The 72089-nt window shown below is 42.7% G+C and overlaps 1 protein-coding gene across 1 annotated transcript; it reads left to right on the forward strand.

Annotated features, from left to right (window-relative positions):
- Nucleotides 1–34465: 34465 nt before the first annotated feature.
- LOC123170808 (3-ketoacyl-CoA synthase 5-like) lies at nt 34466–35942 on the forward strand. The gene has a single exon (XM_044588559.1). It carries the CDS (start codon nt 34485–34487, stop codon nt 35919–35921), a length of 1437 nt encoding a protein of 478 aa, XP_044444494.1. The 5' UTR covers nt 34466–34484; the 3' UTR covers nt 35922–35942.
- The last annotated feature ends 36147 nt before the right edge of the window (nt 35943–72089 follow it).

Here is a 72089-nt window from a genome sequence, read left to right on the forward strand (position 1 = left end):
AGTGCATCACGGGGCCTGGCGTGGTCTCATCATATGAGCCATGAAGGGTATGGTCAAACACCGAGAGGGGCATGCATAAACCCTCACGCGGGCTAAGTGTAAACGAGGCCATATCGCATGTTGGATCTAGCCAATGGGAGGGAACAAGTCCGGCATGCGGACGGTGTGCGGGGCTCGTTCCTTCACTTTCCTCAAAATTCGGTGCCGCTTGATATGTGCCCTAACCACAAAGGCCCGTCCCATGCATCACACTCACCTGGACCCACACCGTGCAAGCACACTTGGCCACGTAGACACACACCGATAAACCTTGACAATAGATAGGGTTTAATAATTATCCATTCATTTAACCTAATCGGTACAACATAGCTAGCGATGAACAAAAAAGCTAGATGCCATGTGAAATTAAATGTGCCAACTGTCCCTTCTAGTATTTTTTTCAGTAGTTCTCCCTTCTAGTATTTAGTAGTACTGCGCAAAAAAAAAATGTCCCTCCTATTATGGTGTTCTTTTTTTTGAACACCCTATTTTGGTGTTCGGTTTATGTTGCCACTTTGTGGACCGACATTGTGCACTTTTTCTTTTGCTTGGTTGGTTCGGGCAAATCTCTGGGTGTGCACGATGTCGTATACGTGCATGTTTCTTCCTAAATTTCAAAAGTGGCGAATTGTGCGCGGCCTTGACCTCTCTCTCCCAAACAAATTGAATTTTCACTCCACAAATCTCGCTCCCGCCTCCAGCGTTCGATCGCCTCTGCCTATCCACCCACGTCTTCGTCGCCGCCGCCAAAAAGCCCACATTCTTGCCGGCGAGGATGACCCTACCTGCTGGAGGAGGGGGCGTGGCTGGTGCGCTCCGTGCGGCGGATGTGGACCCCATGAAGGAACTGGTCGACAAGGACGTCGTCGCCGCCGATTCGCAGCCGCAGCTGCTCCAACACAGCACCAACGACGACGAATCGGTTAGTGTCTGCAGAGATTAACCCTAGAATTTGCCTTCTCGAAGTAAACCCTAGAAATTGCTCTCTTCACTAGTAGAAAACAGGGCTTTGGTCACAGAGCAATATTCACATTAGTCACGGTTCAGTCACGAACCGGGACTAATGCGAGCATTGGTCCCGGTCCGTGCGGCTAAGGCATTAGTCCCGGTTCACCTGAGCCCTTTAGTCCCGGTTTGAGACATGAACCGGGACTAAAGGGTGCGATGCCCATTAGTCCCGGTTGGTGTTACCAACCGGTACTAAAGGTTAGACCTTTAGTCCCGGTTCGAGCCACCAACCGGTACTAATGGGGTTTGAGGCATTAGTACCGGATCATGGCACGAACCGGTACTAAAGGTCCCATTTTCAAACTCTACCCCCCTGTGGATCGCCTTTTCAGTTTTGTAAAAAGCAAAAGAAAATGATAAAAACTTCAAAAATTAAAATCCTTCCAGATGAAGTTATGTTACTACATGTAATAGTTAGGAAAATTTAAAAACTTAAATTTGGACATGTTTTGCAAAAAGTGTAGGGAAAATGTAAAACGGCTATAACTTTTGCATACGATGTCAGAAAAAAACGTATAATATATCAAAATGTACAGCACGAAAATCCGCATCCGATTTTGACAGCCTATGGCCTGTTTGCAAATTTTTAGAATCCTCAAATTCTAAAAGGAAAAAAAGTTATGCTCAAATTTCAGTTTTTTTTTGAATTTTTGTTAAACTAATTATTCAAGAATATTAGTGTTACTAAATAATTATTTCAGTTTTTTTGAATTTTGGTCAAATCTGGTCAAACTGTGGTCAAACAATGGTCAAACTAATTATTCAAGAAATATTAGTGTTACTAAATAATTATTTCAGTTTTTTCGAATTTTGGTCAAATCTGGTCAAACTGTGGTCAAACTATGGTCAAACTACTTATTCAAGAAATATTAGTGTTACTAAATAATTATTTCAGTTTTTTTGAATTTTGGTCAAATCTGATCAAACTGTGGTCAAACTATGGTCAAACTACTTATTCAAGAAATATTAGTGTTACTAAATAATTATTGATTTTTAGGATTTGGAATGATGAGGGGTGATTAGAGATTAGAGGTTAAATTCAGCAGTGATGAGGGGTGGTTATTAGAGATTAGAGGTTAAAATAATTCAAAAATTTGAAAATAAAAAAAAAATAAATTTTTTTTTGAAAAAAAAATCATAAAATTTCCTTTAGTCCTGGTTGGTCTTACCATCCGGGACTAAAGGTGGAGCTCCAGGCTGCGGCCACGTGGACGGCCTTTAGTCCCGGTTCGTGTAAGAACCGGGACTAAAGGGGGAGGCTTTAGTAACGACCCTTTAGTCCCGGTTCCAGAACCGGGACTAAAGGCCCCTATAAACCGGGACAAAAGGCCCTTTTTCTACTAGTGCTTGTTATTCCTCGCTATTCGTACAGACAATCGTACTATTCGCTTTTTTTATTAATCGTACGGTTATGAGTCCTAGGGTTTGCAAATTTAGATGAATGGATCATTTGTATTCCATTTTATGCCTGTCTTTCATATAACCAAAGTTTTACAAAACCAATACAAAGAAAAAACAATCCATTTATGCCTACCTTTGATATAATGTACAATTCGCTGGCATGAGATTTTTTTTCTTCTAATACTAGATTGCAGATTTGGAAGAATGGGAGAACTACCTACAACTGAGGGAAGCTTTCAGAAAGAAAATCTTCAAGTGGCTCATGGCTGCAAAGATTGTGTATCGGCGTAACGGTCGCTATAAATGCCCGTTCTGCAGGAAAGAGAACCATCATTCCAAAACCACAGCAATTGCAGCTTACAGAAAGAGGTGGCATCTTAAGGCAAAACCTGCTGAGTTGGCCAACAAATTGGGGAAGGTGAAGACCTAAAAGCATATAGTCATGTTTATTTTTTGTGTTCTATCGACACCAAATGTAAAAAAATATGGGCCCACATGAACAAGTATCAATCTTTATCTCCTTCGACGGTTAGTGCCACATTGACCAACATGAACAAGTGTTGATCTCATTGGACTTACATCCTGGCCTTTCGGGTAGGACGGGAAGGGTCCGTCTCGAAGCATGTTTTTGTCGACATCCTTGAAGTGGACCAACAACCTTGTACCAACATGACTAGCATCCTTGCCAAGTTTTGTAGCTATTTGACGTTGTAAGGATGTTCTAGGGCTTTCGCGTCCATAAATCATATAATACTTGCGTTTTTTTTTTCTGCGCATGTTTTTTTCTGCGCTCGAGGGTGGGCTGCCATGCATGCATGCGCGTCGTTGGGCTGTGTAAAGAAGCCCACCCGTTGGACCGAGCGGTGTTCGCCGCCGTTGCATGCACCCGAGCGACCCTACGTTGCATGCGGTTGCATGCATGCGCCCGCTTCAGCCTACGTTGCATGCGTGCACATACGCGAAGGAGCACGCGCCGCAGAGCCGTCCCCGCTTGACCCGACCGACGGCACATAGGGCAACACTTAAACTTCGCATTTAGATTCACACTATAATTTCCCACGCGTGTACACTCCCGATGCCGCGGTGGGTGGAAAACTTGTTCACATTTGACCCCATTACTGCCATATCATGTTCCTCTTCCTATCACACCCTTCATCCATCTCCCATACTCTCCCACCTGCATTTTGCATCTGCCCTTCTTCACCACAAACAGCCCCAAGAACCAGCCCGCTGCAACCATGCAGTACACCGGGCCAACCTACCGCTCCCCCCCGTGCCGGAGATGCTCTACCCCACCGGGGTGTACGTCGAGAGCACCCTTCGTGTGTGGGCGATGTCAAGGTGGAGGGGCGCAAGGGGGTTCACTGACTTCTTCCTTGGGGCCGGCTACGGGCACCTCCCCCGAGGATCTCCAAGGATGTACCGAGTCGAGGAGGTCATCCACAACGGGGTTGTGGTTGCTATCCTTGCCCACTTCACCAACCCCTTCGACGCGTTCAACCTCCTCAGCCACGTGTTCTGGTGTGGCTGCGAGTTCATAGCTTTCACCACCCATAACATCTTCGCGGACTACGACAACGTCTTCCCCACTGAGGAGCGCATGCACACTCTGCCATACCCCATCAACAACACCGCGGAGGAGCAGTGAAGGGTGCCCGGAGGAGGAGCGAGGAGGAGCCTGGTGGAGAAGCGGCGGCCATATATCTATCTATCTATCTATCGTTTTTAGCTAAAAATCTGTATCTATCTATATTTGTCTTGGTGTTATATAAGTTGTAAGCGTACTATATATGTCATGTTGTGGGCTTTGGTTGGCCCGAATTATCTATATTTATTATACAAAGTTTTACAGTGGTTGGGCTTTTTTGGAACCGTTTTAATCTATGGCATTTTAGTCATAGGAAAAAATTGTCTAAAAAAAGTCATAGGAAAAAAACAATCACGCGCCGCCCCTCTCATCCAATGCAGAACCGCCGTCGCCAGGGTCCTGTCCTCTTCCATCACCATTACACAACTGCAGGCATCTCCTCCCTCTCCTGCATTCCAAATCCACGGCAGCCATCTCCTCCTTCTTGCCGCCACAAATTTGCTCGTCTCCTCTTCCACATCCACATCCACCCCACCCCGTCTCGATGGAGCAGGAGATCGAGTAGATCGCTGGTGGCGACCAGCGCAAGATGGCCAGGTTAACTGAGATCCTTTCTTGGTTTGACAACACACTACAAATGTGATGGACGGCGATGGCCACCATGAAGGAAATGACGAAGAGAGAAAAGAAGAAGCTTTGCCCCCCGTCCTCACAACCGATCCACAAGATCGAGATACTCCTCTGGGCGATGGAGCAGGCCGATTCGTCCAACCCGTGAGTCAGGCGGAGGTGGTGGGCGTTCAGATCCAGGGTAGAGCATCCACTGGATCAGGAAGCCACTGTGCACGAGGTGCCATTGCAGATTGTGCAGCCTCCAACGGAGTCACCGGAGACTTCGAAGCGCAAGAGGAGGAGGACAGTGGTGGCAACCTCGCTTCCCCCCCGTTCTCCACGCTTCCCTCGCCGCTCCCCTCGTCTGAACGGTGGCGGTACCGTTTTTTAGAGTAAGCTTCCCCACTCCTAATCTTCCTACTGCTCGTGCTTACAGTTGTGGTGGTAGTGATTATGATGTATATGAACCCTAGGCTAAATTTGTACTTTTCTAGTGGTAGAATTTGATGTTCACCTGCACTTCTACTCCAAAAATTTGTTATGTGTCTTTCTATTATTAAGTGCTTGATACTATATTTGAACCTTTTTTGACTTGTTGATTGCTTTTTGGTAGAGCTACCGGCTCTTATGGAGATGCTCAAGTTGTGTGTCTTGTTCTCCATGATTTGTACTAGCATTCTGTGCAATTAGATGCCATGACAAGCCATGTAGCATAATTTATTTATTGCCTCCAACATGCCATCATTTTACTCTGTGCATCTCAGCAAGTATAAATCTGTCAGCTATAAAACTTTGCGAATTTGCTTGATGGTTCCCACTAAACTATAAACCCCCCTTTTGTTTTCGGAGTAAGCCACTGACATCCGGGTCCCACGGCAGTCACACACACACAAACGCTCCCAGCCATGTGGCCCCTGGCCCACCTGGTCATCCTCGATGGCTAGCCAACCTCAGTGTGCCTCTACCAATAACAGCAGCCCTTTCTGTTATAAAACTATGCAACTTTGCTTGAAGGTTGCCACTAAAAATATAACTCCTATGGCCATGCTTCCTAAAAATTATTTGCATTATGTTGTCAATACTTTCATGCCATGCCTTTTGTTGCTATGACAAGTTTATGTTGCATGGTAAAATCTTGCTCTAAAGTGGTCATGCTAATATAATTGTTTGATGTTAAAAGTAAGTTGCAACTTAATTGTGAGCTTGGTTTTGTTTGCTTGTTGTAACCATCATGTCAACACTGTTAGTCATTATAACTGTTTCAGCATAACTGTAATTTTTTCTAAGTCCTAATCTGTAACAGCAACTTTGCCATTCGTGTTTTGCAGGAAAAAAATGGAGTTCACAAGGCTGGAGACCTGGAGTTGTGAGGCTAGGAGGCTGATGGCGCTGCTGCTGGCTGATCCTTCTTCTTCCAGCTTTTGTTCCTCCTTTTCTCTCTACTCGTTGGATTCCTGGGCTACATCCCTATGCGCTGTTAATGTATTAAGTTGATCCTTTGAATTTGTAGTATTAGGTTTAATGTGGAAGTACCTTAATCTGTACAAAAGAGATGTTGGTTCTATGACTCATAATTTCTAGGTGCATGCTTAAATTCAGTATTTAGGGATTTTTTTGAATTGTTTGGATTGCTTACCACATGTGTCAAGTGGTCAATATTTATGGATTATTAAGATATGAAAACAATAATTCAATTGCCTATGTAAATGTGTACAACATAATTTTCAAGATAAATTGAAACATGACACGTGCACATGCAATTTGCCAACAAGTCCAGTTGTAGTAGAAAAAGACAGCATGTGCACGTATCCAACTGTGCCTCCTACGATTTTGTTCCGTGCTTTTGTCGCCACATGTCTTTGGAAGTAAAAAATATATAAGGTGATTTTCTCATAATAAACCGTTTTGGAGAGAAATTTGCAACCAACCAAAAATATCTACTGCGTGCAACTTGGCCCCCGTGGGGAGATTGGATCGACTCCTAGATTATAGGGTGAGGCCATCGTGATCATGAGAGAAGAATTCTTTTTTTCGAGGGAAGGTAGGAATTTTGTGTGGTTACAAAATGGAATGCACCCCTTTGAGAGGGACAAAAATGGACCTTATTGTAATTAAGGAAATTTTTATTTAACAGAAACCTTGCTATTTTCAAGCCATTATAAAAATAACTAAATTGTTTTGGCAAAAAAAAGTTGATTATGGGTTAGTTCATTTTGTGGACACGTACGTGTAGTGGTGTATGCTGTGGGCCCAGGTAGCTCTAGGTGCATGCAGTGTATCATGCTAGCTAGGGGTGCACAAGGTAGTAACCTCGTGAATCGGGGTGAAAGTCTTGTGCTAATTCTATTTTGTGGTGTGCGACATACTCCTCCGTCCGAAAATACTTGTCATCAAAATGGATAAAAAGAGATGTATCTAGAACTAAAATACGTCTACATACATCCTCTTTTATCCATTTTGATGACACGTATTTCCGGACGAAAGGAGTAGTATGAGTCTACCCGGGGGGAATGCTTGGCTTGGGGGCCGGCGTAAGTGGTGTGGGTCTAGTGTGTAAGTGGTGCACCACGTGAGTCTAGACGGCGGGGGTGCATGGTTTGGATCTAGCTACCTTGAGGTAACGCGGCCGGTTTGCGCACTGAGTGCGGGCCTGTTCCTTCGTTTTCATCGGTGCTTTCGCTCGGGTCAACGGAGAACAATCCAAACGCGCATGCTAGGTCCTGGCCTTTCTTGGGTCCCGCATGCCATATTCGGGACATTTGCCGCATTTCTAGGGTAGTATCATCGGGAATTCACAATCTATACCGCGGCCACATGAAATCATAGTAGAGAATGGGGTAACAATCACATGCTAAGCTCTTTGGTCCATATATATGGGCCATGTGCCACCAAAGAGAGAAGCCGCCTCAGAGCCATTGTCCATTGAGAGGAAACGAGTCTGGCCTACAAACGGTGTGCGGGGCCTGCCCCTTCATCTGCTTCAGAACTCTGTGCCGCAAGATGTGGACCCTAGCAACCAAGGCCCGTCCCGTGCGCCGCACGCCAACTGGATGCACACCATGCATGCACGCGTGGCCAAGTAGACACCCACCGGCCAACCTTGACAATGTACACAAGACGCATGCGCACTCATTAGCCATCTAGCCCCCATCCATGCACACCTAGCCAGTTACACTCAAACCGTGCACCGTTTGCCAGGTTCACCCACACCATCCATCCACTATTGACACCACCTCGGTTCGTTGGACCTCCGACACGAGTCCCTTCCCTCGGCATGCCAGGTATGTCAAAGCAACACGCAACTACACATATTGCACACCTAGATACGACGTTATTCACTAGTGCCAGCAAACCTATGCACCTGAGCATCTCTATCCATGGTGGACACTAGCGCATGGTTAGGATTGAGAAGCCTAGCGGCACATGTTGTCGGCCCGATTGGCTGGGGGTGCATGACATGGGTCCAGATGAAACGCATGGCATCACATGGATCCACATTCCCCTGCCCAATACCGGACAGCGGGCATATACCGGACGAATCCAAGCGGTCGCCGACGAAGCTTGGATGCCATGTGTTATGTGCATGCTGAATTTCAATATTTAGGAATTATTAACATATGAAAACAATAGTTCAAGCGTCTATGTAAAGGTGTACAACATAATTTTCAAGAGAAAATGAAACATGACGCATGCACATGCAATTTGCCAACAAGTGCACTTGTAGTACAAAAAGACAGCATGTGCACGTATCCCACCATGCCTTCTACAATTTTGTTCCATGTTTTTTCGCCACATATCTTTGGAAGGAAAAATAAAAGAATGTGATTTTCCCATAATAAACCGTTTTGGAGAGATGGTTGCAACCAACCAAGATAGATAGTGCGTGGAAGTTGTCCCCCGTGGGGAGATTGGATCGACCACTCCTAGATTATAGGGTGAGGCCACCGTGAACGTGATCGTGAGAGGGTGAAGAAGGATTCGTTTTTTCGAGGGAAAGGAAGGAATTTTGTGGGTTTAAAAAATGAATGCGCCCCTTTTTGAGGGACAAAAAATGCACCTTATAATGTGTAATTAATGAAATTATAATGTAACAGAAACCTTGTTATTTTCAAGCAATTTAAATACAACTTACTTGTTTTGGCAAAAAAATGTTGATAATGCGATAGTCCATTTTTGTGGACACTTACGTGTAGTGGTGCATGTTGTGGAAATCGGGGTGAAAGTCTTGTGCTAAGCTATTTTGTGGGGTGCAACATATGAGTCTACACGGGGAATGGTTGGCTTGGGGGCCGGTGTAAGTGGTGTGGGTCTAGTGCCTAAGTGGTGTGCCACGTAGGTCTAGACGACAGGGGTGCATGGTTTGGATCTAGCTACCTTGAGGTAACGCGTCCGGTTTGCGCAGTGAATGCGAGCCCGTTCCTCCATTTTCGTCGATGCTTTCTCTCGGGTCGACGGAGAACAATCCAAAAGCGCATGCAAGGTCTCGGCCTTTCTCGGAGCACGCGCGTGCCATATTCGGGACATTTGCCGCATTTCTAGGGTAGTATCCTCGGAAATTCAGGATCTATACCGCGGCCACATGAAATCATAGCAGGGATTGGGGGTGACAGTTCCATGCTAAGCTCTGGTCCATATATGGGCCATGTGCGACCAATGGGAAGGGCCACCTCAGAGCCATTGTTAAGGGCAAAAATGCCGGGTGTCGTCTGCCGCCGCTATAATCCGTGCAAATTCACGAGGGATAGGAATTTCTTGGGATCTTTCGTGGTGTGGGTGTGGTCGAGCATCGAGAGCGGCACGCATAAGACTTCACGTAGGTTGTGTGTAAACGAGACCAAAAAGCATCCCAGTGCTAGCCATCGAGAGGGAAGAAGTCCTGCTTGTGGACGGAGACCGGGGCCTGCACCTTCATCTGCTTCAGAACTCTGTGTCGCAAGTTGTGCGCCCTAGCCACGAAGGCACGTCTCGTGCGCCGCACGCCAACTGGACCCACACCATGCATGCATGCATGGCCACGTAGACAACCACCGTTCAACCTTGACAATGTACAGATGACGCATGCGCACTCATTAGCCATCTAGCCTCCTAGCCACCTACACTCAAATCATGCACCGTTAGCCAGGTTGACCCACACCATACATCCACCATTGACCCCACCGCGGTTCGTTGGACCTTCGACGAGTCCCTCCCGTCGGTATGCCAGGCATGCCAAAGAGACACGTGGCTACACATATTGCACACCGAGATTCGACGTCATTATCTAGTGCTAGCAAACCTGTCCACATGAGCATCTCTACGCATGGTGGACACTAGCTCATTGTTTGGATCGAGAAGGCTAGCGGCGCATGTTTTGGCCCGGTTGGCTAGGGGTGCATGATATGGGTCCAGATGAAACGCATGGCATCACGTGGATCAACATTCCCCTCCTCGGTACCAGACGTCGGATATATGGCAGACGAATCCGCGCGGTTGCTTTCGAAGTTTTGTCACATCCATTTGCCATTCCATTGTTTGTAAAGTTTTACAACATATTTTAGGACAAATATAAAACATGACACGTGCAGATGAAACAAGCCTACAAATGCAGTTGTCCCACTATATGACTTTGTTCTGTGTAATGAGGGAGCAGTTGCATTACACAATTTTTTGAAGGGAAGTTGCATTACTCCTAAATCATGGCTGTGCACGATCGGGCTATTCATTTTAGTGAGAAGTTGCGTTTTGATGTGGCAGAAGTGGTGGTGTGAACAACGCATGGGGAGGTGTGAACGTGGCAACAAATGCGGTTGACTAGCCAAGGACTAAATCGGCCCCTCCGCTTCCCCATAGCACGCTCCGCTTCCCCATAGCATTAATCTCATCGCCACCCCCTCTTCCTGTACTCTTCTCCATCCACAAATCCACAAATAGCCACAATCGAGGGTTTTCTCCTCCCATGCCTCACCACTCGCCGTGCACTTCCCGTTGCTGGTCCCTTCCCGCCGCTGCACCCCCGCCGTCGAGATGCCCAAGCGCACCATGGGAGGGAGGGACGACGCCGTGGCCGACGCCATGGCGCACGAAGCATCCAAGCCCCGTGCGAAGCTGCACAAGGAGAAACCCGTCCCCGCCGGCGAGGGGTCCAGCCGGCAGCAGGGCGGCCTTGACATCGTCGACCACGTCCAGGCTCTTCATCCGGTGTAGGTGGCACCTACGCCGGAGCAGGTGGCTCCTCCACCGGAGCAGGTGACTCCTATGCCACGCCATCTGCCTCCTCTGCCGCAGCCCGTCGTCAACGTGGACGGCAACGACGACGGAGAAGAGGTCAGTCATCTAACTCCTATTTTTGGAAATATCCTAGGTTTCCTTGTTCAGTCCTTTATCTATTTATGGGCATGGCTAGAGTTTCTGATTTTCTTCCATCTATGAAATCCGTACCTAGATTCGTTAGATCCGTTACGTTTCAGGGCGGATCCACATGGGTGCATGGGTGTGGGGGTCGGCTCCTCATTGTATAGGTTATCTTTATTTAAGATCTACCAACCACTCCGATCTCATGGTTCTCGTGCATCCAAAATGTGTTGATGCCAAATTTTGATAGCAGCAGCACCCGTACAGACGTACAGTACTGCACCCGAATTTTTTTGGCCGAAATTTCTTATATTTGGTAATTGACCGGCATGAAACTGTCCTTGCACAGCTATTTATGTGGGCCCCAGTAGCTGCTCTGGCTCCTCAGACGGAGCAGGTGTCTCCTCTGCCGCGGGTGACGCCTCCGGCGCCCGAGCCTGTGGTCGCCGGCGACGTCAAAAAAGACGACGTTAGTCATCTATCTCCTTTAGGTTTTTGTAAAATCCTAGGTGTGCTCTGGTCAGTCCTTTTCTCTATTTTTGGGGAAGGCCAGGGTTTCTTTTTATCTTTGATCGATGGACTCCATATCAATATTCTGTAGATGTGTTAGCTAACTAGCTAGGTTACATGTGTTTTGAGCCCTGTATAGGCAATATTTTGATCTAGATAAATTATTCTGCTAATAAATCCACCTAGGTTTGGTGACTGTGCTAATACAAATACATAGCCGGACCTTGAAATTGAATTGCCTACGTAGGTGATTGTGAAAGTATTTTCTGCAACTTAACGATAACAACACCATGCCTTGTTTATGAAAATGTCATATTGTATGGTCATGAAGTAAATAATCTTCATTTTCTGTCATTCATGTCAGTACTGTCATTACGATGGACAAAGAATCTTTTCACATGAAAATTTTACATATTACTCCCTCCATTTGAAAAATATTGTTGTGGTTTTAGTTGCAATATAAATTTTAACATTGATCGATCTTTGGTTTAAATGTTCCATAAGTGGCTGCAGCAATGATTTTAAACATTGATTATCTCTAAGCAATGGCTATTTTAGAAAGAAATTGGATATCATCAATGTTTTACTTGAGTTGTTTTAATTAGTTCTTTTGTAGGGTTTTTATCATTTATGCCACCAGTTGTATCCCACTACTCAGTTTTTCCATTAGAAGTTACAGCCGCTCAAAAATGACATTGATTCGTGAGATGCTTACTCAAAAATGCCATTAGATGTATAAAAAATGCCATCGTTCTGTTAGATGTTTGCTCAATAATGCCATTACACATTGTTATTTTCATGTAAAACTTGTTGACCATCCAATATGACAAAAAAAGCCTAGACCCACATTTCAGTTCTCTCTATCTCAAAATGATAAGTGTGGCCCCACTAGTGAGGAGTAAGTAAGCGAATAATTTTACAGGAAAATAAGAACGCTGTTGGGATCAAGTGGGCCCACACTTTATTGTAGTGAGATAGAGGGAGAGCTGGCATGTTGGTCCATAGGTATTGATGATGCCATTATAACATGTCAAAAGAGATTTGAGATCACACTAACATGTTGGTCCATTATCACATGCCATTATAACATATTTTGATCTAGACAAATTATTCTGCTAATAAATCCACCTAGGTTTGGTGACTCTGCTAATACAAATACGTAGCTGGACCCTGGTATTGAATTGCCTACGTAGGTGATTGTGAAAATATTTTCTACAACTTAAGGATAACAAGACCATGCCTTGTTTATGAAAATGTCATATTGTATGGTCATGAAGTAAATAATCTTGATTTTCTGCCATTCATGTCAGTACTTTCATTACGATGGACAAAGAATCTTTTTACATGAAAATTGTAGATATTACTCCCTCCATTTGAAAAATATTGTTGTGGTTTTAGTTTGCAATATAATTTTTTTAACACCCAAGTATGAAATCCTGGATCCGCAGCTGTGTAGCTAGATTATATTCTTTGAGCCATGTATATGTCAGTTTTTGACCTATATAAATTATTCTGCTAATAATCCGGAACAGGTAGCTCCTCTGGCTTCTCTGCCAGAGCAGGTGGTGGCTCCTCAGCCTCAGCCGGGTGTTCGTCTGCCGCGGGTGTTCCCTCCTTTGCCCCCACCCGTGGTCGTCGCCGACGAGAACGAAGAAGAGGTTAGTCATGTATCCCCTTTATTTAATTATTTAATTATTTTGTAATATCCTAGGTTTTCTCTGGTCAGTACAAGGCAAATAAGGTATTAAAATGTTGAGTACATGTTTGGTTGCACTTGATCGATCTTTAGTTTAAATGTTCCATAAGTGGTTGTGACAATGATTTTAAACATTGATTATCTCTAAGCAATGGCTATCTTAGAAAGATATCATCAATGTTTTACTTGAGTTGTTTTAATTAGTTCTTTTGTAGGGTTTTTATCATTTTTGCCACCAGTTGTATCCCACTACTCAGTTTTTCCATTAGAAGTTACAGCCGCTCAATAATGACATCGATTCATGAGATGCTTACTCCAAAATGCCATTAGATGTATCAAAAATGCCATCGTTCCGTTAGATGTTTGCTCAATAATGCCATTACACATTGTTATTTTCATGTAAAACTTGTTGACCATCCAATATGACAAAAAAAGCCTAGTCCCACATTTCAGTTCTCTCTATCTCACAATGATAAATGTGGCCCCACTAGTGAGGAGTAAGTAAGCGAATAATTTTACAGGAAAATAAGAACGCTGTTGGGATCAAGTGGGCCCACACTTTATTGTAGTGAGATAGAGGGAGAGCTGGCATGTTGTTCCATAGGTATTGATTGATGCCATTATAACATGTCAAAAGAGATTTGAGATCACAATAATGATGTGCAGTGGCATTTTTGAGCATGTGTCTAACGAAGCGATGGCATTTTTTAGCAGTAGAAATTCCTAGTGGCGATACTGAGTTGTGGGACACAACTGGTGGCATAAATGATAAAAACCCTTTTTTGTAAGTACAACATTTGGGATCACTTATTGTCAGAATTCATAATAACTACTTTAGCTAGAACGTTGAATGGTTCAGGAACATTGATGGGTGGGGTATCGATCAACAGGGGAAACTTCCATGACGATAACATGGGGACTTTTAATATCCATCATCATAAGCACACAAAATTCTAACCCTGAATAGATACAGCTCACTAGCTATTTTATCTAGTCATGAATGTAAGTTATAATTCATTTTTTTGCATTAGTACATCTGTATGATGCTCTGCCATGTTACATCATCAGTTCATGCATTTTTACATAATAAGTGAATTTTGTTGCACTAAAGAGCTGTTTGGCTTGTGACTAACTTTGCCAAAGATTGTCACACCTAAGGTTAGGCAAGTTTGACCAACTTAAGTGGGTGTTTAGTTCCAGCCACACCTTAGGCAAGCCACACTTGGGCCCCACATGGCATACACACAAAAAGTGTGGCAAGATTCCCTTAGGCTTGCCAACTTGTGGCTCTCATTTTGATGAACTAACCTTAGGCAAGCTAGGGAAAAATGTGGGGCAAAATGTGGCAATGCTAGTGCTCTCTTCGACATGTATGGTTGATCCTTCATTTTTTACTATATGGTACTATCCCATTTAGTTGCTTATGTAGCAACTAATAAGTTATGCATTTATTTTTTCAACATCATTTGAAGATATTTTACGCTGTCATCAATTACATTATGTTTCATAGACTCTGTGCCTGCTAAATTCTCATATTAAATATACTTACGCAACATTTTGTACTACATGTAGGTCCTAAGTGACGACGTCGACAGCGACCCAGAAACCCAGAGGATCTACAGGAGGCAGAAGGTGAGGGAGCTGGACAGTGGTGTGCTCGAGAAACGTGTCAGGCCAAGAATCGGAAGGGGGGCTACGGATGCCCTTACTGCAACAAGTTGATGAAAGGCAGCCTGTCGAGTGCCATTCAGCATGCACTCGGAACATCCCAAGGCAGCATCAAGAATGGCTACGCTTTCAGGGTGAAGCATGCCGCGTACGCCGAGTACTTGTTGAGATTGGTTTGAAGATAGAATGGCTACGCTTTAGGGAAGTGCGCACCCTCGCAGCTAGAACTGTTTGGTTTTAACTATGCTAAGTGTTATGGTTGAACTATGCTATATTTTGTTGGTGAACGTTTCTGGTTGAACTATGTGCAGCAGTACTTCTAAGTGTTGTTTGGTTTTGTATATATGGAAGCGTTGAACTAAGGTAGACCTATGTTAATTGGTGTGTGGTTTGGCATCTCTGCTTGTTAAATTCGTGCTCATTAATCATCGGCTCGTTGAGATTAAGTAGCATAAAACCCTGATTGGCTAGGTTCGTTTGAAGCTAGTTAAGCTTGCGAGCGCTCGTTAACAGATTCTGATGTGTTACAGTATACATGATGAGTGTGTAGATGTGGTTTTCGAGAAGGAAGATGGTGACTCAAAAAGGAAATGCACTAGTTTGCTGCCTCCAAAAATGGCCGCGTAAGATGAAAATTGGTGTTATGTTGATACTAACGAGCTACTCGTGACACTCGTTAGCTCGTTCACTAAGAAGCGAGCAATGTGCCTGTGCGTTGCAACAGATCCAAAGTAGAATAATGCATGGTCACAAACTTGAAAGAAAAACACTAGTTTTGGTATATATATATATATATCACTAAAAATCTAATCGTATTAAGTTTCACTCAAAATATATTCCTTGTGAATGTCTTGATGAGATTGGTTTGAAGATACTAAGGTGTTTCTGCAAATTGGAGCAAAGAAGTGTGGTCATGTTCCAAAAATGTCACAGCTTACATAACAGTCGTTAGATGCAGATCTAATGGTTAGAAATGTCGGATGAAATGCGCACCACCATCACAAACTGAGTGTTTTCTAGGAGTAGAGAAAAATAAACTTAAATTACCCGGGAGGGGGGAGGGGGTTAGTTCATTGCGTGGCCTTTATCGCCCCGCTACCATATTCGGGACATTTATAGCATTTCTAGGGTTGTAACCTCGAAAAATCAAGATCTAGATCACGGCCACATGAAACGGGACCCGATCAAGCCATCGAGAGGGAACGAGTCCGGCCTGTGGAGGGAGTGCGGGGCCCAATCCTTCATTTGCCTCAAAACTCGGTGCCACTTTATGTCTTCTCTAGCCACCAAGGTTCGCTCCATGCACCGCAGGCCTGCTGGACCAACACGATGCATGGCCACGTATACACCCATCGGTCAACCTTGACAACGTGGACATGACGCAGGCACACTTATTAGTCATCTAGCGACCAACCATGCACGCCTAGCCAGCTATACTCAAATCGGGCACCGCTAGTCAACTGCACATATTGCACACCGAGATTGAGAATCATGCACTATTTTGCCATAAAATGTGTTTAGTTGAGCAGCGTGTTGCCCATGTTGGACATGAGGGCATGGTTCGCATCGAGGTGGCTAGTAGTGCATGTTGCCGGTCGGGTTGGCTAGGGGTACATGATATGGGTCGGTATGAACGCTGTCGCATCGCACCGCATCTGATTCCCCTCAAGGGTACCAGATGCTGTAACGACATGCATATGGTAGACGAATCCGCACGATGAGACAAACATGGACTAACCGCCATGGTATACGTGCATGTTTAAATTCAATATTAGGAATTAACAAATAAATTAAACAAATCAATTGTTTTTACATCAAAGCCGATGACCACTAGTTCTGAATTTTCGGAACTTTTCATTTGCCATTGCTTTGTTTCTGAAGTTTTACAACATATTAAAAAAATACAACATGACACGTGCGTTACTCCTAAATCCTGGCTGTGCACGATCGTGCCCATCTCAAACCTGCCTAGCAGATTAGGGGCGGTGTGAACAACGGACGGGGTGGTGTGAACGTGGCCAAAGTAGTACTAATTAAGTCATCCCAAAGTCTAGAGCTGGCCGCTCCGCTTCTCGATTATTAATCTCGTCGTCGGCCGCGTCGTCCTCTTCCCCATCCACAAATCCACAGACGAGGGTTTTCTCCTCCCACGCCTCACCGCTCGCCGTGCACCCTTCCCGCCGCTGCACCTCCTCCGTCGAGATGCCGCGCACCTCCACCGTCGAGATACGGTGCACCATGGGAGGGATGGACCACGCCGGGGGCGACGCCCGGGCCGCCGGCGAGGGGTCGAGCGGGCAGCAGGGCTGTCTTGACATCCTCGCTGCCGTCCTGGATCTTCATCCGGAGCAGGTGGCTCCTCCGCCGGTGCAGGTGACTCTTCTGCCGCGGCTGCTGACTCCTCCGCCCGAGCCCGTGGTCGACGGCGACGACGACGGAGAAGAGGTCGGTCATTTATCTTCCTTATTGGGCCAAATCCAAAGTTTTATCTAGTCGGTGCTTTCCTCCTTTTTGGGGGAAGACTAGGGTTTTTGTTTTCCTACCTAGATTCTGTAGATCTAGGTTCAGGGGCAGGTCCACATGGGTGCATGGGTGTACATCTGTACACCCCAATGTTTTGGCAGAAAGTTAAGGAGGGTTTATGCAAGGTAAAAGGACTAAAAGTGGTGTACTTTGTTCACTAAACTTCATGCCAATTCGTATAAAACTGCTTGCTTCTTGGAGCCCAATTACCATTGATTTCATTCTATGGTTATGCAGTAAATAATCCTCATTTTCTGTCATTCATGTCAGTACTATCATTATGACGGAATAGAAATTATTTTCACATGAACATTTCAGATATTACTCCCTCTATATCAAAATTATTTGTGGGTTTTTTGTTTACGATATAAATTTTTGAACACCCTAGTGTGAAATCCTGGATCGGCTGCTGTCTAGCTAGGTTACATTTGTTGAGCCTTGTATATGCCATTTTTTTTATCTATATAAGTTATTGTGCTAATAATCTAGCACGGGCAGGCTTGACGTCCTTGCTGCCGTCCAGGTTCTTCGGTCGCAGCAGGTGGCTCATCAGCCAGAGCAGGTGGCTCATCAGCTGGAGCAGGTGGCTCCTCTGCTGCAGCCGCTTCCTCTGCCGCTGGTTCCTCTTGTGCCCTAGCCTGTGGTCGCCGTCGACGTCGACGAAGAAGACGTTAGTCATCTGTCTCCTTTATTATTATTGTAAAATCCTAGGTTTTGTCTGGTCTGTCCTTTTCTCTATTTTTGGGGAAGGCCAGGGTTTCTTTTTTTCTTTAATCGATGAAATGCCTATCTAGATTCTGTAGATGTGTTACCTAACTTGCTAGGTTACATGTGTTGAGCCCTTTAGAGGTCATTTTTTGATCTATATAAATTGTTCTGCTAATAATCCGGCTATGGTTGGTTATTGTGCTTATACTATTTCGTAGCTGCACCTTGGAATTGAATTTCCTATGCAGATGATTGTGATAATAACATAAAGATTGATTTGCGCTGAGCACGAGTTATGCACTAGGAAAATAAGGTCTTAAAATGTTGAGTAAATGCTTTGCTGCTTTTGTTCTTTGAGCACTGATTTTTGGTTTTAATTTAATGATCTACCTAAGTGATTGTGACAATGATTTTAAACATTGATTATCTCTAAGCAGAGGCTAATGCATAAAGAAACTGGATTTCATCACTGTTTTACTTGAGCATTGTTAATTAGTTTCTTTGTAAATACAAAATTTTGGATCGCTTCTTGTCAGAATTCATAATAACTACTTAGCTAGAATGTTGAATAGTTAAGGACCATTGACGGCCGTGGTATCAACAGGGGAGTCTGCCACGATGATAACATGGGGACTTTCAATATTCATGATCCTAACCACACAAAATCTATATGTTACTAGATACATGGTGGCTCTTTTATGACAATGGACTGGATGCAAGAAAGCAACAGAATGGTCTTATTTATGTAGCAATTTGCGGTTAGCTAACGAGATCCATAAGATAGACAACTGGCGGTATCTTTAAGATAGAGAACCAGGAAATAGTAGCTGGATATGGTAGTCAAATCTTACTACTTGACTAGCAAATATATCAGTGAGCAAGGGAGGTGTGTTGGAAGCTTGGACAATACATATGTAGTTGATTTTTTACTGTTCTAGAGATGTCTCTCTTTTCCTATATTGCTAAATATATACAACTCACTACCTATTTTATCGAGTCATGCACCAGTGACACATCAGCAAGTCATCCATGTAAGTTTTAAGTCTTGTTTTTGCATTGGTACATCTTTACGCAGCTCTGCCATGGTACATCATCAGTTCATGCATTTTACGTCGTGAGTGAATTTTTTTGCATTAAGTTGTGTGCTCTCATCGTCATGGTAACTGTGTTGGGTGCTTGGCACATAAATGTATGGTTGATCCTTCATTATTTTCTATTATATGTTATCCCATTGGTTGTTTATGTAGCACCTAATAAACAACACACTTCTTTCATCAAGATCATTTAGGGTTTCGGGTTTACGCTATCATCTATAATATTATGTTTCATAGACTCTGTGCCTGCTGAATTCCCATTATTTACGCAACATTTTTTACTACATGTAGATACTATCTGAAGACGTCGATAGTGACGAAGAAGGCCAGCTGATCTACAGGAATCGCAAGGGGAGGGAGCTTGTCGGTGGTGTGCATGCCAGACGTGTCAGGCCTAGTGATGGGCGCTACGGATGCCCTTTCTGCAACCGCAAGGTTAATAACACCCGTATGAGTCTTATCCAGCATGCACTCGGACGAGACGCTAGCCACGCCCATGGATATGCTTCCAGGGTGGCACACGCGGCCCTTGCTGAGTTCTTGGAGGGGGTTTAGGGCAGTGCGCGCACCCTGGCAGCCAGAATGGAAGCTCTTTTGGTCTGAACTAGGTTAAGTACTACCTTAGTTTGTGGTATGTTGGCGAGACTTTATGGATGAACTATGTTAAGAAGTACCGTATGCTTACTATTGAACTATGGTACAACTATGCATGTTAAGTTGTGTGCCGACTACATATCTAACGTACCAGTGCAATGGAATTGCAGCCTTGAGCTGCATTCAGCTTGGTAGATGGAAATCCAAGCTTCTCTTATAGCAACCTAGGATTGGAATATTGATGCTTTAGTACTCCCTCCGTCCCAAAATTCTTGTCTTCGATTTGTGTAAATACTGACGTATCAAATCATGTTTTAGTCAAAATTTTGGGACGGAGTATTTTCTTGTTGTTTTTTCAAATTATTGTCACATGCCTTTTAGTTTATGACATCACGTGATGACATTGCTAGCATCACAAATGCATGCGAGACGTGACGGCTATCGATGCATGGCTTGAGGGTCTAGGCGGCCAATGGTGCATGGTGTGATGTTTAGATGGCCACGAAGACCATCGTATTGGTTGTAGCATGGCTACATGGTGATCACAAAGTCTCGATCCAAGTAATACTATAATGGCCTCTGCGTACATTTCTTTCTCAGTTTGAAATTTTTAGATCACTTGATGACAATTTGATCTGATGTTTCACAAGTCATGAGAACCAGGGTTTATGTACAAAATTTTCAATCCCCAACCCATCCACCCCGGACAGGATCTTTGGATTGCATCACGTAGATGTACAAAATCCAGTTCCTAGCGCCTGCCCGAAGCGCCTACGATTGTGATTTTTTCCCAGGATCCTAATTAAGCGCCTAAATAAGCCCACTACATTGAAGGTGCCCAACGCCGAAATATTTCCACTAGTAGGTAACTACCAATTACTACCTGCATCTCTTCCCCTAGGGTACGCTCTAAAACCATCGCCGCCGCTCACACACCCGCCTCCCTGCCGCCGGATATGAAATCCACTCGTGGAGGTAAATTGGCCATCGTGACAGATCAGGGCCATGGACGTGGGGGGCCTGTCATGGACGCCGTCGTGACAGATCGTGGACTTGCGGGGCTAACCACCGACGTCGTCGTCCATCGCGTGGATCAGGATCCCCACGAGAAAGCATTGGACTACTCGGTGTCCGACCCAGAGAAGCATCGTGTCAACGAGGAGGTGCACTACTCCGTCGTCGATCACAAGCAGCAGCACATGCACGGCATGGACTGGAATTCCGTTACGGTAATTTTATTTTTTAACCCTACATCTGTCTTCAAGTTTAAGGTTAGAGGTTAATCATTAAACCATCAATATGTTGTTGAATTGGCATAATGGAATCTAGCTCAAAATATACTGTTGATCATCAGTACGTAATGATCATTATTTATTCAATCAATCTTTGACAAATTAATGGTTCATCCACTCCACAATTTAGTGCGTTTTTGTTTTATGCTAAAAGTCAGACATCATAAAGGTTGTCCATGTTTATTTACATTTTTTAAAAGTACATCATATGATTTATGCTTCCATATGGAATTGATATTGCTTTTTTCTCCTTAAATTTTCAAAGTTAATAAATATTTATTTTAAAAATAATTTATAGGCACTACAGTATGGAACTTAGGGAATATTAGTTACTGTAAACAATGGTTCAGCTTATATCATACATAATTTAAACTTGCAGCCTTATTCTGATGATTATGCGGACATTTCCGAAGGAGAGATGGATGCACACACTCAGAAAACCCTTGAAGAATTGCAGAATGGACAGTGCAACGTGCTTAAGCGTATGGCGTATCGTTGCGCTTTCTGTGGCAAATATCTGGACCCAGCTTTCGTTAGTATTCTTGAGCACACCGAAGGAGTTGCCAAAGGCTACCAAATGAAGCATGTTGTGAGGGCGAAACACAAGGCACTAGCCCAATATCTCAGGAACTTGTCGGACAAAGAGAAGGTCCGAAGAAGGCGTTATGAGAACCAGCATGCCAAAGAATAGATGAATAATCGAAACCCTGAAGAAGTTCTGGTTGGCATAAGTAGTCATTTGCGGTTGTTTTTTTAAATACCAATGAATATTTTAATTATCATAGTTTTTGAAAAAATGTTACATTTATTAAATTTAATCATAAAAATGCATACAATTCAATTATTGATTTTTTTTAAAAAATTTAACCTTGCATCGAATAGTTTACCATTTTATTGGTTAACCATTATTTTCATATATATACTGTGGAGTGCTTAAAATTATTCAAGATCAATTGGTGTACTGAAAGACTCATGCACATGCAATATGAACAGCACTGTATTTTTAGGGTTTCTTCAAAAGCACACCTGTGGTGGTCCTGCTGGCCTGGTGATGCTGATCTTTTCTGTTTGGCCAGATTTAGTAAGCTACCAAATCTGCATCTGATCCGGCCCAACACTTTGTTCCTTTTGTGGGACTGTACAAGTGGGAGGTAGAGAGAAAAGCGAGCGATGGCCCCAACCCCAACCCCACCCCCATTCCCAATCCCACCACACTTCGTTCTTTGCAGAGACAGAGAGGAGACGCGGAGGGCGACGGCTAGGGTTTGCTAAGCCGTCACCTTGGCCGCCCCCGTCGTCGTCAAATCAGCCAGATCCGCTCCGGCCACCCACTCCCCCTGCTCCGGCCATGATTCTCCACTGCTTCGTCGACAACAAGGTCCGACAACGGCACCTCTTCTCCCCAATCCCTGGCCGCGCCGCCCGAAGCTCCGGTGTTGCCAGCTTCGAACAAGTCTACTCCAGCCCCATCTGGTACCACTTCACAGGTAAGATTGATCTTCCCTGCCCTTCGCATGTCGATCTGACCTTAATTTTGCGATCTAGCAGCACCGCCCAAGTTAAAAGCTGGCACTTGCTTGTGTGCATGTTTCGGGTATACGCAGATTTACTGTCAACTAGTAGGTCATATTGCAACAAGTAATTTTACAGCAAGATAATCTGACAATGTACTGCATAATCATGGTTTTACTTGTTCGTATGGGTAGTAATGGGTAAACACTTTGGTAGCAAGTAAGAGAAAAGGGTGGGTGTTGGCCAGCATACCCTGCTCGTCGACATAGCCTTCACTATACTATCATCTTGCTTGACAGATGCTATCAAGTAATTTTTCTCCCTGGAAAATGATCCCCCACTGCTAGATATAGAAAAAGTATATTCACAGGAGCATACACATGTTTTGGTTTGTTGGGATAGTTTGAAGACTGTGTATATGTATTTGCTGATACTTAATTATTAAAAACTAAAAGGCGAGCACAGAAGCAGTCCATGAGGAATTTTGTAATGATGGAATGAGGATCAGTTATAGTTTCATGTATTACTCGATGGTAGTATGATGATTAGTGCATATTTTGAAGGATTTGTCAAGTATAGACGGCTCTTGATTGGTGCATGTTTTTGATGATATGTGCACACATGTAATATTTTTGGTTGGTGCATATTTTTGATGATTGTTGTTACTGCTTACTTGAATTATGTCAGCCTATCTCCATGATATGGTATGGGCTTGTTGGGGTCAATGAAGATTTGCTGTGAGCTAGTAGTTCATATTGCAACAAATTCCTCACTGTTGGATTTTCTGCCATTATACTTCATAATCATGATTTTACTTGTTGGTATGGGTAGTAATGAGTAAATACATAGCAAGTATACAAAAGGGTGACTGTTGGACAGCATACCTTGCTCGTTCTCATAGCCTTCACTATGCTGCCATCTTGCTTGAGAGATGCTACCATGTCCTTATTCTCACTGGAAAATTAACCTCCACAGCTACCTCTAAAAATGTTATGTACAGGAGCAAATGCATTATTTGTTTTGTTGGGGCAATTTAAAGACTTTATATTTATTACCTGATGGTACCACACAACAGCCCATCAGGAAATTTGCAGTGGTCAAAGGCAGATCAGTTATAGTTTCACGTATTACTCGATGAGAGCAGTCAATCATGGTTCATTTTTTGAATGATTTGTTAAGTATGCAAGGCTACTAATTTGTGCATACCTTTGATGAAATGATTTGTTAAGTGATTGGTTGGCTACCAATCATGGTGTAACAATTATGGTTGGTTTATATTTTTGATGATTCTTTTTACTGCTTGTTCGAATTATGAGCGAAATTGGTTTGATGCCAAATATACATGGCTAATAATTGGTTGGTTACCAAGTTTTCTTGTCCAGCTCACATAAATTTGCCAATATTTGGCAATGCCAACATTGGTAGCAAGTCAATCATGATCTGTCAGCATGAATGGTTCGATGCCAAAATTTGGCATGCCAATATCTGGCAAAATGCCAAATGTTCGCTAGTGATTGGTTGGCTACCAACTATTTCTGCCAATGTCACAAAAATATGCCAAAAAAATTGTAACTTTGAAATATCCTAATTGGTTCTGTCTGCCCAGTGATTATGAGTCTAACCACTAGTCTTCACTAGTCGTGCGAATAGTCTAGTAGTATCAATCTGGTTGTCGACTAGCTTTTTCGTGTAGATGTTTATACATTAACTACGTACTTAGCAAGAAGTATGCGAAAAGATTATTCACATTGTATATGGTGCTAACAAGTTCTAGTGTAAGACTGATTTCATATATCAATAACTAACATTTGTTCATTGCAATGCATGCAACAGGTTTGAATGGCAAGGGAAACCATCCTCATCAGCAGTGAAGATAGTGATCACCGGACCACCTCAGATGATGCTTCAGATGGCACTTCACATGGGAGTGACGGCTATAGCGGTGATGACGGCACCTCTAGCGACTATGACACTGATGATAGTTCTGATGGAGATGGATATGTGGACCACGATCCCATCTTGGCACACAGGGGTAAAGTTCTATATGGCTGGTCAGATATTAAATGAACCGTGAACTATCTAAAGTTGATGTTTGAGTGACACTTGATTACCACACATTACTCTGTTTGGGTTCTAGATGACCTTCCAAATCAACATTGACTGAACTAGAGCTTAAATAGAGCAGTGTTTAGTTGTTAGTTTAAATAAATCAAATATTCAATTTGCCCATGTTTCTATGAGATATTGCTGGGTGGATGTGATTGGGTTATCTATGTCCTTCATTTCTTGATCATTGAAGTAGGCAATGATCATCAACCCAGTGCTGATGTTCTAGATCTTATGTATGAAATTATTTACTACTCTGTCATCTTTTTTTTTGATACAGGTCCGGGATACCCAGGGAGAAGAGGAACTTTCGAGGATTGCATCTTCTACGGCAACCATGTATTGCTAAACCAGGATCGGTGGGACTGTGTCAAATCCATAGTAAAGCAGTGCGAAACTCCCATACCATACTATGTCAGCACCGTCACTCGCTCGGCAGTCATCAGAGGAAAGAGCAAGATGGTAAACAATTGGACTTTTTTTTGCAAATCATATTTCACAAGTGAAAATGCCATCATGTAGAGACAGAGAGGAGGACGGGCGTGGTTGTGCAAATCATACTTACTTTTTTTGTGCAAATCATACTTATTTTTTATGTAACATTATTTATTTCCCTGTGCAATCAGTGCTTCTCAAAGGATTACAGTCAGGCCTACCTCAAAGACTATCTGCGAAAGCCCATGGTTGTGCGTGTCACCAACGAACATTTTGAAGGTTCTAAAAAGGTCTTGTTCACGATGGGCAAGAAGGACGGGCGTGCGATCATGACGAAGAACTGGAGAGAAGTCGTTCAGGGCGCCAAAATGAAAGAAGATCAAATGGCTATCTTCAGGTTCATGGAAAAGAGTGGAGGTGGGCTTAGGGTGAACATGGCCAGTGGCATGAGGATTCGTTGACCCATGGGAGTAGTTTGCGCTAGTTTTATAATATGTATGTAGTAGCCAGTAACTGGAAGTTGGTAGTATCAGCTTTTGGGTCCAGTAAGTGCAACTTACTAGTAATTGGTACTTGGTAGTAACTGGTACTTTGGTGGTATAACTTTTGGGTCCGACTGGATATGAAGATCGTCCAGTAAGTGGAACTTGGCAGTAACTTGGTGGTAGTATGAACTTATGTAGCATAATGTACTTGCTATGCAAGTATGTTCTTATAACGCACCCTGGTACCCTCCCTGATAGAATTACCTTTATGGACTGCAAAGATATTTCCCTTTTTTGCCACAGTGATGCTAGTATTTTAAAAATCAAATCTAACCGGGTTTCATATGGATTAGATGCTACTTTCATTTGAAGCTAGTACGAGTTATTTTGAAAATGAGGTTTGTATGTGTTGCACAAAAAAATGCAATGCAAAAACAAAAACTTGTGGGTCGAAGCTTTCATATTTAAAAAGTGATGTTTCTGTTATTTTCGTAATGGCATGCTGCTTTCATAAACAGAGCAAACCAGCATGTTATTTTAATTTTTTTTAAACAACGTAATTAAAAAATGCACTTTTCAAAATCTTTAAAAACAGCGTCTGTTTTCAAAATCAGCATGCTACTTTCAAAATAGCATATTTAAAAAAGCATGTAACTTTTGAAATCAGCATGCTATTTTAAAAACAGCATTTTGAAAACAGCATGCTGATTTTGAAACAGACGCTATTTTTGAAATCAACATGCTTATTTTAAAAAACAGGATATTGAAAACAGCAAAATCAGCATGCTATTTTTAAAATCAACATGCTATTTTTAAAATCAGCATGCTATTTTTAAAATCAACATGGTATTTTAAAATCAACATGCTATTTTTAAAATCAACATGCTATTTTTAAAATCAGCATTATATTTTTAAAATCAACATGCTATTTTTAAAATCAGCATGCTATTTTTAAAACCAGCATGCTATTTTTAAAATCAACATGGTATTTTTAAAATCAACATGCTATTTTTAAAATTAGCATTATATTTTTAAAAGCAGCATGCTATTTTAAAAATAGTATGCTATTTTAAAAACAACATATTCAAAGCAGCATGCTACTTTTAAATCTGCATATTCATTCTATCTTCAAATGAACATGCTTTTTTCAAATGAGAATGCTATTTTTAAAATATCAGTATGCTTATTTACTATTTCAAAATAAACGAGTTTCAAGGTTATTGAAAACGAGGTTTCTATTTTGATTTGAAGTAGGTTTCTGAGGACATCCAACGTTATATTTTCGTATATATATATATATATATATATATATATATATATATAATTTTTTGGTTTCTATTTTATATTTCAAGTATGAAATTTGACTACACTTTTAACAAATTTCAGCAATATATTATGTAGAAAATGAAAAAAATACAGAAAACCAACTTCACTAAAAATGCATTGTTTGATAGATGTTGATAAATCATAACTAGGCGACCATGTCGACCCGTCCATAATAAAATGAGGGTGTACCAATCAAACGAGGTATTCAGAAAAATAGTGGCAGTCCATCAAATAGGTCTAATACATCATAAACAAGGTGGATCACGGCATGGAAACAATTCAGTTTGTTCTAAATTTTTTGACCCCAGAAATCCTTTTGTTTTATCTGCCTGGCCCTGTGCATCTAAACATCCTGTCTCGACTTCACTTTAGCTTTCCTGCATGAAACAACGTTTGTTAATAGGATAGCAAAGAAGATTTGAGTATGTACAGTACACTTGAACACAAAAAACACTAAGTTCACTGATTTTCTCTTCATATTTGCAGAAGCTTACTTGACAGCTCTTATTCACTCAGCCTTTGGTACATTCCTAGCAGGCCTTTTTGTCTTCATCACCCCTTTGGCCTGTTCTTTACCGCCCTTCCTAGAGTCTTTCCTGGAAAAGTTAAGAAACGTCAACACAGTACTAGCAAAGACCTGAGTTGTAGAGCGGACATGTAAGTACAGACACTAACTTCACTGGTTTTCCTCGCGCACCCTTGTCATCGTTATTTTTCTTCCTCCCAGCTTTGACATTTGGAGCGCCCTTGCGTTTCCTACAAAAAATGGAATAGATGAATCTGCAGCCAGCATCCGAAAACATGTTTAAGTACGCACAATTGTGGTAATGCCCACTTGTTAGGTTTTGCATAATCCTCTTCTACAACCTCCAATGGTCTCTTCCTAGCCCTCCTCAGCCCACCATCTTCTGCATCTGAATCTTCCTCTTCTTCTGCATCTGAATCTTCCTCTTCTTGTGCAGCTGAATCTTCCTCTTCTTCTGCAGCTGAATCTCCATCTTCTTCTGCATCTGAATCTTCCTCTTCTTCTGTACATGAATCTTCCTCTTCTTCTGTATCTGCGTCTGTCACTTCTTCTGTATCTGACTCTGTCTCTTCTTTTTGCTTCTTCCTCCTTGTGACCTTTGATTTCCCCGCTTTTTCCTGCGTAAATTGAAGAAAAACATGTGAACACTCTCCGGGAGAACATATTAACATTGTAAGCATGTATGGAAATGAACAATGAGATTAACATGTGCACTAACTTCGTTGCTTTTTTTGAAGCTTCCTCTTCTTCTGTATCTGACTCTGTGTCTTCTTCTGTCTCTGAGTCTTTCTCTTTTCGCTTCTTCCTCCTAGTGACCTTTGATTTCCCCGATTTTTTCCTGCGTAAATTGAAGGAAAACATGTGAACACTCTCCCGGAGAACACATTAACACTTAAGCATGTATGGAAATGAACAATGAGATTAACATGTGCACTAACTTGTTGCTTTTTTGAAGCTTCCTCTTCTTCTGTATCTGACTCCGTGTCTTCTTCTGTCTCTGAGTCTTTCTCTTTTCGCTTCTTCCTCCTTGTGACCTTTGATTTCCCCGATTTTTTCCTGCTTAAATTGAAGGAAAACATGTGAACACTCTCCCGGAGAACATATTAACTCTGTAAGCATGTATGGAAATGAACAATGAGATTAACATGTGCACTAACTTCGTTGCTTTTTTCCCTCTCATCCGCTCGCGCCTGGATTTAATCCTCTTGTTCGATTCTTCGGTAGTTGGTCTCCCTTTTGGAATTATTTTGATTGGATTTTCCACGTCATCAGTGCAGCATTCGCGAGCAGCAGAGTAGTATGCTGGCAAAGGAACAAATGATTTCTGGCCTTCATCCAAATCAGTTTTTTCTCCATCAACCAATATACTCCGGAGGAGCTCCATCACCTGTTCTCACTGTGAATCGCTAGCTGCGGCTGTGAATAAAGCATCACTAGCCATGTTGCGTAGTTGATGATACTTATTCATGTGATCAGACCATACATGAGTATTCGCAGTCCTCGAGGAAGGAAATGCCGGCTTGGCATGCATTGTCCATCTTTTCTTCACAATTTTTTGGGAAATGTGCGTACACCAAGATGATCCAGAACGCAGAATATATGTGCACATGGGTAATCCTGACTTTCCAACTTTTTACATTTACAAGCTGCAGCATCCAGTCTTGCTCCTGTAAACAGACAAGTCACGTGATATATAAAATCCACAGGCTTAGCATCCACGCCTTGTGCATCCAACTCCTCACTGTCCTTACCTTCCAAGTCATTGGGATCCTTAGCATCCACGTTTTTTGCATGCAAGTCCACACCATCCTTGCCTTCCAAGTCATTGGGATCCTCAGCATCCAAGTTTTTTGCATGCAAGTCCTCAGCATCTTACCTTCCAAGTCTGTAGGAACCTTAGCATCCGAGTCGTTACCATCCTTACCTTGCAATTCTCTAGCATCCCTGCCATATGGGACTTTATCATATGGGACTTTGCGCAAAACTCCAAACACGACCAAACCATCAAACGCTACCCGGTCTGTGACCTGCCAATTTGTTCCTTCGACAATCTGACGCTTTACCCGTGGAAACATCACAGTTGTATAAATATAAGAGGCAGCAATCTCCAGAGGGTGTGCATTTATCTTAGTGAAGGGTATCGTATGTGTCGCTACTGCGTCTAATGCTGCTTCATTCTTACGCATTATGGATACACAGTGCTCAACATGCTGCAACAAATCAACAAGCTGCATCTTCCTGTTCAGGTGCACATGAAGCCTTGAGTTGAGAGACTCACTCCTCTGATTACTCATCATGCCTAGGAAATATCTACCCTTTGTGTACGCAGCAGCCCATTTGTGTCGCAGCTCGTACATCCTGTTAACCCATGACGACCTCTTGCCTGTTGGTTTTATTTTGAACCTAACCTTATAAGCCTCCCATCTTTTCTCAAACTCATCAACATCCCAACGACGGTAAATGAATTCCCTAAATTCCTCAAGCTTTTTCTTGCGGAGGTGGATCACCATATTCTCCTCGATATGCCACGTGCACAAACGATGATCTGTTCCGGTCCAGACAGTAGCTATTGCTTTAGCCATTGAACCGTCCCCATCGGTGATTGCTGAAATGGGTGCCGTCTGGGACATTGCCTCCAAAAATACATGAAGAAGCCACTGGTATGATGCAACTGTCTCGTCTGACACTAGACCGACCCCAAACAAAACTGTGCTGCGGTGATGGTTCAGACCAACAAATGAAACAAACGGAAGCCTGTACTTGTTAGACCGATATGTACTGTCGAACACCATGACACCACCAAAGGCAACATAGTCAATCCGGGATTGTGAATCAGCCCAGAATATGTTCCTCAAATGGCCTTCGCTGTCTTTTGTGTATTTGAAAAAGAATTCCGGGTCTGCTTTTTTCTGTGCAATCATATAGGTGAGCAAATATCTAGCGTCACTGCCTTCTATCTTGCGCTTCTTCTGGATTGAAACATGGTTGTATAGATCTCGATCTATAAATCCAAGCTTGTCGGGACCTCCGGCATTCTTCTCCATTACATTCATAATCTGATGTGTTCGAAGTCCACCGACAGCATACTCGATGACATCGGCCTTTTGTGCGTCAGTCATTCTACGATGAGCCGATAAGTAGGGAGTCAGGTCAGCAGGGACAAACAGATGGTTATGCTTGTCCACAAAATTCTTGACGAACCAGAGGCCACTGCTATCTTGTAGCTCAACCTGAAAAAGAGCGGGACACCCACACCGAGAAAGACCCCTCGGTGTTCTTTTTCTTTCAGCTCTGTTAAAGTGCTTAAGGGCCCGCCATCCTTGTTTGCAGCACTTGTATGTCCTTCTGTATGCATTTTGTTTCGGACCCGGACCCCTGTACTTCAGATCATCCTTTCTAACACCAAACCCTTTTTTTCTCGCATAGCCTACGTAGAACATGTAGGCTTCTTCCTCAGTCCTGAAAGTCTTCTTCACAATCTCTAAGTATTCCATACACTCATTCAGGTCTGAACCAGCCATGCCTTTATTATCAATTCTTTTACCTTGCATGTGTACATCATCCATGTCTATGCCATCCTTGCCTGCATCCTCATTATCCTTATCATCCATGCACATACCATCCATTCCTTTGGGGTCCATGGCTACGAAATCATTGTCCTTATCATCCATGCCTTTGCCTTCGTTGCCTCTATGACCCATGTCCTTGTCATCCTTGCCTGTATCACCCAAGTTTTTGCCATCGTTGCCTTTATCATCCATGTCGTTATGCTGCCAGCGAAAATAGATAGTCAATGTTTTACGGATGGATAGCATACGTTACCGAAATTATGCACTACTCTGCTTAAATAATTGATTTAATTTTTCATATCGGATTCATGTACCTAACTCAGTCCTTCAAAAGCTGTAAGTAAATATGCCCTGACTAAATCCAGAAATTTGTAATTGATTGTACTAGCTCTAACTGATGATCTCCTAACTAAATCCAAAGTCCACGAGTCCTTCAAATGCCTTGATAGATCCACCCTGATAGATCAATTATCTCCAAACTCCATTCAAAGTTATCTCCTAACTAAATCCAAATTATCTCCTAACAAAATCCAAAAGTATCTCCTAACTAAATCCAAATTATCTCCTAACTAAATCCAAAATAAGTCCAAACTCCATACAAAATAATTATCTCCTAACTAAATCCAAAATATCTCGAAACTCAATTCAAAAGTATCTCCTAACTAAATCCAAAATAACTTTCTTTGAATCCAAATCTGCTGACAACTTTCTCATGCCACATAACCCTAACTAAGTCCTTCAATATGTCCTAGCTACATCCGACTTACACTTCCTTTCAATCGTAATCTCGTCACAACTTTCTGAAAACATAAACCCTAATCCTCACATGACATATCCTAAACCCTAACCAAATCCGATCGAAATCTCGTCACAACTTTCTGAAACGATAAACCCTAAACCTCACATGACATATCCTAAACCCGAATCAAATCCGACCCCTATGGTGGTATATGCAGAAGGGACCAGAAAAGATTTGAGATGGCTAGGCACTTACAACGAAGAACCGGCGTGAAAAAGTTGATGCACGTCGATGAGGATGATGTGGCCTCTCGGATCGGGGAAGGTGGCGTCCGCTCGGGGAAGGAGTGGATTAGCGGCTCGTCGGAAGATCTGGCGCCGCGACCCGAGTGGGGTGACTTGCGATGGAGGGGGGGGGGGGGAGTAGGAGCAGGAGGGGTAGACACGGCGGGTGCGATCGGCGGCGATCGAGGGCGCCGGAGGCGATCGAGGGGGCCCGAGGTTAGGGCTCGAGAGGAGGAGAGAGGACGAACCGATCGAACCGAAATTCAAAAGAGTACGCACGATGATGGGACCTCTATAATGAAGTGCTTTATTAATGTAATTAATTTAATCGAAAAATTTAGGACGAGAATACCCCTGGACCTAATTGGGCCGATTAAAGGTAAAAAAAATTAGGTCGAAAATACCCTTGGGCTCAAAAAGGCCCAGTTATTGTTATCCGTTAGATCGCCCATATAATACACGTGCTCTGGTGTATTATAATGCACCGTAAAATTTCCCAATAAATAACCGGTACCTGATTACCGTAAATTTGAAACATAGTGGCTTTGAAAAGATTCTTTGTTGGATTATATACCAGTTAATGTGCTTTTTGACATCTCAAAAGCAACACTACACTGTCCTATCATGGAGTGTTTCTATGTTTGGACTACAAATTTAGCATTCCACTTAGAAGGCGTCGCATAGCTTAGATGCTTGACCTATGAAATGGCATTGTTGGCAGCCTCCAGCCTGAGTGCTAACAAATTATCGCAACAGTTCAGTCCACAACGAACATGAACATGTCTTCAAACTACATGCCAGTTTTTGCCCTCGAAAAAAGTGGTGTTGTTTGGTTAAAAAGACAAAAATGAGTGGCATAAAAGGCCTTTTTTAGTATCAATTTTGCTTCTTTTTTTCTTCTTACCCAGGGCACCAGACATGTCTTTTGTTCATGAGAAAAATGCAAACTGTGCATGAACATGTTCAATGGCAAAATAAAATAAAATATCTAGACAATTTTAATAGAGCACATACAAAATCTAGACGGTTATTTAGTATAGCAACAAGAGACGTAGACTATGTCAATAAATTAATATTTTTATGGCAAAAAATTAACAATTTGTTTACTTTACAAATCTCGCATGGCACCATTTATATCCAAGTAAGCAATCACTCACATCATGATATACACTTCAAAAAAATAATCAATCGGAAAAGTATCCAAAGTTCTCTTTGGTTGGACACCCCTATCAGTGCCAAAGGAAGACCTGGCAGTTATCGAAACAACCCTAGCAACATGGCACAAGAAAAAGAGGTGCTAAGACGACTCAACCTTATCACAAAAGGAACAAGTGGGATTATTGTCCATCTTATTTTGTGCATCGCATCTTTGGTTAAAACATCATCCTGGCTACCATTTCGCTACTTTCTCTGCCATGTCATGGTTAGGGCTTGTACAATGGGAGATGTTTAGGGAGGTGCTTAGAAAAATAAATCAGATTTTTTCTGAAGCACCGGTGCCAATTTCTATAGGAGAGACGCTTAGTTAAACGTCTATCCTGTATAAATAAGCACCGGTGCTTAAGGAAATTCTGGTTTATTTCGCTAAGCACCTCCCATTGTACCATGCCTTACGGTGCTCGGCTCCTGGGGTGTACTATGCAACCACCCCCGCACTCAAGGTTTAACATTTCACAACCAGTCAACCACCCTGCAATTTGCCCCATTTCCTCTCCAGCTCTTCAAGAAATTTTTAGGTCCAACTGAAGAACCAACCTGTAACTGGATGATGGCGACGCGCCTTCGGCTCGGTTCAATATTTGTAGTCGTCGCTAGGTGGTCTACGGATCCGGATGTAATCTCTATTATTTCTAGTATTCGTTGTATTGCCATGATTGAAGATGAATAGATCAAAAAGTTTCTCGCAAAAAAAGACTGAATGGTTCGTAGGTTGGTTGTACCCCTAGCCTACCAGGGATGAAACTTCAGGTTTGACACATGTACGTGTATCTTGTAAAGCGGACTATTCTTTCAATGAAAGGCGATGGTCTCATTGCTAACGAGGTGCCTATGATGACTTCATCAATCACAATACCCGTTGACTAAACCTCTATGGGGAGCTTATAAGGGTATGGTTTACGAGTGTGTGCGTTTATGAGATTGAGTGTATGTGTGTACATGTGAGCGTCTATGTTGTACTTTGTTTCTAAAAAAGATCAGGTCCAAAAGAGCGCAAAATCAATCATTGCCTCTGTAGCCTGCCGAGCAGCAACATCATCGCCATGAGCTGACAGTGACGGCTGCAAGTGCTACGTTTGCGTTAATCAGCCATCAGTTCGCTGCTACCGGTGACTACAATTAATGCTTTGTTTGTACTACTATATAAGTGGAAGCACTAAACGAACCAAATCAAGACACACTAACCCTAGTAGCTCGTGAAGGAAGAGAAAAAAAAGCAGCATGAGGTCGTCGGTCCAGGCCCAGCCCATGCGGCTCAAGCTCAAGGCCGTGTACCAGCTGATCGTGGACAACTTCCTCGCCGCTTCATGTGCCGTCGTCCTGCTGCGGCTCGGCCCGGCGGAGATCATCAGCTGGCTCCGACCAGCGCACCTGTTCTCTGCTGCGGCAGCAGCCGCCGTGTACCTAATGCTCCGCCCGCGCGCGGTGTACCTGATCGACTACGCCTGCTTCGACACCTCGCCGCTCGCCCGCGTCCCCATGGCCTCATTCATCGAGCACACCAAGCATACGCCCACCATCAGCGAGCGCAGCGTCCGGTTCATGTCCCGGCTGCTGGCGCGCTCGGGGCTCGGGGAGCAGACCTGCCTGCCGGAGGCGCACCACTGCGTCCCGACGCACGAGTGCTGCACCCTCGACAACGCCCGCGCCGAGTTCGAGCTCGTCGTCTTCTCGGCCATCGACGACCTGCTCGCCAAGACCGGCGTCGCCCCAGACGCGATCGGCGTGCTCGTCCTCAACTGCAGCCTCTTCTGCCCCACGCCGTCCTTGGTCGACATCATCGTGAACAAGTACAACCTGCGCTGCGACATCCGTAGCGTGAACCTCTCCGGCATGGGGTGCAGCGCGGGGCTCATCTCCGTGGGGCTCGCCAATAACCTCCTGCAGGTTGTTCCCCGGGGGTCCCACGCGCTGGTCGTCTCCACGGAGACCATCACGCCGAACTACTACGTCGGCAACGAGCGCGCGATGCTCCTGCCAAACTGCCTGTTCCGCGTCGGCGGGGTGGCGGCGCTGCTGTCGACGTCCCCCGCGAACGCCCGGTTCCGCCTGAGGCACGTCGTGCGCACCTTCACCGGCGCGAACGACGACGAGGCTTACCGCTGCGTGTTCCAGGAGGAGGACGACCAGGGGAATGTCGGGATCAACCTCAGCAAGAACCTGATGGCCATCGCCGGGAATTCACTCCAGGCCAACATCACCGAGATCGCGCCGCTCGTCCTGCCTTTCTCCGAGCAGCTCCTCTTCGCCATCTCCTTTGTTGCATGTAAGGTGCTTCGCGCACGTGTCAAGCCCTACATCCCAGACTTCTCCATGGCATTCAAGCACTTGTGTATTCACGCGGGGGGCCGTGCGGTCATCGACGAGCTGCAGACGAGGCTCCGCCTCTCGGACGAGCAGGTGGAGGCGTCGCGGATGACGCTGCACCGGTTCGGAAACACGTCTAGTAGCTCGCTGTGGTACGAGCTGGCGTACGTGGAGGCCAAAGGACGGATGCGTAAGGGCCACCGTGTTTGGATGATCGGCTTCGGCTCAGGGTTCAAGTGCAACAGCGTGGTGTGGGAGTGCATCCAGCCTGCTGCCCGCAACACCCATGGGCCGTGGACCACGTCCATCCATAGATATCCAGTGGACATTCCCGAAGTTCTAAGCCATTAGCTTACTATCTTTACAGAATAAACCCAACCCAGAAGGAATGGTTTTCGTACTATGCGTGGGATTTATCGTGCATGACTGAATGCATCCATCGCCTGTCGCTGCTGCTTTGAGACTCTTACCACATTTTCTGTTTTGTGATCAAAATTTGTTCTGTTTGTAACTATTAAGTGATATTTCATTGTGTTTTTTTTATTGTTTCGAAATGTATCCGGTGGAGTACTAAACCACTTATACAAACGTGCTAAACCACTAGCTTACTATCCTATACATAATAAACACAACCCAGACGGTGCTATAAACATTAAGAATGAACACAGCCGGTCGTGTAGTCCTAACAAATATACCATCACAGAAGGTCTCTTTTATCATTCGCTCTTGCTATGTGATGTATTGCGCCACTTGGATTTCATACTTCATATGGTGTGCGATGGCGGATTTTCTTGCATGCATGATACAACTTTTTGTTGGAGATATTAATTAGTGATTCATTCTAGCTAGTACAAGCAAATTAAGACTTGTTATTGAGCGCATGATAATCCGGGACTGGTAAAACATGGGTGCCCAATTTGCTTTTCCGTGCTCCGCCTTAGTGCCCTTATGAAGGCGGCGGGGAGTCCTTAGCCTTTGAACCAAACTCTAGGGAACGCTCAATTGCCTGACGTCTCAACTGCAATGGTGAACTCAGTGACATACACTGAAATGGATTGCATCTATTGTTCCAAACAAGGCTGATATTAGCATAAAAGCCCTTCCATGCAATTTCTTGCTTCGCTCTCATGTTCTTTTGTTTAAACAATATTGTTTCTATTTTAAACTTTATGTCGTAATTTGCTCAGTCAAACATCACTGAAAGCTCATTAATCGTACTGGACTGAACTATCTGGTACTGGTGACTGGTTGACCCTCATAACTTCTGTAGTTATTCTGCCCGAGGTCGTTTTGAATTACTCCCTCCGTCCCAAAATTCTTGTCTTAAATTTGTCTAGATACGGATGTATGTAACACTAAAACGTAACTAGATACATCCGCATTTAAACAAATCTAAGACAAGAATTTTGTGACGGAGGGAGTATTAATTTTTACAGAAAATTTAACAGTACATAATACTATCAGTTGGGTAAGATGATGAGGTGCTTTGGCCTTACAGTCTGAAGTTGCTCTTGCAAGCCTGCTGCTTCTGATCTTTAGGCATGTGCCTGAGCTGGACTTTCTAGTTCCTCGCATATTATGAAATAAAAGGGTTTTAAATTAAAACCAGTACCATATGCTCACCTCTTTACCCCAAAGTCTATAATTTCTCATTCACATATTGAACATATGAACATAAGAGGAACAGTATAGCTGACCGAACTCGCTTCCTGTCCTTTATCTATATCATCACCATGCAACGAAACAAACAACATTGTAAAATTTATGTACCCAAAATTCAGAATGCAGCACCACTACGCAGCTTCCAATACTCTATCCAGAAATGTTCCGCAAGTTGTGTGCACGATAAGAAAATTATGATATAGATGATGCATACACTTATAAAGCCATGAAACTGCAACTAAACTGGCAATGTGTATGTGACGCGTACAATTACATTTCAGCAGTAATCAGATGTCATGGGTCCTTAAACAATGGACAAAATATATAAAGCTAGGGTCAAACTAGATTTTCATGGCATGGTCCAAAATTGGCCATGCTCGCAAGTGTTGAACTAGAGATCATGAAAAACAAATCAAAAATTAGTCTCGGGGTAAGGCAAGGTACCAAACGGAGTTTTGTTGTAAACTTGTTATAAATATAATTGATCAAAACACAATTATTACAATAATTATATTTTGGGTTTTATTAAAACATCTCTAGAATTACATAAATGTCGGGGCTATATTTTTTTGCACACAGGTTTACACTTATCTTATGAGCTTTCAATTGTTTCAATGATCTTCAATATTTCATCAACTACCCCTTCAATTTGGCCCATTTGTACTCTAGCTTGTCAAGAAAAAAGCAGGTCCTAAGGGCGAAAAATCAATCACTGCGTCTGTTTTCTTCTTCAACATCAGAGTTTAATTAAAGATGTACCCGGCCAAGCATCACTTCAACATCAGAGTTTAATTAAAGATGTACCCGCCAAGCATCAACAACATTGTCATGAGCAAACAATGACAACCATGAGTGCTATGTTTGCATTAATTACCCATCAATTCGCTGCTAACCAGAATCATCAAACGCGAAACGCCTACAACACGGTACTACAAATTATTGCTTTGTTTGCACCAGAAAAGGCGATGAGCCCCGCTGCGGTAGAACCCTTTACTAAATGTATAAAGGACAATATGGATATTTTTCAAATCATACCCGCTTTCGTGTGTATGGTGTGTCGCCTGTTGTACACCATGCACGAGGAGTAGCGTCATACAAACAGCCGCAAACCCGACCCCCCCCCCCTCCCCGCGCCGTCCTCCTCCCGACCTCTTGATTTACTTCCACCCGATGTAACCTACTAGGACAGCTCTCTTGTTGTGTCTAATTACTTATTTTATTCTTCTTCTTGTGCATCTTCTCAGTCTGTTTTTTTTGGTTCTGCTTGGCCTTTTAATTCTTCGATTTTATTTGTTTTCTATTTTTCTTTGTTTCTTCTTATTTTTCTATTTTCTTTTTAATTTTCAAATTCGTGAACTTTTTTCAGATCCGTGAACTTATTTTTTTAATTCATGATTTTTTTTTCAAATGAATAAATTATTTCAATTAGGCAAACCTTATCAAATTTGTGAACTTTTTTCAAACGGTGATGTTTTTTCAATTCCGCAAAGATTTGTCAACTTCATGAATTTTTCATCAAGTTCATGTACTTTTTTCAATTTTTCGACCTTTTTTGTCACATTTGTGTATTTGTCTCAAATGAATGAACTTTTTTAAAACTTCTGAACTTTTCTTTAATCTATGAATTTTAAAAATAAAAATAAAAACCAGCAACCGTGTAACCAGACTGCCCTAGTATATAGCCAAGCTTCCTGCCTCCTTGCGTGTAACCAGACGAGGTGGGTCTAAAACCACGAACGATAGTGTGTTGCCTATAGGTACGTACATGCTGGTTCTAACAAGAGGCCCAAAATAAATTTATGCCTTGCATGCAAGTGATCACCTTGGCCCATGGAACTGACGTCCCTGCCGCATAGGCACAGTGTCACTACATCTGGCAGAAATTCTCCAACACCAACACAAAAAACAAATTTTTTTTTATTTTTGTTTCGGTATATGTTCGGTGTTTGGTTTGTCGTTTTATACCCACCCCTAGGTCCAAAGAGGGAAAAAATCGCGAAACTGAAAAATGTTCATCGATTTGAAAAAGAGTTCAAAAATTAGGGAAAAAAAGGTTTGTGAAATTTTAAAAAGTTCATCAATGAAAAATATTCACTGATTTGATAGAAAAGTTCACGAATTAAATACTCTTTCCACACAAGGCTGCCCGACTGGTCCGGTCCATTGTCGCGCACGCAAACAAGGGACACGTAAAATAATAGTTTTAAGTTCTCATCTAATTATGATTTTTAAATACTTTTTTCTTCAAACCTAGCATGGATGCCTACCATGGGCATGCTCACATGCCGACAAAAGTTGAGATCATTTCATGAATGTGCAAAAAACACCATGTTCAATGGAGGGTGTTGGGGTAGAGGCCAGAAGGCTCCGTCTGAGAGGACGCTGTTTCTCGACATCCTTGAAATGGCCCCAAATTTTCTCCGTGGCCTTGTTTGACCAATTCAAGGCACCATGCCAAGTTGTTATGGTTTTTGACAAATTTTGCATTTTCTGGAGTTTTCTCAATAAAAAAAGACCCTTAAATGACCAAATGTCTTGCAACTTGCATACGGAGTCGGGAATCATTCAAACCTGACATGGATGCCTACCATGGGCATGCCACTTTCTTGCAAAAGTTGCGGTCACTTGAAGAATGTCCAAAAATAGACCGTGTTCACATGGCCTTCTCAATGCTCTATTATTCTTGTCTCTCTTCTCTACACAGGCAAATGTGCCATATCATCGAGTCTATAGCCCCTTATTATATTTCTATACTTGCTATATTAGATAACCCATAAATCGCCTGCGTTTTGCGAAAACACAGGTGACTATGTTTTAGGAAATACAAAGAAATTATTCTATAAAGATCAGCCAATCCACATTTTTTGCCGAAACACGTGGGACTATAATTAGCTAATCAAGAAATGTATTCTACATTATGGTTGAATTCTGTATAAATGATGTCACCTCTAATAACAATGTTATTTTTATGTTAGGACGATAAACTATCAATATCAGTGTCCCCCGTATCAGAATTTACAGCTTTGAACAAAACACAAACACGTGATGACAAATCAAGCAACCGACCATGTTCATCAATATCGACCAATAGAGAGACTGCACATGTTTCCTTCCCTTTTTTCCTAAAAAAAGAAACATGCACGAGTCTGAGAGCAAAAATTAGGGGATCCACAAACACATGCGACGGCAGCAGGCCTCAAATCAACTGCGTTTTTGCAGGCGGCTGTGTTATAGCAAATCTACAAAAATATTGTACAAAGATTAGGTGGTCCAAAAAATAGACTGCATTTTTGCCAAAATGCAGGAGACTTGTGTTCAGTTAACCCAAAAACCATTCTGCATTATGGTCGTTTTCGATGGAAATAGTTGGTGTCACCTCTGATAACAACAGTGCTAGTGATATATAATTATTTTGGGATGGTGGGCCATCAATATCATTGTTTTCATAACCAAATTGACAACTTTGAATAGAACAGGCACGTGATGGCAAATTAAGCAAAAGAGCATGTTCATCGATACTGACCAAAAGAAATACTGCACGTGTTTATTTATTTTTTCTAGAAAATAGGAACTTAAACTAGTCTCGGAGCAAAGATCAAGATGTACATATATTGACGCGTTTTTGCCAAGACACATGCCACTGCGGTGGTCCTCAAATTAACTCTTTTTTTTTTGCGAAAATGCAGGCCAAGTTGTTTTAGCAAATCTAGAAAATGGTCCAATCGCACACAAAAGAAGGTATAAATTCAAAAACGTGGTACACCAAAAATTGGAATTTGTCGAAACAGTCTTTCACCCCACCCCTCCCCCTTTATAGATATATAGGTAAAGTACCAACAGCCAAACTAATACATGTTGATGAGGAAATCCTCTTCCACAGCAAGTCAAAAAGAAAAAGAAAAACGTCTGAGACAGTAGCAAGAACGCCACCAACTCAAAGCCAAGCAAAAAAACTGTACAAACCATACTCAACACTTTTTTTTGCACAAACAAAAAATCAAAAACAAAATAAAAAAGTGAAAACTTTGCAAAATCAAATACGATCGAAATTTGTAGGTGCTTACAAGTTTTCATGTCAAAAAACCATTCGAGGAGCTCTACACACGAAAAAGATTTCATTTTTTTTGTATTTCCTATGTTTGGCAAAAACGTAATTGATTTCTCGATTATCTAATATAGAAATTAGGGAAATATAATAAGAGGCTATATACTCCATGATATGGCACCTTTGCCTATGTAGACGAGAGAGGTAATAAAGAACATAAAGCATCGAGAAGGCCATATAATACATCTCCTTCCGGTTAATTAAGCAAATGCACGCGGCGGCCGCCTCCGGGAGACAAGGCCCCTGTGAATGAACACTTTGCTTCGGGAATCATGCCACCAATAGAGGGTCGAGAATACCATGCAATACCAACCCTAGTGCAACTAACCCCATAAAAAACTGTAATGCGATTAATGGAAAGTGTCTCTAAGAGTCAATTAACATGCAAGTTGTATGGTGGAAGACTTTGGTACTCCCTCCGTCCAAATATTCAAGGCCAATTCCTCAATGAAAATACGAGGCCTAGTAGTATGCTTTTCGAGGTTAACTTTGACAACCTGTTAGAGCAATAATGTATGATGTGTTTGTTACAAAAAGTATACCATCAGATTCATATTTGAAAGGAGTTTTTAATGATATATTTTTCACATCATACATCCTCAAGAAAAACACATTAGGCCCTATATACTTCGATGAAGGGAGTACACAAAGTTGCAAAAATGCAATTAACCAGTCTACACACTTAGTAAGCAGGTACAAAATAGTCCAAATCACTCCGAACCAGCCATAATACATTGTTTCACACAATCCCCGTCGAGCTTTACTTTTTCATAAATAGGTCCTCAATCAATCCATTTGAATATTTCCTCATGTGCACCCACCATTGTTTATATACTCTGCGCCCGCCCATGATGGCTAGCATTTAGCGAAATGCATTGTGTTAATTGCAGCAGGTAGCTAGCATGCTGGCAGTACTGCCTAATATTGCAGTTGGCGATAGGTTCTGATATTTTTTATTATGCAAACCAGGCAATCATTTCGCGGAAGGTGCTCTTTTATGCACTAGCTGGAGCACCTTCATTTGGCGGGAGCCAAATACTCATATTTGGTAAATTGGGCAAGATTTGGCAGAAGCTACAGAAGCACTATGATTAGGAGCCTTCCGCCATACTAACAACTAATAATTTTTTTTAAGTTAATAGAGCCGAATATTTACTATATAGGGTTGGATGGCCGGCTCCCGCATCACTATCTGCGGACTAGTCCTCCCGGTCCGTAGACGGATGTGGTGTCCGGTTTGGACGTAAGCGTTGGAGATGCCCTAACATCAACAACTACATACAAGTTGTATCTAATTCGTGTCAAATTACACCGTTGTGAAAATTTACACTGCTATATGCGTATTCTTGCATATTATGAGATAGTGCAAGTTCTATGCAATTTGTGCACAAATGTTTTGTCATGATATACTTTAAGTTTTCTTTCTTCATTTTCTTTCCTCTTTATGCTAGTACCGGTGCAAGTAATTCATTCTTTCCTATAACTATTTTTAAATCAGTTTTTTACAACCGCAATTTTTTTTTGCTTTTGTTTTGGTATATGGCTCTTTTTTTTTCTTTCTTTTTTTTGAAAATGGAGGCGTGCCCCCGGCCTCTGCATCATGAAGATGCATGCAGCCATCTTATTAAATAATCCACGAAGTAATATCGACGTCCTTGATTTATTCTTCGTTAAAAATGCTTCTTTTTTGGTCTTTTTTAGTTTTGTATTTTTTTATTTTTTCTTCTGCAATCGAGTGAGTGTCAAAGTGGTATAATTTACAGCTTATACTACTCATTAATTGATGCTATTACAATTTACGGAAGATCAGATCACAATGGTAGCCTGGTTTAAGCTGGCAAAGTGCACGGAGAGGCGTGGGCTACACGGTGACAAAGTAAGATCATCTACAACCGGGCGCCTCAAACCCGTCTCATGCGCCCGGACAGGCCGCCAGGTCACCGTCCGGTCGCAAAATTTTGACCCAGACGGGCGCCTTGAATGGGACTCAAACGCTTGGCCTGACCGGCACCCCTCATATCCAGCCCAAATATGGGGCGGATATGGGGTACCCGGGCGCGCTCGGGCACGCCAGCCACGTTGGACCCCGGCCTACGCTAGCCCACCCGATCCCACATATATTCCTCCTTATCCGCTCGCCAGACCAAACCGTAGCCACTTTCCTCCACTCCCCTCCACTCACCTCCTTCACCCAAGCTCACCCCCGGCACCGGCCGGCAGTCTCCGGCATGGCGGGCAGTGGATCCGAGTCCTTCACCTCCAGATCAGTCGACCCCGAGCTCATCCTACGCGGCCTAGAAGAGGAGATGGCCGTCCGGCTTGCGCTCCGCCGCTCCTGGGAGGAGGCCCATGCACGGTAGAACTCGGACTCCTTCCGTCGGGAATCCATTGCTTCCGCCCAAATGGCGCATGGATCCGGCACTAGGGCAGCCGTCGCTGCCTCACAAGAGGGGGTGCAGTCCGTCTGGCGTCCAAACACGGTGGCGAACGCGCAACCCCTCCGTTGGAGTGCCGAGTCCATGGACGCACCGTGGGCGTCGTCCGACACAAATACGCCGCCGTGCGCTGCAGCGGGCGCGGGATGCGGCGGCAGCGCTCGCGGCGGTGGACGTCGGCAAGGCGGAGTTGCATTCTCCGGCGCCCCGTACGGTGCACCAGTTTAGGCGCCGCAACCGCGTCGTGGTGGACGTCGCCGGCTCGTCCTAGGACAGATCCATAATCGGTCTGACGTCCACCGGCACCCAACGGGTTACGGGCTCCGACGAGGAAGAGTGGGGCATGGGAGACGGCGACGCCTTGAGTCCCGTGAGCCGGCTCGTGTCCCATGCCCTACTCTACCTTACCGGCGACCGGGCCAACACTCCGGGTAGCGCAGCCGGCTGCCGGACATGGCCAGGGCGACCGGAAGAGCTCTGCTTAAAGATCGCTACGTTGCATATAATAATATGGATTTGAGGTTTCTAATTTAATGTATCCGAATGTGGATTGCATTATTTGAGGCGTGACCGGTGCGTGTCCGGACGTTTGAGTGGCCAGATTTGTAAAGTCCGGCTGTACATGCTCTGAAGGGGGAAATGTTCGTGGACGTGAGCCATAGCTGGTCCCCACGCGGCCACCACGCACACCGCGTGAACTTGGAACCGGCGCTGTTGAGGACCACTGAGCACTGCTCCTGTGATTGACGCCGTTGCTGTCTGGTTGCCCAACCACCCATCGAGCTGGTTGCACAACCGGCGATATCGATGAAACATGCATGCGCTAGGTTTCCGTTTCTTTAGGGGCCAAAAATATGTAATCAGAAACCAAAGCGTCGAACTTTGAAAACTTTCTTTAGGGGCAAACAATTAGAACATTTTATAAAGTGCGAGAAAATGTATGGGCCAATTATCACAAATCTTTATACAATGTATAATAATATTCGTGTGATTCAAAAAAAAATCCTACATTCAAAAAAATATAACATTTCAAGAATGTTCACGAGTTTCAAAAAATGCGTTTGTGATACTTTCAAAAAAATGGTTGTACAATGTAAAAAAAAATGTGTGTTGTAAAAAAATGTGCCATAGCCTTAACAGAATATACGTGGCGTGTGTTTAAAAAAAGTTTATGCAAATTTAAAAATGTTGAACCATGTAAAATAGTGTTCGTGTAGTTTTATAAATTGTTAATTGTCATTAAGAAATTGTAAAACATGTATGTGGAAAAATATTACCATGTATTCAAAACAGTTTTGAAAACATTTAATTTAAAAATGTCCATAATGTATTTGAAAATATCAAAAGTTTATCAAAAATACTTAACGTGTGCGTAAAAAATGTACATTGGGTACTGATTAAAATTAGACATGTATAAAAATGAAAAATGAAAAGAAAACATAAAAGAAAAAAGTAAGAAAAAACAGATTAGTGCGCGCGCGAGAGCGCCTGCGCTACTGGGCCGGCCCAATTTAGGAAATACCGGCTAAGTCCTCTCGAGGTTTAAAATAGACCGGGATTAGGGAGTTTGGGGTGCTGATTTCAGGGATTGAGAGTTCGGGGTTTGATTTAGCTTTCGCCTACGAATTCAAGGTTTAATTTGGACTTTTTCCTCTTTTTAACGAAAGCAACCATAGTGTGGACATGTAGAATATTTCACCAGATTTTCCAAACATAGTCTTCTCCTGCATTTTTCTCAAAAAGGTAGTCTGTTTTTTTGACCGCCTGATCTTGCTTCGGGGAGATTCAAAACTCTGTCGCATTGACCACGTGATACAACATATATAACCAGATCACTAGACTTTATTTTGTGTAGATATATCAAAAGTTTGGTTATTTGGTTTTGTAAAGGTTTTGATTATTTGTTTAGCTTTTTATATACTTTATTTTGGTTTTCTATTTTGTATATCGCAAAGGGTTTTGGTTATTTGATTTGGTGTTGCTTATATACTTTTTAGGTGGGATGGTAAAAGTCACCAACAAGTCGTTTGGTGTATTGGACCCCCCCTTCCTTCCCTGTGTTGCCCTCCTCTGGCGACATAGGGAACCCAAGCCGCCGCCTTCTGTACAGCCCCTCCTCCCTCTCTTATCACGCCGCCGCCACCTGAGGGGCCGCCAACAAAGTGGGGTCGGCTCCAGGGGCTCCAGTGAAGGTGGCGGCGAGGCTTGTTGTTTTTTAGTGGTGGCCCTCGGGGCAGGGCGTGCGGGGACACAATACTGCCAGTGCCACACAACGAAAAGGCAGGGCGTGCGGGGACGCTAGGTTGCTCCGGTGCGACGCTCGGGCAGTGGCATGGGCACATAGACCCTCCCTTGGCTGGCGTGGCCGGGGCGGGCAGGGGACATACCGTTGAGGGTTGCTTCATTGGATTCCTATCTTTTATACGTGACCTCATTGTCACCATTCTCAATACTTGTTGTCCGCTGGCAGGATCGGCGCTCTACCTACCTGATACGTCTCCAACGTATCTATAATTTTTGATTGTTCCATGCTTTTATATCACCCATCATGGATGTTTTATATGAATTATTATGCTATTTTATATCATTTTTGGGACTAACCTATTAACCTAGTGCCTAGTGCCAGTTGCTGTTTTTCCCTTATTTTTGTCTTTTACAGAAAATCAATACCAAACAGATTACAAACGGAACGAAACTTTTTGACCATTTTTCTTGGACAAGAAGACACCCGGGAAGCTTCAAGAGGAGGCCAGAAGGCCCATGGGTGAGCCACAAGCTCACCAGGCGCGCCCTAAGGGGGGAGGGCGCGCCCTATGAGCTTGTGGGCCCCCGTGGCTCTTCTAACCCTAATTTTTGCTCTATAAATTCTCAAATACTCCCCGAAGACCATAGGGCACACCAAAAATACTTTTGCGCCGCCACAAGCATCTGACCTCGTGAGATCCGATCTTGGGGCCTTCTCCAGTACTCTTTCAGAGGGGGATTCGATCACGGAGGGCCTCTACATCAACCTTGCTGCCCTACCGATGATGTGTGAGTAGTTTACCACAGACCTATGGGTCCATAGCTAGATGGCTTCTTCGCTCTCTTTGATCTTCAATAAAATGTTCTCCTCGATGTTCTTGGAGATCTATTCGATGTAATCTTCTTTTGTGGTGTGTTTATTGAGATCCGATGAATTGTGAGTTTATAACCAGATTATCTATGAATAATATTGGAGTCTTCTCTGAACTCTTTGATGCATGATTAAGATAGATTTGTATTTCTCTTCGATCTATTGATTTGGTTTGGCCGACTAGATTGATTTTTCTTGCAATGGGAGAGGTGCTTTGTGATGGGTTCAATCTTGCGGTGTCCTCACCCAGTGACAGAAGGGGTAGCGAGGCACGTATTTGTATTGTTTCCATTAAGGACAAAAAGATGGGATTTATTTCATATTTATTAGATCTATCCCTCTACATCATTTCATTTTGCTTAAGGCGTTACTCCGTTCTTGTTAACTTAATACACTAGAGGCATGCTGGATACCGGTCGATGTGTGGAGTAATAGTAGTAGACCCAGGCAGGAGTCGGTCTACTTGTCACGGACGTGATGCCTATATTCATGATCACTGCCTTAGATATTGTCATGATTATTCGCTTTTCTATCAATTGCTCAACAGTAGTTTGTTTACCCACAAAATGCTTTCTTTCAAGAGAGAAACCTCTAGTGAAAACTATGGCCCCGGGCTCTACTTTTATCATATTATTTTCAGATCTATAAAACCAAAAACCTAGAAATACCTCACTGAGTTTTATTTACTTTTATTTGTTTTACATCTACCACTATCAGATCTCATCCTTGCAAGTAACCGTGAAGGGATTGACAACCCCTTTATCGCGTTGGGTGCAAGTATTTGTTTGTTTGTGCAAGTGCTTCCATTGGAGACTTGTGTGTTCCTCCTACTGGATTGATACCTTGGTTCTTAACTGAGGGAAATACTTATCTCTACTTTGCTGCATCAGCCTTTCCTCTTCAAGGGAAAAACCAACGCAAGCTCAAGAAGTAGCAGGAAGAATTTCTAGCGTCGTTGCCGGGGAGGATCTACATCAAGCCTACCAAGTACCTATCATAAGCTCTCATCTCTTGCACTTGCATTATTCGCCATTTGCCTCTCGTTTTCCTCTCCCCCACTTCTAAGACATTTTCAGAAGAACACAAAAATATTCCTTTTTATTTGCCTTTTCGTTTGCCTTTATGTCTTACTTGGTTTGTTTTCTTGTTCGCTTGGCATAATTGTGTGTTTATTGCAAATCAGAAAGCAAATATTTTATGGATCCTCATCCACTTGCTAATCTTTTTAAAAGATTCAACTATGATGAACCAATTTCTAGTGAGTTGAGTGCACTAGATTATCATTACGAAGTTTTGCTTGAAATTCGTGAATCTGAAAATTATGATGAGGTGTTAAAAGAAGAAATTTATAAAGTGATTCACGATAGCTCCTTGAAAGAAAAGCATGATTGCAATGATGTTATTATAAATTCTATTAATGTCAATTGTGTTAATGATATACTCCCTCCGTCCGGAAATACTTGTCATCAAAATGAATAAAAGGGGATGTATCTAGACGTATATTAGTTCTAGATACATCACTTTTTATCCATTTTGATGACAAGTATTTTCGGAAGGAGGGAGTACAAAACCCCAAGCTTGGGGATGCTAATTTTGCTATGTCCATTACTAATTGTAATGATCATGATTGGGGTGATGCATCTTACGATCTTGAAAATTTGTTTAAGCCTCATGATGAATATGATATTGGTAATAATGTTTGCAATAATATTGAAAGTGGGTCTAAAAGAGTGTCAACTTTAGGTAATAATGATCCCACTACTTTGGAGAATGATCAATCTTATGATTTTTTTTGATAAAAGTGGGCTTGGAGAGGTCATGACTTTATTTGATGATAATCCCACTATTTTGGAAGAGAATATGTTATGTGATAGCTATATTGTTGAATTTGAATATGATCCCACATGTAATTACTATGAGAGAGGAAAATATGGTTGTAGAAATTTTCATGTTACTAAATTACCTCTCGTCATGTTGAGATTGCTATTGTTTCTTTCTTCTTCCTTGCATATGCTAGATGTTTCTTGTCTTGATAATTTGGTTGCCTACAAAATGCCTATGCATAGGAAGTATGTTAGACTTGACTGTGTTTGTCACATGTTTTATGATGCTCTCTTTGTGCTTCAATTCTTGTCTTTCATGTGAGCATCATAAAAATTATCAATGCCTAGCTAAAAGGCTTTAAAGAAAAGTGCTTGTTGGGAGACAACCCAATATTTTTCTTTTCTGTTTTTATGTGTTTACACAATCATGCCTCTGATTAGATTGTGTTTTGGTGTTTTAATTAATGTTTTTGCCAAGTAAGACCTTTGGGATGATTTGGAAGATTGTTGATTTGATGCTGTGCGAAAACAGAAACTTTTGCGCCCAGTAGAAGAATTTTGAAAATTCACCGGAGCATGTTCCTAATCTATTTTTTTAGTTTATTGATATACAAATTGCCCATGTTGTCCTTATTTTTAAGAATTTTTGGAGTTAAAGAAGTATGACTATAATTCAGATCTTTATTGACTATTCTGTTTTAGACAGATTTTGTTTTTATTGTGTTGTTTGCTTATTTTGCTGAATCTGTGGGTTGTATCGGGGGGTATGAACCATGGAGAAGTTAGAATACAGTAGATATAATACAAATATAAAATTGGAATGAGTTCACAACAGTACGTAACACTACTAGGAAAATGCTTATAGGTAGAAGACTAGCAGTAGCGTTTGTTTGGGCCCACACGCTACTGGTAATTACTACTAGCACTGGGTGCAAAACGTGCTACTGGTATGTGTTAGTAGCAACGTTGGTTAGCATGGCCCGCGCTGCTGTTATGTGGGCCGTAGGGCCAGAAACGGTAGCCCACTTAGCTGTAGCGTGGGCTAGCCACCGACACTACAGCTAGTGGGCTTAGTAGTAGTGTCGGCCCAGATGCAGCGCTACAACTGTTGGAAATATGCCCTAGAGGCAATAATAAATGGTTATTATTATATTTCTTTGTTCATGGTAATTGTCTATTATTCATGCTATAATTGTATTGTCCGGAAATCGTAATACATGTGTGAATACATAGACCACAACGTGTCCCTAGTAAGCCTCTAGTTGACTAGCTCGTTGATCAACCGATAGTCATGGTTTCCTGACTATGGACATTGGATGTCATTGATAACGGGATCACATCATTAGGAGAATGATGTGATGGACAAGACCCAATCCTAAGCATAGCATAAAGATCGTGTAGTTTCGTTTGCTAGAGCTTTTCCAATGTCAAGTGTCTTTTCCTTAGACCATGAGATCGTGCAACTCCCGGATACCGCAGGAGTGCTTTGGGTGTGCCAAACGTCACAACGTAACTGGGTGACTATAAAGGTGCACTACGGGTATCTCCGAAAGTGTCTGTTGGGTTGGCACGGATCGAGACTGGGATTTGTCACTCCGTGTGAAGGAGAGGTATCTCTGGGCCCATTCGGTAATGCATCATCATAATGAGCTCAGTGTGACTAAGGCGTTAGTCACGGGATCATGCATTGCGGTACGAGTAAAGAGACTTGCCGGTAACGAGATTGAACAAGGTATTGGGATACCGACGATCGAATCTCGGGCAAGTAACATACCGATTGACAAAGGGAATTGTATACGGGATTGACTGAATCCTCGACACCGTGGTTCATCCGATGAGATCATCGTGGAACATGTGGGAACCAACATGGGTATCCAGATCCCGCTGTTGGTTATTGACCTGAGAGGCGTCTCGGTCATGTCTGCATGTCTCCCGAACCCGTAGGGTCTACACACTTAAGGTTCGGTGACGCTAGGGTTGTAGAGATATGTGTATGCGGAAACCCGAAAGTTGTTCGGAGTCCCGGATGAGATCCCGGACGTCACGAGGAGTTCCGAAATGGTCCGGAGGTGAAGAATTATATATAGGAAGTCAAGTTTCGGCCACCGGGAAAGTTTCGGGGGTTACCGGTATTGTACCGGGACCACCGGAAGGGTCCCGGGGGTCCACCGGGTGGGGCCACCTATCCCGGAGGGCCCCGTGGGCTGAAGTGGGAAGGGAACCAGCCCCTAGTGGGCTGGGCTCCCCCCATGGGCCTCCCCCCATGCGCCTAGGGTTGGGAACCCTAGGGTGGGGGGGCTTCCCACTTGCCTTGGGGGGCAAGGCACCCCCCCTGGCCGCCGCCCCCCCACCCTAGATGGGTTTGGCCGGCGCCCCCCCCCTCCCAAGGGGGCCTATGTAAAGGGGGGGAGGGAGGGCAGCAACATTACAGCCTTGGGAGCCTCCCTCCTCCCCTGTAACACCTCTCTCTCTCGTATAAGCTCGGCGAAGCCCTGCCGGCATCCCGCTACATCCACCACCACGCCGTTGTGCTGCTGGATCTCCATCAACCTCTCCTTCCCCCTTGCTGGATCAAGAAGGAGGATACGTCGCTGCACCGTACGTGTGTTGAACGCGGAGGTGTCGTCCGTTCGGCACTGGTCATCGGTGATTTGGATCACGGCGAGTACGACTCCGTAATCCACGTTCATTGGAATGCTTCCGCTCGCGATCTACAAGGGTATGTAGATGCACTCCTTTCCCCTCGTTGCTAGTATACTCCATAGATGCATCTTGGTGGGCGTAGGAAAATTTTAAAATTATGCTACGATTCCCAACAGTGGCATCATGAGCCAGGCCTATGCGTAGTTACTATGCACGAGTAGAACACAAAGCAGTTGTGGGCGTTGAGTTTGCCAATTCTTCTTGCCGCTACTAGTCGTTTCTTGTTTCGGCGGCATTGTAGGATGAAGCGGCCCGGACCGACCTTACACGTACGCTTACGTGAGACAGGTTCCACCGACTGACATGCACTAGTTGCATAAGGTGGCTAGCGGGTGTCTGTCTCTCCTAATTTAGTCGGAACGGATTCGATGAAAAGGGTCCTTATGAAGGGTAAATAGAAATTGGCAAATCACGTTGTGGTCATACGTAGGTAAGAAACGTTCTTGATAGAAACCTACAAACCACGTAAAAACCTGCAACAACAATTAGAGGGCGTCTAACTTGTTTTTGCAGCAAGTGCTATGTGATGTGATATGGCCAGAAGATGTGATGAATGATATATGTGATGTATGAGATTGATCATATTCTTGTAATAGGAATCACGACTTGCATGTCGATGAGTATGACAATCGGCAGGAGCCATAGGAGTTGTCTTTGTTATTTTGTATGACCTGCGTGTCATTAAATAACGCCATGTAAATTACTTTACTTTGTTGCTAAACGCGTTAGCCATAGAAGTAGAAGTAATCGTTGGCGTGGCGACTTCATGAAGACACAATGATGGAGATCATGATGATGGAGATCATGGTGTCATGCCGGTGACGAAGATGATCATGGTGCCCCGAAGATGGAGATCAAAGGAGCATAATGATATTGGCCATATCATGTCACTATTTGATTGCATGTGATGTTTATCATGTTTTTGCATCTTATTTGCTTAGCACGACGGTAGTAAGTAAGATGATCCCTTATAATAATTTCAAGAAAGTGTTCACCCTAACTGTGCACCGTTGCGAAGGTTCGTTGTTTCGAAGCACCACGTGATGATCGGGTGTGATAGATTCTAACGTTCGAATACAACGGGTGTTGACGAGCCTAGCATGTACAGACATGGCCTCGGAACACACGCAATACACTTAGGTTGACTTGACGAGCTTAGCATGTACAGACATGGCCTCGTAACACGGAGGACCGAAAGGTCGAGCATGAGTCGTATAGAAGATACGATCAACATGGAGATGTTCACCGATCTTGACTAGTCCGTCTCACGTGATGATCGGACACGACCTAGTTAACTCGGGTCATGTTTCACTTAGATGACTAGAGGGATGTCTATCTGAGTGGGAGTTCATTAAATAATTTGATTAGATGAACTTAATTATCATGAACTTAGTCTAAAATCTTTACACTATGTCTTGTAGATCAAATGGCCAACGTTGTCCTCAATTTCAACGCGTTCCTAGAGAAAACTAAGCTGAAAGATGATGGCAGCAACTATACGGACTGGGTCCGGAACCTGAGGCTCATCCTCATAGTAGCCAAGAAAGATTATGTCTTAGAAGCACCGCTAGGTGAAGCACCAATCCCAGAGAACCAAGACGTTATGAACGCTTGGCAAACACGTGCTGATGATTATTCCCTCGTTCAGTGCGGCATGCTTTACAGCTTAGAACCAGGTCTCCAAAAGCGTTTTGAGAAACATGGAGCATATGAGATGTTCGAGGAGCTGAAATTGGTTTTCCAAGCTCATGCCCGGGTCGAGAGATATGAAGTCTCCGACAAGTTCTTCAGCTGTAAAATGGAGGAGAATAGTTCTGTTAGTGAGCACATACTCAGAATGTCTGGGTTGCACAACTGCTTGACTCAGCTAGGAGTTAATCTCCCGGATGACGCGGTCATTGACAGAATCCTTCAGTCGCTTCCACCAAGCTTCAAGAGCTTTGTGATGAACTACAATATGAAGGGGATGGAAAAGACCATTCCTGAGGTATATTCGATGCTGAAATCAGCGGAGGTAGAAATCAGAAAAGAACATCAAGTGTTGATGGTGAATAAAACCACTAAGTTCAAGAAGGGCAAGGGTAAGAAGAACTTCAAGAAGGACGGCAAGGGAGTTGCCGCGCCCGGTAAACCAGTTACTGGGAAGAAGTCAAAGAATGGACCCAAGCCAGAAACTGAGTGCTTTTATTGCAAGGGAAGTGGTCACTGGAAGCGGAACTGCCCCAAATACTTAGCGGACAAGAAGGCCCGCAACACCAAAGGTATATGTGATATACATGTAATTGATGTGTACCTTACCAGTACTCGTAGTAGCTCCTGGGTATTTGATACCGGTGCGGTTGCTCATATTTGTAACTCAAAACAGGAACTACGGAATAAACGGAGACTGGCGAAGGACGAGGTGACGATGCGCGTCGGGAATGGTTCCAAGGTCGATGTGATCACCGTCGGCACGCTACCTCTGCATCTACCCACGGGATTAGTTTTAAACCTTAATAATTGTTATTTAGTGCCAGCTTTGAGCATGAACATTGTATCTGGATCTCGTTTAATTCGAGATGGCTACTCATTTAAATCCGAGAATAATGGTTGTTCTATTTATATGAGAGATATGTTTTATGGTCATGCCCCGCTGGTTAATGGTTTATTCTTGATGAATCTCGAGCGTGATGTTACACATGTTCATAGTGTGAATACCAAAAGATGTAAAGTTGATAACGATAGTCCCACATACTTGTGGCACTGCCGCCTTGGTCACATTGGTGTCAAGCGCATGAAGAAGCTCCATGCAGATGGACTTTTGGAGTCTCTTGATTATGAGTCATTTGACACGTGCGAACCATGCCTCATGGGTAAGATGACCAAAACTCCGTTCTCCAGAACAATGGAGCGAGCGACCAACTTATTGGAAATCATACATACCGATGTGTGCGGTCCAATGAGTGTTGAGGCTCGCGGAGGATATCGTTATGTTCTCACTCTCACTGATGACTTAAGTAGATATGGGTATGTCTACCTAATGAAACACAAGTCTGAAACCTTTGAAAAGTTCAAGGAATTTCAGAGTGAGGTTGAGAATCAACGTGACAGAAAAATAAAATTCTTACGATCAGATCATGGTGGAGAATATTTAAGTCACGAATTTGGTACACACTTAAGGGAATGTGGAATAGTTTCACAACTCACGCCGCCTGGAACACCTCAGAGAAACGGTGTGTCCGAACGTCGTAATCGCACTCTATTGGATATGGTGCGATCTATGATGCCTCTTACCGATTTACCGCTCTCATTTTGGGGCTATGCTTTAGAGACTGCCGCATTCACTTTAAATAGGGCTCCGTCGAAATCCGTTGAGACGACACCGTATGAATTATGGTTTGGGAAGAAACCTAAGTTGTCGTTTCTAAAAGTTTGGGGATGCGATGCTTATGTCAAGAAACTTCAACCTGAAAAGCTCGAACCCAAGTCGGAAAAATGCGTCTTCATAGGATACCCTAAGGAAACTATTGGGTATACCTTCTACCTCAGATCCAAAGGCAAGATCTTCGTTGCCAAGAACGGGTCCTTTCTGGAGAAGGAGTTTCTCTCGAAAGAATTGAGTGGGAGGAAAGTGGAACTTGATGAGGTGATAGTCACCCCTTCCGTACCGGAAAGTAGCGCAGCGCGGGAAAATGTTCCTGTGGTGCCTACAGCGACTGGGGAGGAAGTTAATGATGATGATCATGAAGCTTCGGATCAAGTTGCTACTGAACTTCGTAGGTCCACAAGGACACGTTTCGCACCAGAGTGGTACGGCAACCCTGTCCTGGAAATAATGTTGTTAGACAACGGTGAACCTTCGAACTATGAAGAAGCGGTGGCGGGCCTGGATTCCGACAAATGGCTAGAAGCCATGAAATCTGAGATAGGATCCATGTATGAAAACGAAGTATGGACTTTGACTGACTTGCCCGATGATTGGCGAGCCATAGAAAACAAATGGATCTTTAAGAAGAAGACAGACGCAGATGGTAATGTGACCATCTATAAGGCTCGACTTGTCGCTAAGGGTTATCGACAAGTTCAAGGGGTTGACTACGATGAGACTTTCTCACCCGTAGCGAAGCTGAAGTCCGTCCGAATCATGTTAGCAATTGCCGCATACTATGATTATGAGATATGGCAGATGGACGTCAAAACGGCATTCCTTAACGGCTTCCTTAAGGAAGAGTTGTATATGATGCAGCCGGAAGGTTTTGTCGATCCTAAGAATGCTAACAAAGTATGCAAGCTCCAGCGCTCAATCTATGGGCTGGTGCAAGCATCTCGGAGTTGGAACATTCGCTTTGATGAGATGATCAAAGCGTTTGGGGTTACACAGACTTATGGAGAAGCCTGTGTTTACAAGAAAGTGAGTGGGAGCTCTGTAGCATTTCTCATATTATATGTGGATGACATACTATTGATGGGAAATGATATAGAATTCTTGGGAAGTATATAGGCCTATTTGAATAAGTGTTTTTCAATGAAGGACCTTGGAGAAGCTGCTTATATATTATGCATCAAGATCTATAGAGATAGATCAAGACGCCTCATTGGTCTTTCACAGAGTACATACCTTGACAAGATATTGAAGAAGTTCAATATGGATCAGTCCAAGAAGGGGTTCTTGCCTGTATTGCAAGGTGTGCAATTGAGCACGGCTCAATGCCCGACCACGGCAGAAGATATAGAAAAGATGAGTGTCATCCCCTATGCCTCGGCCATAGGGTCTATTATGTATGCCATGCTGTGTACCAGACCTGATGTAAACCTTGCCGTGAGTTTGGTAGGAAGGTACCAAAGTAATCCCGGCATGGAACACTGGACAGCGGTCAAGAACATCCTGAAGTACTTGAAAAGGACTAAGGATATGTTTCTCGTTTATGGTGGTGACGAAGAGCTCGTCGTAAAGGGTTACGTCGACGCTAGCTTCGACACAGATCTGGATGACTCGAAGTCACAAACCGGATACGTGTATATTTTGAATGGAGGAGCAATAAGCTGGTGCAGTTGCAAGCAAAGCATCGTGGTGGGATCTACATGTGAAGCGGAGTACATGGCAGCCGCGGAGGCAGCACAGGAAGCAGTCTGGATGAAGGAGTTCATTACCGACCTAGGGGTGATTCCCAATGCGTCGGGCCCGATGACTCTCTTCTGTGACAACACTGGAGCTATTGCCCTTGCGAAGGAGCCCAGGTTTCACAGGAAGACCAGGCATATCAAGCGTCGCTTCAACTCCATTCGTGAAAGTGTTCAAAATGGAGAGATAGATATTTGTAAAGTACATACGGACCTGAATGTAGCAGATCCGTTGACTAAACCTCTCCCTAGAGCAAAACATGATCAACACCAGAACGTAATGGGTGTTCGATTCATCACAATGTAACTAGATTATTGACTCTAGTGCAAGTGGGAGACTGTTGGAAATATGCCCTAGAGGCAATAATAAATGGTTATTATTATATTTCTTTGTTCATGGTAATTGTCTATTATTCATGCTATAATTGTATTGTCCGAAAATCGTAATACATGTGTGAATACATAGACCACAACGTGTCCCTAGTAAGCCTCTAGTTGACTAGCTCGTTGATCAACCGATAGTCATGGTTTCCTGACTATGGACATTGGATGTCATTGATAACGGGATCACATCATTAGGAGAATGATGTGATGGACAAGACCCAATCCTAAGCATAGCATAAAGATCGTGTAGTTTCGTTTGCTAGAGCTTTTCCAATGTCAAGTGTCTTTTCCTTAGACCATGAGATCGTGCAACTCCCGGATACCGTAGGAGTGCTTTGGGTGTGCCAAACGTCACAACGTAACTGGGTGACTATAAAGGTGCACTACGGGTATCTCCGAAAGTGTCTGTTGGGTTGGCACGGATCGAGACTGGGATTTGTCACTCCGTGTGACGGAGAGGTATCTCTGGGCCCACTCGGTAATGCATCATCATAATGAGCTCAATGTGACTAAGGCGTTAGTCAAGGGATCATGCATTGCGATACGAGTAAAGAGACTTGCCGGTAACGAGATTGAACAAGGTATTGGGATACCGACGATCGAATCTCGGGCAAGTAACATACCGATTGACAAAGGGAATTGTATACGGGATTGACTGAATCCTCGACATCGTGGTTCATCCGATGAGATCATCGTGGAACATGTGGGAACCAACATGGGTATCCAGATCCCGCTGTTGGTTATTGACCGGAGAGGCGTCTCGGTCATGTCTGCATGTCTCCCGAACCCGTAGGGTCTACACACTTAAGGTTCGGTGACGCTAGGGTTGTAGAGATATGTGTATGCGGAAACCCGAAAGTTGTTCGGAGTCCCGGATGAGATCCCGGACGTCACGAGGAGTTCCGGAATGGTCCGGAGGTGAAGAATTATATATAGGAAGTCAAGTTTCGGCCACCGGGAAAGTTTCGGGGGTTACCGGTATTGTACCGAGACCACCGGAAGGGTCCCGGGGGTCCACCGGGTGGGGCCACCTATCCCGGAGGGCCCCGTGGGCTGAAGTGGGAAGGGAACCAGCCCCTAGTGGGCTGGGCGCCCCCCATGGGCCTCCCCCCATGCGCCTAGGGTTGGGAACCCTAGGGTGGGGGGGGGGGGGCTTCCCACTTGCCTTGGGGGGCAAGGCACCCCCCCTGGCCGCCGCCCCCCACCCTAGATGGGTTTGGCCGGCGCCCCCCTCCCAAGGGGGCCTATATAAAGGGGGGAGGGAGGGCAGCAACATTACAGCCTTGGGCGCCTCCCTCCTCCCCTGCAACACCTCTCTCTCTCGTATAAGCTCGGCGAAGCCCTGCCGGCATCCTGCTACATCCACCACCACGCCGTCGTGCTGTTGGATCTCCATCAACCTCTCCTTCCCCCTTGCTGGATCAAGAAGGAGGAGACGTCGCTGCACCGTACGTGTGTTGAACGCGGAGGTGCCGTCCGTTCGGCACTGGTCGTCGGTGATTTGGATCACGGCGAGTACGACTCCGTCATCCACGTTCATTGGAACGCTTCCGCTCGCGATCTACAAGGGTATATAGATGCACTCCTTACCCCTCGTTGCTAGTATACTCCATAGATGCATCTTGGTGAGCGTAGGAAAATTATAAAATTATGCTACGATTCCCAACAATAACTACAGCTAGCAGGCCTGCACACGTACGACCCCCCCCCCCCCGCACCCCTCACTTTCGATCTGCGACGCCGCCGCGGTTAGGGTTTCTCCCCCAGCCACCGCGAGCCGCAGGTAATGCTCCTCCGCTGCTCCTCCCCCCTCTCGCCGCCCCCTCTTTCACCGCCCGCGCGATCTCGCCGGCCGCTTTTGACCGATCGCCCTCCCCTCACCAGTGTCTTCTTCCACGTGCGGCTCGCGCGCACGCCTTTGTCCCCGGTGCGGCCTTCCCCCTCGTCACTGGCCTTCCTCCTTGTCAGCAACCCCGAGAGGTCACCACGCCATCCCCCCTCCTCGTCAGCACGCCAACCCTGAGAGGTCACCACCCCATGCATCCCCCCTCCCCAATTGCTTGATTGATAGATATATATACTGTGGTTGATTTACTTACATCTCTGTTTTTGAGCTCATGTCACATCCAGAGGATTTGACCTAGTGGGTCAGTTATAAGAATTGGATGTTTGGTTCTTTCTCGGTTATTCTTGCGCCTTGTAGTTCATTACTACTATTTCCATGCTATCCCTAGCACATTATAAGCAAACTTTGATGTCCAGCTTCTTTCCAGCAATAGGGCAGACCATGACCGTAGTGTAGTTCATTAACTACCTCGTAGGAAAGTTCAAATGCTAATGGAATAGGCAGCAGCTCACTGAGGTGTAGTTCGTTATTTTTTCTGGTAGATATTAGTTTTGATACAAGTATTTGGTCTGCAAGTGCTAAGTTATTGGAGTCGATGTGTTGTGTATCTTCATGCTCACAGTAGTTGTTTACGTTGGACTTATCAAATTTTCTTGTGAGGGCTGGGGGTTTGCTTTTGCTGGTGTGCAAATTAGATATATATTTTCTTGTGAGGGTTGGGGGTGTGCTTTTGCTGGTGTGCAAATTAGATAGATATTTTCTTGCTAAAAGCATCACCCAGGTTCAGACACAGACAACAAGGGTCTCTCTCATAATTCAGAGACACCATTAATTTGTATCACTTACTATACTTACTCACTCACTTAGCAACTCTGAAGGGTGCTCTCTAGCTAGCTAGCTAGCTTTATGTTATTGTTTTACTTTCCTATGAAGTGGATCATTCATCTTTGCTCATATTGCTTTAGGAAAATGGCGCGACCACCACCACCATGTCGACTGTGCAAGTCAAGGTGCGCCAGCAGCCTTGTAACTGGCACGCTATTCGGCATCTACTTCCAGCCGAGTTTTATCATGCGGCGGCAAGAAATTATATGAAACTTGTAACAACTATTTTGTTTTTAGTGTTGGCATTAATGCATGGTGTCATTTTGCTTTTTTTACACAGATTTTCCCATGCTATGTGAGGTTGAAATTCAACAAGCTGACCGGAGACACTGTGACCTTTGAGGCTCTGGGGGGTGGGGCTACACTATGAGGTCGAGAAAGGACGCAATATGTCGCAGATTGGAGGAGATGGATGGGTCCGTTTCCTCGCCCACATGGGTATTACTGGTGGTGAGTTGATCAGCTTCTCCTTCAGAGCAGAAAGACCCAAGCTGGCTATCATTTATATCAACACGGAGGAAATGATGAAGATGATGAGGACCCACTTGATGAAGAAGATGAGGACCCACTTCATGAAGCCATCTATGCTCAAAGAATGAGGTTGATCGAGGAGGAGATGTGCAACCTATGGGACATAATTCCGCCACGAGCTGACTTTGTCGGGGTGCCATTCGTGACCCGCCTAACAAGTACCATGGTTGATCGGCTTGTCATGGTATGTTATACTTACTGTAGTAATTTGATGATATATATATATATATATATATATATATGCTTTATTGTTATACTTACAAATGCAAATTATCCGATGATATGCTTTAGTGTAGAGTCCGATGACATGCTTATTAGTGTAGAATCCAAGGAACTGTTAATAGTATAGATAATCCATACTTATGAGTAGAATTCATGCTTAGTAAAAATGTGTGGTACTGTGTCTTTTGATAGTGTAGAAATCTATACTTAGTAGAAATATATTTGCAAGAGTATGTGCGAGGCTACTTATTAATTGATATGTTTTTCTTATTCAGAAATTGCCAAAGAGCCTATCTGTGAGTTGTGGTATCGAGCCTGATGAAGAAGGCTCAGCTGGAATACGCCTTACCACAAGGGGCTCCGTCACCACCTGTGCGTACGGTGTGGACACGGACGGTCGGACACACTTAAGCTCGGTTGGGTGGAAGAGCTTCCTCGTTGGCAAGAATCTTTGTGTTGGATAGGCCATCCTAATTACTATCAAGAACACCCACCGCCCAGGCTTGAGGATGATGATTGTCGTCGATATCATCTAGAACTACATATGTGTGTGGTTGTATGACTATACCTAGTAGAACTGCTATATATGTGTGGCTGTAAGACTACCTAGTACTGCTTATCATATATGCTATATTCATGTGAGGATGCATGTTGACTATATATGAGTACCTATAATGCTTTATGATATTGTATGACTACTGTATGACTATATATGAGTATATGGTATTGTGGTATATGTGAAATTGCAGTTTATTGAAACGGGTGTTGTTCTACATCAATAGGAAGCAAAAAAATGTTGAAAGGCAAGAAAAGCACTACAGCTACTTAATAGTAGCGCGTGACTGACCAGCGCTACTGATACAGTTATTAGTAGTAGCGCTGGGTTAGACCGCGCTACTACTACCACTTAGTTGTAGCGCCGTAGTAGTAGCGTGGCCACCTGCGCTACTGATAGCACTAAAACCTGCGCCACTACTAGTGTTTTCCCTAGTAGTGTAAAGGTGGTGACTTGCTTTATTATACTAACGGATCTCATGAGTTTTCTGTTGAGTTCTGTGTTGTGAAGTTTTCCAGTTTTGGGTGAAGTTTCGATGGACTACGGAATATGGAGTGGCAAGAGCCTAATCTTGGGGATGCCCAAGGCACCCCAAGGTAATATTCAAGGACAACCAAGCATCTAATCTTGGGGATGCCCCGGATGGCATCTTCTCTTTTCTCTTCAATCCATTGGTAAATTACTTGAGGCTATATTTTTATGCACCACATGATAATGCGTTTTGCATGGAGCGTCTTGTATTATATGAGTCTTTGATTTTTAGTTTGCCACAATCATCCTTGATGAACACACCTTTTGAGAGGGACACACATTAATCATGAATTTATTAGAATACTCTATGTGCTTCACTTATATCTTTTGAGCTAGGTAGTTGCTCTAGTGCTTCACTTATATCTTTTTAGACCATGGCGGTGGTTTTATTTTGAAGAAATTGATGAACTCTCATGCTTCACTTATATTATTTTGAGAGTCTTATAAATAGTATGGTAATTTGCTTAGGTTATGAATTTAGTCCTCATATGATGGGTATTCAAGAGGGATATAATAAAAACTTTCATGAAGATCATTGAATATATGAGAAGTTTGATTCCTTGCATTTGTTTTGAGATATAAAGATGGTGATATTAGAGTCATGCTAGAGAGTAATTGTGGATTAGTAAGAATATTTGTGTTAAAGTTTGTGATTCCCGAAGCATGCACGTATGGTCTCTAGTTATGCGATGAAGTTGGAGCGTGCTTTATTTTTGATTGTCTTTCTTATGAGTGGCGGTCGGGGACGAGCGGTGGTGTTTTCCTACCAATCTACCCCCCTAGGAGCATGCGTATTAGTACTTTGTTTCGAGGGCTAATAAACTTTTGCAATAAGGATGTGAGTTCTTTATGACTAATGTTGAGTCCATGGATTATACACACTCTCACCCTTCCACCATTGCTTGCCTCTCTAGTACCGCGCAACTTTTGCCGGTGCATTAAACCCACCTTATACCTTCCTCAAAACAGCCACCATACCTACCTCTTATGGCATTTCCATAGCCACTCCAAGATACAATGTCATGCAACTTCCACCGTTCCGTCTTATTATGACACATACCATCATTGTTATATTGTTCTCATATGCATGAGGCATTCATATAGAGTCTTTTCTAAGTATCGAGTTATAATTCTTGAGTTGTAAGTAAATAAAGGTGTGATGATAATCATTATTAGAGCATTGTCCGATGTGAGGAAAGGATGATGGAGGCTATGATTCCCTCACAAGTTGGGATGAGACTCCGGACTTAAACAAATAAAAAGAGGCCAAAGAGCCCAAAATAAAAAAAGAGGCCAAAGAGCCCAAAAGAAAAAAAAGAAAAAATATAAAAAATGAGAGAAAAAGAGAGAAGGGACAATGTTACTACCCTTTTCCACACTTGTGCTTCAAAGTAGCACCATGTTCTTCATGATAGAGAGTCTCCTATTTTATCACTTCCATATACTAGTGAAAAATGTTCATTATAGAACTTGGCTTGTATATTCCAATGACGGGCTTCCTCAAAATTGCGTTAGGTCTTCGTGAGCAAACGAGTTGGATGCACACCCACTTAGTTTTCTTTTTGAGATTTCATACACTTATAGCTCTAGTGCATCCGTTGCATGGCAATCCCTACTCACTCACATTGATATCGATTGATCAATATCTCCATAGCCCATTAATTTGCCTAGTTGATGTGAGACTTTCTCCCTTTTGTCTTCTCCACACAACCTCCACCATCATATTCTAATCCACCTATAGTTCTATATTCATGGCTCACGCTCATGTATTGCGTGAAAATTGAAAAAGCTTAAGAACGTCAAAAGTATAAAACAATTGCTTGGCTTGTCATCGGTGTTGTGCATGATAAATACTTTATGTGATGAAGATAGAGCATGACAAGATTATATGATTTTGTAGGGATAACTTTCTTTAGCCATGATATTTTGAGAAGACATGATTGCTTTATTAGTATGCTTGAAGTATTATTGTTTTTATGTCAATATTAAATTCTTGTTTTGAATCTTATGGATCTGAATATTCTTGTTTTGAATCTACATTGATAAACATGTTAGGTAGCATTCCACATCAAAAATTCTGTTTTTATCATTTACCTACTCGAGGACGAGCAGGAATTAAGCTTGGGGATGCTTGATACGTCTCCAACGTATCTATAATTTTTTATTGTTCCATGCTATTATATTATCCATCTTAGATGTTTTATATGCATTATTGTGCTATTTTATATCATTTTTTGGCACTAACCTATTAACCTAGTGCTAGTGCTAGTTGTTGTTTTTTCCCTTTTTTGTCTTTTATAGAAAATCAATACCAAACGGAAAGAAACTTTTTGATGATTTTTCTTTGACAAGAAGACACCCAGGAAGCTTCGGGGGGAGGCCAGAAGGCCCACGGGTGAACCACAAGCTCACCAGGCGCGCCCTATGAGCTCTTGTGGGCCCCGAGTGGCTCTTCTAACCCTAATCTTCACTCTATAAATTCCCAAATATTCCCCGAAGACCATAGGGCACACCAAAAATAATTTTCCGCCGCCACAAGCCTCTGACCTCGTGAGATCCGATCTTGGGGCCTTTTCCGATACTTTGCCGGAGGGGGATTCGATCACGGAGGGCCTCTACATCAACCTTGCTGCCCTACCGAGAGACGTGTGAGTAGTTTACCAGAGACCTACGGGTCCATAGCTAGATGGCTTCTTCTCTCTCTTTGATCTTCAATACAATGTTCTCCTCGATCTTCTTGGAGATATATTCGATGTAATCTTCTTTTGCGGTTTGTTTGTTAAGATCCGATGAATTGTGAGTTTATGATCAGATTATCTATGAATATTATTTGAGTCCTCTCTGAACTCTTTTATGCATGATTAAGATAGATTTGTATTTCTCTCCGATCTATTGATTTGGTTTGGCCAACTAGATTGATTCTCCTTGCAATGGGAGAGGTGCTTTGTGATGGGTTCAATCTCACGGTGTCCTCACCTAGTGACAGAAGGGGTAGCCAGACACGTATTTGTATTGTTGCCATTAAGGACAAAAAGATGGGGTTTATTTCACATTGATTAGATCTATCCCTCTACATCATGTCATTTTGCTTAAGGCGTTACTCCATTCTTGTTAACTTAATACACTAGATGCATGCTGGATAGCGGTCGATGTGTGGAGTAATAGTAGTAGATGCAGGCAGGAGTCGGTCTACTTGTCACGGACGTGATGCCTATATTCATGATCATTGCCTTAGATATCGTCATGATTATTTGCTTTTCTATCAGTTGCTCAATAGTAGTTTGTTTACCCACCGTATGCTTTCTTTCAAGAGAGAAGCCTCTAGTGAAAACTATGGCCCCCGGGTCTACTTTTATCATATTATTTTCAGATATATAAAACCAAAAACCCAAAAATACCTCGCCGAGTTATATTTATATATTTTTTACATCTACAACTGTCAGATCTCATCCTTACAAGTAACCGTGAAGTGATTGACAACCCCTTTATCGCATTGGGTGCAAGTATTTGTTTGTTTGTGCAGGTGCTATCATTGGAGAGTTGTGTGTTCCTCCTACTGGATTTATACCTTGGTTCTTAACCGAGGAAAATACTTATCTCTATTTTGCCGCGTCACCCTTTCCTCTTCAAGGGGAAAACCCATGCAAGCTCAAGAAGTAGCACTACGCTCTCCATCGATGGCTTGGTGTGTTCGTTGTAATGATGTACGGTGGTACCTAAGGAGGCGTGATCTCATTCCTTGTCGGTAGTCTAGGTTGACTAGTCTGGGTGTGGCTTGTACTTTTTTTTCTTGGCTTTGAGTTGGTGGTGTGTGTCTTAATTGTTTTTTTTCCTTTTGACTGGTTGTTTAGGGGGAATTCCTCATCAACACGCATCAGTTTCACTTCTTTCCTTCTTCTCGTGATATACCTTGGTAATGCACGAGAGGAGGAGCGGAAGCGACCATCACGGATGGTAGAAATATCTATGAGGTAGTGTCCACCATATATTGTCGAAATATGAGAGAGGAAGAATCTTGACTGTTGTCGTGGGAGTAGCTTCTTCTTCATTCGAAGGTGCTAGACATTTTGGTGTAATGTATTTTCAAATGAAAGTAGGAGCTACCATCACCGATGGTTGCAAATGTCAGAGAGGAAGAATCCCGACTGTTGTCGTGGGGGTCACTTCTCCTTCATTCCCGTGTGCTATACATTTTGGTGTAATGCACTCGAGAACAAAGGGAGGAACGACCATCACCGACGGTCGAATATATCAGAGAGGGAGTGCCCACCATATACACCACGTGAGATGAGAGTTTTCAAGGAAATACTCGACAGATGGAAAGTCAACCCCTGACGAATAATCATGATCTCTGCGTTGAGTTCCTATTATTTGCCGTCGATTTTTAATCTTTGACTTATATGAACACACGAAATGTCCGACGACGATAGGATCCCCCAGTGTGACTACTGCGAAGATGACCGGGGTATGTGCGATAGGTTGCCTCGTCTGCAAAACGGTAGGTGCTTCACCGTCGTGCTGAAGGAGACTTTCAACGTTTTTACGATATGTAACGACGACAAGTATTTTTCCGTAATTAAGCATGACTTGTGATTTTTGGCTTCAACATGTAATTTTCATTTTCTACAATTCAAATAGTTTACCCCATGTCATGCCAGACCGTATGTCTTGGAAAAGCTCGGTTTCAAAGATAGGGAGAATACGGAGATGAAGAGAGCTCGTCTTAGGACGAAGAATGGTTTCACTTTTTGTGTTAAGATATTTAATGCACCAAATAGATTTTGGTTGCTCAACTTGAAGAGGCATATACAAGGCCTATGAATTTAAGGAGGATAAGACAATGACCTTCGATATTCGGCCTGAAGATGAAATGGAAGATAATATCGACATATAGGTGGATGTGGACACACTTCCAATTCTACCTCTTTGCGAGTTTGTCAAATAAATTTGTTAAGTAATTTATATTGTTTATTTAAAAATCATTGGTTGCTTATTTTCATTGACAACTTATTTCCGTGCTTCAAGAAATGTAGGGAAGGTAGTAGACAAAACCTACTACACTGGTGGCTCTGAACTAACTTACGAGGAGAAAAATCATCTTGTCTCATTTATTGTTGATGTTGAGACTTTCAATAAGAATTATGAAATTCCTCCACATTATGGTCAATACATACCACTAGTCCACGTGTTGAACTACGGTAACATCCATAGAAATAGCATGGTAAGATTGTTTACTATTATGACACCAGTGCATCTTTTGCATTCTTCTAAAGCTAAACAACATTGGTAACTACGTTATTATCATGTTCTTAAACAGAAAATCCTGAAGGATTGTGTGCCTCATCTGATGCTTACGAAAGGTGACACTGATATTATTAGCTTACGGCCAAGCCTGCGTACGGTTTCCGCTGTTCATACACAACTTTTCAAAGAGATGAAGACCTCACAATCAAAGGATGGAAAAAAGTTATGAATGCTCGCAGGGAGCTACTTGGAGGCAACATGGTGCGAAGCCCACGAATTGGAGACAAGATGATCTCCATTCACCATAATGGAGAGTCAGGGCCTATCCTGTTTTACGCTATTTTACCTTAGAGAGGAACAATTAACTAGTGTTGGTTATGATTATGATGACGAGGAGTTGTTATTATTATGATGATGATGTGTGATGTGCTACAATGATGAGTTGTTAGATGACTATGATGATGACGAGTATGACTTGTTATTATGATAATGATGATGAGTTATTATTATGATGATACTGCTGGTGCTGAGTTATTATATCATTATGAGCATGATGAGTTATTATATCTGTGGGTGAAAAAAACGTGGATTAGATTCAAGTGGAGGCAACATGGTGATCCAAAGTACTACTGCAACTTGGTAATAGTATTTTGGATCACCATGTTGCCTCCACTTCAATCTAATACATGTTTCTTTCACCCATACATGAATCTGAAGAAAAAAAATGAAGGAAAAACAAAAATGAAAAAGCGGAAGAAAAAGGAAGGAAAAAACAAGATAAAAGAAAAGTGGTCCAAAAACAGGAGTCACTGGATGGCTCGGGTTGGATAGGCCGATCTTTGCATAGTTGGAAGTGCGTGGGTACGCAGTAGTTAGATATCCAGCGGCCTATGCACACTATAGAATTCGTATACCCTAATTCGGCCAGGGTTGTGCTATTTCGGCTGGAGACATGCCGGCGTACCAGAGCCAAGCACACCTCGACAATACAGGCAGATGACACGAGGTCCTGCACCGCACGAGCTATGTCTCACCTACTACGAGTCCGAGTACCATCTTGAAGTAGGCAATTGCTAGGTTGGGCCGTCCCAATATAATGCTTTTAGTGAGTGGTTTTGCACCTGTTTGTGGGATGCTCCATCAGTTTTCAAAAGTTTCCATGCATTTTGTTTTTCTTTAAAATTTTCATTCTTTTTTGTTTTATTCCTTTTTATTTCCCTTTTTTTAAGATACATGTTGCACTTTTAATACATCTTGTACTTTTTTCGCATTCACGCTAAACATTTTTTAATATATGATGCACATTTGTTCAAATACTAGTTAAACATTTCTAAAATACACGTTGATCATTTTTTAAATGCATTTGAATTACTTTTAAATAAAATTTGTTTTTTAATACAAGATGAATATTTTTTTCAAATACACATTGAGCATTTTTTAATATACGTTATACATTTTTCGCTTACACGTTGATCACTTTTTAACACAAGTTGAACAATTTTCAAATACATGATAAATTGTTTTTGAAATACACGTTTCAGCATTTTGCTGAATATTTTATTAAAATTTTAAAATACACGTGATGCATTTTTCAAACACACATTGAACATTTCTTCTAAATACATGATGAAAATTTGTTCAGTTACAAGTTCAACATCTTTCGAATATGCATTGAACATTTTACATAGTACACCAAATATTTTTTGTTATACATTGAACATTTTTGAAATACATGTTTCAACTTTTTTTTTTCAAAATTCATGTTAAAAAAATTAAATATATGTTCAACATGTTTCTACATGTAAAACATTTTTTATGGTTCAAACATTTATTTATACTTGCGTGAACAATTTTTACGTAACATGACAATTTTGTAAACGGATGATCTATTATATTATTAATACGATGGAAAACGGACGGTAGAGGTTGAGTTATAAAAAGTTAAGATGTATTAACGATGGAGATTTATCAGCATGTCTATAGAATCCATGTGCAAGAATAAATCACATATATGTACGTGTACAAGGCAACATGGATTTCGCCAAGACAGGGCGATTTATTAGTTTCCATCTAAAAGCAGAGAAGGAGACGGGCAAAAATCCATGCGTTTGAAAGAAAACTTACCGATCTAGGTCACATACCAATGGGAAAAAATATGTGCAAGTCATTTTCGAAATAAAAAAGAGAAATCATAAATCTGGAACGTTCGAATTTTAAGCATGACAACCCAAACGCTTTTCATGGCAACTTTAGTTCACGCGAGGTAGGCAAACATGGCAATTTTGAGACAAAAAACAAACCGGGGATAAAGTTGCCTTGTTTTAACAACTAAAGTTGCCACCTCGCATCAACTAAAGTTGCCATAAAAACGTTCAGGCTGACATGCTTAAAATCCGAACGTTCTTGATTTGTCGGGGTCCATAAAAAACATGAATGCAATATATTTTGTTTTCTTGCGGGTAACATGAATGCAATATCGGACAGCCTTCAGGACACCAACGAGAAGAGAATACAAACATTTTTCAAAAGACTCCGGATAAAAAAATAGTTCTCAAATCAAAAGAAAAAATAAACAAGAAAACATACAAAATCTAGTCATGAGTAGATATAAAAAAATTCACATACATATCAAAACATTATGGGTAGGTCTTTCCAAGAAGCGTACATCTTAAAAAAAACAAACGATAAGGATAAGTGTCCAAAACCCCAAATAATAAGTGCCACACGTGTGGGGCGAAGCACTCCGGCCCTAATGTTTTTTACAACTAAAGTTGTTATCCGAAAAGTAAAAAACACCCCCCCGCCCCGTCATAAAAAACTAAAACTTGCCGTCGGAAAAGAAGTTGCCATGCTTGACAATTAAAGTTGTCATCCTCGCATCACTAAACTTGCCATAAAAAACATTCGGAGTTGCCATGTGTTCGTGCCATATGTATCACACTTATCAGTGTCCTTAAAAAACATGCTTGCATACAACGAATAATGTGCTTTAGGAGTGCAACAAAAATACATACAAGTAATCTAAGAAGAGAATACGTACAATTTCCTAAATTGAATTGGTGATCGAGGCTGCCAAGGCATATTAGAGCCATGGAAACAATCATTCAACCCGTACTAACAAAGCCTCTAAATTTTGTCCTTTTATGCTAGAATCTATTAAATATGCAGTTCATCAGAGATGATCCCGGTTTTGGGTCTGATTGTTAAAAATAATAATAATAGATACATATATTATTAGATGGAAAAATGGTACAATCAGAGAATTTTTACTTAGCACTAGATGGCTAGGCTACATAGACAAGTAGAGTAGGAGGATATTGTCTCGAGCACCCAGAAGCTTGCATGGAAGATCGAGAGGCATGATATTATTAGAAAACTCCAATTGCAACACACATAGTGGCAATAGGATATAAGAAGCCGGGGGACTACAATTTAGGCATTTAATTATTCGTTAGATGGTTTCATGTGATAGTATACCATGCTCAGTGCCATTACGCACATGTAGTCAGATGCCGTTGTATTGAGCAACGGTAACACTATTAACCGAAAGGTTTTATCTAGAGCTTACTCATGTTTCCAAAATTCGCACATTCCAACTACTATCTTTTTCTGTAATTCAAATGATATATCAATGGTAATGTTTTTATGTGGGGAAAAATAGCGACCAACGAAGAGAAGCAGAAGAGAAACACATGAGGATTGGAAATGAATTATACACTGTAGGATTGTGATCTTTATCGCATACCAATGTGTTTACAAACAATAATACAATTATACTTGGATTTTACATCAAAGTCATATCATGCTTCCCGAGAGATGTGTTGGTATTATAAGTTTTTCCTTAAATTTAATACTAAATCAATGTTATGCAACAAATATTGTATATTCAATACATTTGGCCAGAGGGAGCATTACTGGCTGAGAAAACAATATAAAATATAAATATAAATATGAGACATGACTAAATGATAGAGGATGTTTTAGCAAGAAAACATAAGCAGCAATTCATATAAAATATAATGAATAATTTTATTTTTTGTTCGAAGACACAATGAAAGTCTCAAGTAATTGGCACCACCAGAAGTCAAGGTATACATAGGTTACATCGGTTAAGGTTGGAGTGCCATATATAAAACTACATTTAAAGTAGAAGATAACGAAGCATATATATGGATGCAACATACTAAAAGGTACAATTACATGTCATCAACACTCATGTTTTCTTGGTAAAAAATCGTTGAAATACATTGAGTGCAAAGATAAATGTCGTAGCTGACAAAAAGATGAACAAGGACAGGAAGATATCAGTACGAAAGTACGGGGTTTGGCATGGTAGGGCATACATGGTGATTTTCCTTGAAATTCATTGAGTGCAAAGGAATGGCGACAACGGCGCCTCGGCGGCTTGTTCTGGCGGCAACAGTGGTCACTCGGTAGTCGCAGAATCTCGATGAACTTTTTATTATATTTGAGACGTTTTGTACATTTGTACTTAGATATGATCTTTTGTGCAAAAAAAAAGTGTTGAGTATGGCTTGTACAGTTTTTTTGCTTGGCTTTGAGTTGGTAGCGTTCTTGCTACTGTCTCAGACGTTTTTCTTATTCTTTTTGACTTTCTGTGTAAGAGGATTTCCTCATCAACATGTATTAGTTGGGCTGTTGGTACTTTACCTATATATCTTGGGGTGAAAGAGTGTTTCGACAAATTATAAATTTTGGTACACCACGTTTTTGAAATTATACCTTCTTTTGTATGCGATTGGAGCATTTTCTAGATTTGCTGAAACAACCTGGCCTGCATTTTCGAAAAAAAAGAGAGTTAATTTGAGGACCACCAAAAACGCGTCAATATATCTACGTCTTGATCTTTGCTCCGAGACTAGTTTAAGTTCCTATTTTTTAGAAAAAAATAAATAAACACGTGCAGTATTTATTTTGGTCAGTATCGATGAACATGCTCTTTTGCTTAATTTGCCATCACGTGCCTGTTCCATTCAAAGTCGTCAATTTGGTTATGAAAACTATGATCTTGATGGTCCGCCATCCCAAAATAATTATATACAACTATTTCCATTGAAAACGACCATAATGCAGAATAGTTTTTCGGGTTAACCAAACACAAGTCTCCTGCATTTGGCAAAAATGCAGTCTATTTTTTGGACCACCTAATCTTTGTACAATATTTTTGTAGATTTGCTATAACACAGCCGCCTGCAAAAACGCAGTTGATTTGAGGCCTGCTGCCGTCGCATGTGTTTGTGGATCCCCTAATTTTTGCTCTCATACTCTTGCATGTTTATTTTTTTAGGAAAAAAGGGAAGGAAACATGTGCAGTCTCTCTATTGGTCGATATTGATGAACATGGTCGGTTGCTTGA

Source organism: Triticum aestivum, chromosome 7D (genome assembly GCF_018294505.1).
Source record: "Triticum aestivum cultivar Chinese Spring chromosome 7D, IWGSC CS RefSeq v2.1, whole genome shotgun sequence".
In the NCBI taxonomy this organism is placed as follows: domain Eukaryota; kingdom Viridiplantae; phylum Streptophyta; class Magnoliopsida; order Poales; family Poaceae; genus Triticum; species Triticum aestivum.

What these genes read in the sequence shown, in the direction of transcription:
- LOC123170808 (XM_044588559.1), top strand. Translation starts at nt 34,485, where the DNA reads ATGAGGTCGTCGGTCCAGGCCCAGCCCATGCGGCTCAAGCTCAAGGCC.